This window comes from Athene noctua, chromosome 15 (genome assembly GCF_965140245.1).
Source record: "Athene noctua chromosome 15, bAthNoc1.hap1.1, whole genome shotgun sequence".
Classification (NCBI taxonomy): domain Eukaryota; kingdom Metazoa; phylum Chordata; class Aves; order Strigiformes; family Strigidae; genus Athene; species Athene noctua.
In genome coordinates this window covers 6,703,663-6,774,314 of record NC_134051.1, presented here as the reverse complement: position 1 = coordinate 6,774,314, position 70,652 = coordinate 6,703,663, and the positions used below count along the sequence as shown (strand labels likewise).

General features: G+C 53.6%; 1 protein-coding gene across 2 annotated transcripts; it reads right to left on the bottom strand.

The window, feature by feature from the left end:
* Positions 1-11,503: 11,503 nt before the first annotated feature.
* Positions 11,504-51,054, bottom strand: LOC141966723 (ATP-sensitive inward rectifier potassium channel 12). 2 transcript variants are annotated; one of them, XM_074919757.1, is made up of 2 exons: positions 49,933-51,054; positions 11,504-22,153 (listed from the first exon to the last, which is right to left on the bottom strand). In XM_074919757.1, the coding sequence occupies exon 2, from the start codon at positions 21,993-21,995 to the stop codon at positions 20,706-20,708; it is 1,290 nt and encodes a 429-aa protein (XP_074775858.1). In that variant the 5' UTR covers positions 21,996-22,153; positions 49,933-51,054; the 3' UTR covers positions 11,504-20,705. The 2 variants fall into 2 exon arrangements, with proteins under 2 accessions (XP_074775858.1, XP_074775857.1); XM_074919756.1 differs by lacking the exon at positions 49,933-51,054 and adding an exon at positions 27,544-27,640.
* Positions 51,055-70,652: the final 19,598 nt, after the last annotated feature.

Below are 70,652 nucleotides of genomic sequence, written 5' to 3'. Positions count from 1 at the left end.
AGATGAAGGGAAGCACTAAAGAGAACAATGCTGAGAGATGCAGCTCAGAGGGTCATGCTTGAGCTGAACTCCCCTGTGACTTCAGGCATGATCAAGAGCCTGGACTTTCCAGCACGACGAGGTGCTGACTCAGCTCCAGACACAACTACCTCAGCCCTTCCTTAACACCAATGTGTCCTTGAAGGCACCTTCCCACGCAAGTTGGGCAACAACACCACCACATCCCCCCCTCTGGCACAGGGTACCCAGCAGCTCTACTTACCTTTGTGTAATAAGGTTAAATTACTGCCTTGTTGGAGCCCTCAAATTAAGTCACCACCTTGCTGGATCAATACTATTTTCCATGATGCACTTGTGACACTAAGTCTGGGAGATGGATTGATGCTGGGAGGCTGAAACGCTGCAGGGGAGCTCCAGTTAGACTCAGTGCTGGGCAGGGTATTTTATCGGGGGGAAAAATAGCAAGTTTCCATGGAGAGCAGCAGCTGATGGCAGAGGCAGAAGGTGTGGTGGAGTGGGGGACATGAGGACAGTGCTCGTGTTTCCTGGCACCTCGTGGGGCTTGGTGCTGGACCCTGTTTTAGACCGGTAGGGCTATTACAGGGATAAAATCCTTGTCTGTGAGAAGCCTGTGGCAACAATGATCCCAGGTGTTTCTGGGAGCTTGGGTTAAAATGGGCTGTTCTCTCCTCCACCCCCCTAATCCCCTTCCTTCTGAGCAAGGTCTGGGAGAGGAAAGGCCAAAGGAGCAGCTCCCATGGGGTGATCACAGCAGTGTGTGCGTGCCCAGGGCTGCCTGATGCCACACTGGCCCCTCAGCACAGGAGATACAGCCTTCCCACCCCAGCAGCCACCATCCCAGAGGGTCCCTGTCCCCACTGTCCACAGGAACTGGTTAGAGTGTGACCAAATGTGCCCTCCAGCTGCCTTGAGCCCTCTGGAAAGATCTTGAATGGTGTCTACCAGATTGCTGTGGCTCAGCTGGGGACTTGGATCAAAGTGAGGAGTCCCTGGGGCTGAATCTGAGGTGAGTTGTGGGGCAGTTTGGGATCCTGGGTGCCAGATCGCTGTGCTCTGAGCTGCAGCAGGCCAGAAAAAGTTTGTGGCCAAAGTGAATCCTGGCAATCCCAAATCCCAGTCCTGGAATGTTTGCACTTCTGCCAGCTTCCCACTCAGGGAGGCTTGGAGTGGACATCTCTGTCCTTTCCAGGGATGTGGTGTGGACCAGAGACCACCCACCTCGTCCTAGCCACCCACCCCTCTTCAGATGCCAGGGCTAAGGTCACTGCTGCATCTCTCGCCCCCGTCTCCCTTGCTGCTCTGCCCCTGGGACCACTAAGCACACGATTGCCCAGTGCTGGGTGCTTGTTCAGCTGGCTGGGAGGAGCAGGCAGGGCACCTGGGTGGGTGGTGCAGGGGCTACAGCCCCCTTCCTGCTGCTGCAGCTGAACATCACATTGCTGGACTCTGAGGAGGGGAATGGGACCGGTTGGCTGGGTGGACTGGGTGGGCTTAACCCTTCTAGGTCAAGCCTGGCTCTTATTGTCACCGAAATCTGGGATAAAAATAACTTATCAACACCAATTCGATGCAGATAAGCAGACACTTCTTTATTGACGGCCGGACGTGTAGGGGAGTGCTCTCACCAACAACACGTGCCGGGCACCAGAATCATACACCTTATATAGAACTTACTCATATATATTCATTAAGTATTCATACACAAACATACGACTTCCAAGAAATCATTAACATATTCTCCTCTTATTTCCGATTCTGCGCAGTAAAGGTTAGAAATGTCTAGAAATGGGTCTGGGGTGTAATGTGAGTAGGTGGTCCATGAGTCAGCGGTCGCGATCTCCCCCTGCCGGAATTACCTTCTGCTTAAGGACATGGTTTTCTTGGAAGGTACTTGCAAGCTGTTACGGTTGCTTCCCTCAGTTCCCATTAATCCTGGACCCTGACAATTACTTGCATTCTTCTAGTCCTATATATATATAGTAAATCAGTTTACAAATCACCTTGTGTTTTGTTACCTAGGTTCTAACCATTCCTACTAAACAATTATGACCAATCCCTTCGGTCTTGGTACAGGGCTGTGCAGGAGATTTTAGAGTAGCAGTCAGTTGTTAGATTCAAAATGCAATAAATGTAAAGTAAGTGATTCTTACTAAAATATCTCTTAGCTCTATACTTATATTAAAATCAAAACACAATCAAACACATTTTGATCAGTTGATAATAAAATCAGTAACATTATTGAACATGTCTGTGCAAAATCAGAGCCTTCTGCAGAGCCAGCGTTTCCCAGTCTCCTCACTGGGAACAGGGGGAGAAATTCAGAGGAGCAATCGTAGCCCTAAAACCATTCCTTAACCCCCAGACCCAAACACCTCCTGTCCTCAGGGTGCCCACATTGCTGCCAGACTAGAACTCCTGGATGCTGGCTGTATTTTCTTTCTAAACCTGAAACAGCACAATTTATTCAAGATACTTGGCATAAAAAATGGGACTCCTCCTCTTAATCCATTTCCAGAGGTGACCTAGTGGCTGTCACAGCCATATATTTGGGCAGAGGCGGAGGAGTGGGTACCAAGGCAGCAGGTTGCTGCCCACCCCAAGGCATTAAGGGGGGCGAGTGTGTGCTTCTGAATAAAATACTAAGGCAACGGGAGGAGGGCAAAGCTGATTAAAATGCCCAGAGCAGCTGTGGCAATGTGGGCAATGAGGTGACACCACAATCGGCTGCCACTTATTTTGAGCTTATTGTCTCTCGCCTGCTTAAAAAACCTTGTTCTTTTCTCTCCCAAGAGCCCTCTGAGGAGCTGAAGCATTTCTGCAACCCAAACATCTCTGATGTGCCTCCAGCAGTGATGCAGAAGCAAGTCCAGAGAGCAGGACAGACCTGTTGTGAGAAATGGGAGCTGCTGGCCTCTTCGGTCTGGAAAGATCTGATTTTAAGGTGAGAGCAAGGAATAAACTTTCATGCATTTCTGGCTCACACAGGGAGCAGTTCCTGAGCTGATCCCCACCCTGGGGAGCTCAGCCCTGGCCTGAAGAACAGGAAGAGGGCACACAGCTCATGTGGGGCTGCCCTGTGGAAGCAGAGAGTTGAGCAGTTTGTTTGTCCCTGCCCTGCTACAAAGCAAGAGAAAAACACTCCTGCTGAGCACAGCCAGAAATAACCCAGGCCTCCAGCAGCCAAAAAACTTCCAAGGGGGAATTTTAAAGTGCTGGGAATTTGGCCTCTCAGTCTGTGCTTTGGACTCCTCTGCTGTCATCATGTCTCAAGCAGGGAAATGCAGACCCTGAACACAGCCCTGCTCCTGATGTCCAGGAACCAATATCTTAAAAGGGAACAGTTCACTCCCAGTCTCCTCAAGACCTGCTCAGCTCCTGTTTTCCTCCCAGTCTTTTCCAGCACCACCATCACAGCTCCTGCCTTGAAAGAACACTGGTGATGGATGTGCTTCAGGGGTTGTGATGCCCCAACATCCCTTAAGAGCCCTTCACTTTGCTGTGTCGCTGGCTCAGGATGCTCCTGAGATGAGGCCACCTCGCAGTGATGGCCCTGCTGCTGGTGAGGCCGGAATTTGGGTATCTGTAAGGGGAATGTAATAAGGATTAATAACCTTGAGCGGTCCCATTGCTTGCAGGAGGGAGGAGTTGGGGGACAGCTAAAAACAGGCCTTCCCTGTCTGGAAAGGACAGCAAATTCCTGCACTGTCCAGATGGGATTTGAGTCACACCGTGAAGAAAACGGTCTCTCTGTGGCACATGTCAGAGGCTGCAGGGAAGATAAATGTTGCTTCATTGCTCTGGCCCCGCTGTTTGTTAACCCACAGGGATCTCCTGGCCAGCTTTTCCGTATGTCAGCATCTTCTCATCACCCCAGAGCAAGGGCATACTGTGGCAGATACTCCACAGAGGAGGAGACACCTCAGCACACAGCAACAGCTCTGCTCCAGCTCCTGGGGCGGCTTAAGGCTGCTCTATCCCTTCGCTCGAGCATGTAGCCCAGTGCCTTGCTTGGCTTCCAACATCCACAGGCAGGCTGCAACCTTTGGAAACCTCCTGTGCCTCCCATCTGACCCTGCACACCCCAGAGTGCCCCTCTGGTGCAGGACACCAAGATGGAATGAACCAAGTGGTCTGGGCACATGCAAGAGGTCATTGAAGACATGCTGGCTTTGCAAAACAGATCTTGTGATGGATACAGGATCATATATTTATTTTAAGTTTTATAGGGGGCATTTTCCCTTGCCAGGAGCTGGAGAATAGAGGACCCGGGTACCATCTGCCCAGGGGACTGGTGAATCATCCTATTTTCCAGTTAACCGCATTTGTTTGCTTTGGGAGATCTCCAAGTTAAGGGGGAAGAAAAAGAAAACCCAACCCATGGATCTTTTCCCACACAATAAGAAAAACGATTTTTTTTTTTTTTTTTTACAAAAGCCAGTGTCAACTCTGCTTTTACTTAGCAGTGGGCTGGATAAAAATAGACAGTGAAGTCATGACGCCTTCAAAAGAAGAACCAGGTATGGCCTTTGGAGAGGGGGTAAGTGAAGTCAGACTTGGGGGAGAGGGACAAAAAAACAGTGTGATGGGGGCAGGCAGGGTTTTTGTTCCAGGACCACGTGGGACAAGGAGAGCAGCTTACCCTGATGCCTTGTGATTTCCCTGGCTGGGAGAGGCAGGAGGCTTTTTGGTGTATGCCCCAGAGTTCAAGTTGTCATTCACATGATGTGGATGGGGCCGTGGCCCAGCAAACGCCAGGAGATCGGCTCTTTGCAAAGCTGAGACGTTCAGAGCTTGAGGCACGCTGGAAAGCAAGGGGGGCGGCAGGGAAGGGAAGCCAAGGGGTTGTGCTCCTGCTTTCTCCAGGACCGTATTGCTGCACTCCCTTTCTTGGTTTTCTGCTCAGATCTGACTTTTTCTCCTGTTTTAACGTCATGCCAGGCTGTGGGCACGCTGGGCTGTTTGGAAGGATGTGAGGGACTTTGTCTCCTGCTCAGGGCAGGGGCCCTGGAAGGTACTTGGCCACCTGGAGCATGAGGAGGTGCAGCTGATGCCCACATCTCAGTTCTGATGGTGGGAGGCTCCAGGGCTGGGTCACGTCCTGAGCTTGGCCAGGGTCCATGCTGCAAGTGATGAGTCTCTGGGGCAAAGTCTCTGCAGTATTTCTGCATCACAGGAGAAATTAGAGGTGTGAGGACAACCCAAGAGAATGTGAAACCCATCATGTACCAGGGAAATGGTGAATCCCCCTTGCAGAGCTGGCTTGTGTCAGGTGTGTCTTGTTTAAGCGCTGAAGAAGATCCCAAATTGCTGGTTCTCCCCAGCCCTCATTGCAATGAGACTCTGTGGTGTCCCCTTAGTTGCCATACAGCTCTAGCTGTGCTCCTGCCAAAGCCACAGCTACTGCATCATTTTCATCCCTTGCAACCAAGCACCAACTCAGGCCACAACTGAAATGAGTTTGGCAGGCGTCAGCATACCCTTCCATGGGTATTTCTTTCGATGCTTGGGAACACCATGGTAGCTGCAATGAGATTCCAATTTTAGGTCACAAAAGGATGCTGCGCAGCAGGGGTGATGGGCCCTGCCAGAACAAGGGGAGATGGAGCTTCAAACTCGTGATTTTCAGGATACAAGGTGAGAGGTTTTTTGCCCTTCTACTTAAACAAATGAAAACTTCCAAGGAAAAAATAATCCCTGTGGAAACTTTAGCCTTGTTCACAAGGAAAGAACCTTCTATCAACAAGAAAATTCACATGGTGGGAAAAAACATGTCCTTTTCTGTTCAACAGCAAATGCTTCCACCTGCTCCTGGATGCTGAGCCATGGTTTCCCTGCAACAGGAGGCTGGAGAGGCGTGAGGGGAATATCTGCATTTCTCCCTGATCAGTCACAGAACTAGCATTATCACTGGAACAATGGGCTCAGCCCAGGCCTGCCTTGCCAGAGTGGCTCCACTGCAGTGCTCCTGGATTTATTTTTGTCTGGGCTTGGAGCAGGTTGCGGAGATCAGGTGACGGTGCCCGAGGAGCACTTGGCATTGCCTGTCCTGCCGCCATGTGTGCACATGTCCGTGGTAGTAATGAGCAGGCAGGGATGATGGAGAGGGGCTCGGCATGCAGGGTGACTGTGCTGTCATTACTGGATCCTTCTCTCTTGGCTCAGCCCACTCTGGTGATCAGCTCCTGGGAGAAGGGGTGCTCTCTCACACTGTGGGGACCACTGATGCTCTCTCTTGCTCTGGCTCATAGCTTTGCAACTCAGTCTAGGGAACCAAAACCAGTGTCTGTGCTTTGTCACTGGGGTTAGAACCTGGAAACCAGTTTCTGATGGAATTGAGTCATGGGCATTAAGGGAGGTAACCAAGGAGACGTGCAAAGGACTGTGGCAGAGCTGGGGAAGCCCAGCTTCCTGAGAACCAGTGCAATGTCTCCATCTCTGAGCTTGCTTCTTTTTAATATGGTTTCCATACTGGGTTGTGTTTGAGCAGTGACTGAGAACCTATTTTGTTTCCATGCTGTCCCAGAAGAGCAGTCAGCCTGGCAGATGTGACTGAGATAATCTTTGAGTTGGCTAATTTGGCAAGGTAGCCATATCTCGGCCATCTTGGACACAACAATAAATACCGAGGGTCCCTGGGGCACATCAAGGAAATCTGAGCTGCTTGGTGTCTCCAGAAAGCACCAGGACACAGGGGCTTGAGGCAGAAGCTGGGTTCCCGGCCCTGCATGCTGGGATGGGGTATTTTGCCCTGCTCCCTCTTGGTGCCATGTGGATGCAGTGCATTCCCAGTGCACAGTGGTCAACAGTGCCATGCTGTCCAGGCTGACAACCAAGCCATTTGGAAGATGAAACTCCCAAAATCACCCTAAAATCTAGGTCATGCCAGCCCTGGACTGCGACATGTTCAAAGCTTGGATCAGAGGCGTCTGCGAGGATCAACCAGTCCCAGACTGGCCACAGTCCTGAGCAGGATTTTTGGAACCTGCTTCCCCCTAACCCCCAAATATCCTCTTCCAAAAAGATCCAGTGAAGCTGCTACAGCAAGGAGCCAGCTTCAGGCTGTGCCACCTGCGGTTCTTTGAAGTGAAAACGTCTCCCAGCAATGTGGCTTGGGCTCAGTTCTCCAGAAGTGACATGAACGTACCCACAGGGGTCAGGGACACCCCACTGGCTGCCGGCATTCTTGCCATGCAGGGGCACCTTGTGCACAAGAAAAAGCTATCCTGGCTCCATCCCCAGCCTCAGCAGAGCCCCTTCTCCAAGGTGAGTGTGGCCACTGCCCCCTGCTTTCTCTATCAGCTGGAAAAAAATCTGCATCACCGAAGGTTTTTATCTCACAGGGGGCTGGGGAGAGGAACCTGGAGTTAATCAAAGTCTGGAAAGTGCACAGGAGCATCCATGGCTGGAGGAGGATCACAGGCTTCTGTGCTGGAGAGGGGACAGAGCTGCGCTGGGGTCTTAGGGCGTGTGGAGGGCTGGGGGCTTGTTCAGCAAGTGGCACCACAGAAACATGAGGAACAAGACCTTAATTCTTCAGGCATGGGATGGACCAGGGTGCTGTGCTACAGCCACGGGGCAGTGCTAGAGACATGTGTAGCATCACTTGATGCGCATGAGTGGCCCGGAGTCCTGTCCTGTGACTCCACACATGAGTCCAGCCTGACCTCAAAGGGAACCAAGTTCTCTGTGGCAGAGGCTGGGGGCTCACCCTGATCTTGGGGGTATTCAAACTGTGGTCTCCAAGTAGCGCACTGCGAACGTCACCCTGTGTGAGTCAGGCTATCCTGCAAAGAATCCCCTTTTATATAAATCCCAGCACATGATAAAAGAGTGGCAGGAGCCTACACTGCCCCAGCAGGTCATTTCAGGCTTGGCTGAGCTTCTTTCCTTTTGATGAGATGCTTGCCAGCATCTCGGAAATGGCACCGGTGGGATCTGCAGCCCAGGCAACAGCACCATCAGTCAGGGACCTGCTCTCTGCATCTCAGAGCAGCAAATCCCTCTTGCAGCAGGAGGATGAGGATGGACAGTGTGGGAGCAGCTCCCTCTGCCAGCCCGGGAGGGCGGCAGTGGTACCTGCTCCTATGTTGGAAACTTATGACAGTTTTCATGTGCAGCAGGGGCAGAGTGACAATCCCAGCCTTGCCCACTTCTCCCTGTGGTTTCTGTAGCTTGTTATCATGTGTGCAACAGATGATTTATGCTGATTCTGGACCTCCAGTGGATGCTTTATAGCTTGCGGCATATGGAAATCTATGGATCCCTCTGGCAATAGTTGCATTAGGTCTAACACTTCCAAGGGACTGACCTTGCCGGTGCCTCCCAGCTGCATTTTCCTGGATGACCATGTTTGGATATCTCTGATGTTGAGATCAAAGAGTCTGTGTTCATCCCCAGGACTGGAAACACCCAGTGGAAGGGATACAGGCACAAAGTACCATCCTCGCTCGCACTCTCAGCATAACCCTTACGTTGATGTGTGGAGAAAGGACACAAACACACTCAGAAGTAGAATTGTGGGTATCACCCATCAGTCTTCCCATGGGGAAGATTATCGAACTGCTCTGCTGGATGAAATTCTGCCAACATTTAGCCCACAGGAACTAGGTGCATTGCATGCACGGTGTGTCAGGTAGGATTTGTATCAGGAGCTCAACACACACCCCAGTCACTGGACTGTCACAGTCACAGCAGTGAGTCTTTCCGGGCTGATTAGGGAAAGTGTCAGGGACCTTGCAGCCTAACTCTGTAAAGCAGCCAAGACTGACAGGCCAGGGCTTCTCCTCTCACTCTGCTGGAGTTCCACTAATTGCAGCTCTCCCTAATTAAAAGTCAGTGGTGTGGCTTTGGCGGCTGCAAGCCAGGTCCCCGAGGCGAGCCCTGGGCAGAAACTGGGTGGTGGAGAAGAATGGGCTCATCTCTGGATCCCAGCACGCTCCATGAGGAGCCATGCTTGGGTGCCATAGAGAAGCCAAGCATCCAGGAGGGTCCTCAAAAGGAGGCATGAAATCAGAGCCAACATTGTCAGAGACATGAGGCAGCGAAGGGGTGCTCTGGCCCTGAGCTGCTGAGCTGAGCTGGAGTGAAATGCTCTGTGCTAGCTGCAGAGTCACTTCCCAGTTAGCAATGGTGAGTGTCTGCTAACCACAGGGCTCTGGGAGCTGGGGCTCTGCGACAGAGGTGGCAAATCCCACGACAAACCTGTATGAGCTGGCAACACTCTGCCTCTCTCATGGGAAGAGAAGGGCCATCTTGCTGCCAGGCAATTAAAATAAGACAAAGTAAGCTGGATGATCTTCAGAAGGCTTGTTGGTTGCTGACCTAACACCTCTATCTCCTTCCTTATTTCCCTTTGAGGACATCTGTTTTGGTTCAGATATGTCTTTCCATGGGATAAGAATCTCTCCGAGCGAACTCATCCTGAGTGAAGCCAGGAGGAGCATCCAGATGCCAGCATGGATGTATAAGGTGAGGGTGATTTCATTAAGAAGTTCTTGGGCTCTTACTGTATCAATACAAACTCATAGAGAGCAGTGAATTTTCACCCCAGACACATCTTCAGCCCTAGCACATGTCCTGCTCTCTCAGGCTGGAGCAAATAACATGACTTAACCTTTTCATACCTGTATGTGTCCTGTTTTGAAATTCATGGGCCAAGGGCGTGTTTATATGTCAGGAGAGATGTCAGTTAAGGGCATGATAGGTGATGGTTTTTCACGTGGAGAAGCTGGAGATGGGAATAGACATCAGCTTGTATCACCTTACAGGCTGCTCAAGTGAAGTCTTGGGAGAGGGATGATGGTTTGGGAGAGGGTAAACTGTGTGGCAGCTACTTCAATGGGACACTACAGGGAGGGTCTAGAAGAGGCAGGACAGGAGGGTCTCTCTGCTGGGCACAGAAATCTTCCAGGTATTGCAGACTGGCTCAAAGCCTTCAGCGTGGTGCATCTCCTTGGGGAAATGGGGAGGATGGTGCACAGCTCCTCTACCTGGCCTGCAGCCGGAGAAGGCTTGTAGATGGAAAGCTCGTGGCTCAGGCTGGCTGCTCTCGGCGGGCTATTAATACCTCTGGGAGAAGGTCAGGTGGGCAGCAGCAAGGGCAGCTCCCGTTACAGGCTGTCACACATCACCCTGGTCTGCCAGAGCTTCCAGAAAAGTTTTGGGATGCAGGGGAGGCGATGGCAGCCAGCTGGGTTACCCTCACCATGGCGTGAAGCGATGTGATAAACCCCTGCACCGGTCCCTGCTCTCCCGTCCCTGCACTGCATCCTCCATGTCACCATGTTGTGCCCGGCTTCCTCATCCCAGCAGGAGCTGGTGGCACGGGCAGGCCACCGTGCTGTCCCACCGCAGTGAATGTCCCAGCAGAGAGGGTTTTTTGTTGCTGAAAAGCTGCTTAGCAGCTTATGGAAACAATAAAAGTAGTATTATCTTCAATGGTGAGGCAGATGGTTTGGATGATTGGTTTGACTTTTAAGATGGATTTGAGCTACGGATATTCCGATTTTTAACAATTTTTGGCTGGTCAGACTCTGGTGGTGTAATCCCTAGGTTCACGCTCCCCATAAATCCAGTCATCTCTGCGCCAGGGTCTGCGGGATGGAGACCTGCCCTGGGAGTGGGGGACGTGTAGAGACCTGCACGGGAGGGGGCTCCCAGACACTCACCACCTGGGCTGACAACCACCCGATCCTGCTGCCACCACCATAACCACCACTAGCCACTGCAGCCTTGCTACCATGACCTTGGGGGGACAATACCCCTCTCTGCTCCTGTCCAGTGTGGGAGGCAGTGTTCTGCAAATCCATCACTGGCAGGAGCCCAGGCCTGAGCTTCTCCCCCCACAGTGTCTTTTTCAAAGGGATTTATTTAGTCTTTCTCCTAATTATCAGGATCTGCGGACTTCCCCCTACCATCTGAGTGCTGTTACCAGCCCGCAGCGCTCCTCCTGCTGACACTGAGTGCCTGTTCTTGCGGTCGCCCCCACACCCGGCATCATTATGGTGCTGCCGTATGGAGCACTCAGGGGACAATGTCTTGCTTGCCAGGGTATGGCCAGGAACTTTCTCCATCCCTCCTGCCACGGGGACCCTCAGCCATCCAGGACCCCCTGCCAAGGCACAGGGTTCTGCCTTGCTCCAGGGCTTGCAAGTAACCTCTGAGGCTTTTTGGGGTTGCCCCCATGCCTGTGTGTTTGGACTGACACAAGGCAAAGAAGGGGTTTGGGGATGAAATCCAGGTCAACCCTGTTGGGGTTGGGAAATGCTCCTCTGGAGGGCAGCTCCAGTTAAATAAAAGCCATCCCTGGGGGTTGATGGTTAACCCTGGTGCTGAGGGACGTGCAGCACCCACCCAGACACAGAGCAGGGTCTCATGTTATTAATTATCTGGCCTGAACCTCCCAGCTGCCCCGCCTGAGAAAAGCCATCACACCCAGCACATCCTTCGTATTAGAATTAGTTTTATTTAGCAAATCTCCAAAGCATTAAAATAAAACTCCCATAAAATAAGGGTCATCTTTGTGTTTACATTGAATTTGTAAACTGAGCAAAAGAGGAAGACTTCTACAGAGGTCAAAGGTCACCCAAAACATCCCTTTAAGAGAAATAACATCAGTTTTCTATTCCAATCACCAGCTTTGGTGCTGATTGACAGTCACCAGCAAAGCAAAGGATATGGGAGGGAGGGAGCGATGGGGGTGAAGGATGTGGAAGGCTCTAGGCTGTTTAGTTCAGTCCTGCAACCAGGCAAAATTGCTTCCTGCTGCAGCCAGGTCATGAAACACCAGAGGAAAAAAAAAAACAACTTTTGAGTACAGGGGTGATTTGGGGTCTGTTTGTGAGTGGCAGCACCAAGGCTGCAGAAAGGAGAACGTGGAAAGGGGGAGCTGTGGCTGAGCGCCTGCGGTGCCTGGTGGGTACCAGGGAGGAGGAAGCAACTGCTGGCAGCGGGATGCAAAGCTGTTTCTCGCTGGTCACACACCGGGCAGCCGGGACAGTGAGCAGGACCGTTCCTCTACAGCTGCCGTGGCTGCGAGCTCGGGGCCCGATCCCCAGCAGCCTTTCCCCTGTCAGCTCCCGCGGGGCCTGGCGAAGCACTGCCAGCGCTGCCAGGCTTATCTTTAGCTCTGTTCCCTCCCTCGCCCCCGCGCCCACCTCCTCGCCGCGCACCGCATCCCCGGCCCCCACCAAAACACGCCGTTATATAAGCTCTCGCAGCAACCATCTGGGGCTGAGTCAGCCACGAACCCAAACGGACAGCAAGCCCACAAGGTGGGGATGCCATCCCCCAGATAACAGGCTTTTGGGGTCACCCCCCCCTCCTTTAATGCCATTCTTGAGTGTCCAGCACCCCCACCCAGAACCTGCGTGGGTGCTGCAGCTCAGTGAACAGGGACCCTGGAAGGAGACAGCTTGGGGGACAGGTGTGATGCTTGGGGTCATCAGGTGGTGCTGGCAAAGAGGGGAAGGCTTAATTACACACTAATGAGGTATTGCTAAAATAAAAGTGCCAGCTGCAGAAGACAGGGGGAAGCATCAACTGGCTAGGGAAGGGGTGTTGCTCTGCTCGCCCGGATACATCTCCCCTCTCCATCCTCAATCCCGATATCCCGTCAGAAACCCTTCTGCTCATCTTCCCTTAAAGAAGCACCATCATGCCCAGTTTGACTCCAAATTTGTTTATTTGTTTTGTTTGGTTTTTTTTTTTTTTTTTTTTTTTTTTTCCCAAAGCCCAGGGTCAGAACAAGGGTCTCCTTCACCTCCTTTAAAACACCATTTTTCTCTGGGAGCAGCATTGTGGCGAGTGTTTGCGACCTGAACTTTGCAGTGTTGTGCTGATTCATGACAGCTTGTCACCAAAAGTGCCTAAAACCGACAGAAAAAGGGACGCTGACTCATGTGTTTGCCTTCCCCAAGTGGGGAGAAATGTGAAAGGTGAACAGAGTACTTAACGGGCGATAATTACATTCAGTGCTGAAAAATTCAATTCATATTAATAAGCCAGCATGTTGTTACTAATTGAGTCCTTCTACAATTTTTAAAAAGAGTATTTAAGGTTTTTAACCCTAACGGTGACCTTTTAACAACAAGTGTAAAGAAACCCCTAATTTTGTCCCACTCACACTTATAAATCTGTGTTAAGGAGAAACTCCAGCCACTGCCTTCCCGGTCTCCACGCAGGATGCTGGGGGCTGGTGTCCTGGCAGTACCCTGTTATACAGCAGGATGAAACCCTGGGATGGGGTGGTATGTGGCATGAGGAGCCAGGGAACCAGCCCCTCAGTGGGAGAGCTCTTGGTGTTTGCATTCAGGGCAGGCGCAGGGGGAGAAAGGAGTTGGAGAGGGTCCACCTTAATACAGGATGAAAAAGCAAATTGCCAGCAGGAGAGCAGAGATGCTGCTCTGTTACTATGGTTACCCCCAGAGACAATTGAGCATCCTTGGGTATAGCCCTGCGGTACCTGAGCTGCTCCCAGCCACCCGGAATGGTGCTGGGGTAGTTCAGGCGGGTGAGGGAACAAATTTGGAGGGGTTTGTAGGGTCTGAACTTCTCAAAGCAGCCAGGAGAGAGGCGGCATCCAGGCTGGGTGGAGGGACATCTCCAGCAGGCCCGGGGAAAAATTCCTGCCTCCACCCCTCTGAGATGTGGTGCCTCACCTTAGCACAGCTGGGGAGCATTTGTTAGGAAACACCAGGGATTCGGTTCAGAGAGTTTCTGCCTGGCACTGACCTGCACTAGTTCAGGAGTCAGACCAACGTGATGCCCTCCCCATGTGACACCACGTTTTTGGCCAGCAAGACGCAGCAATCCCTGCCCCGGGCCACACAGCCGGGTTGGGCAGCCCAGTGCACAAACCGTGCTGGCTCCGTCCTGGTGGGAATCCAGAGCTCACAGCCCCTCTGCCCACTCTCTGCCTCATCAAGAGGGACTGGCCCACCCAGATTTCGGCAGTGGTGTGTTTGAGCCAAACCCATCCAAGCTGATGAAAAGATGCTTTGAGGGAGGCCAAAAACCTCTGCAAGGACACAGAGAGATGCCCCAGTCCCCTGAAGCCAAAGGGAAAGCAGCAAGAGGGCAGTTCAGCGAGGGCGGGTGTTATGCTGAGTTTAGAGAGGGTTTTAGCATTTAACAACATCTTGAGTATTAAAAGTGGAGGTTGACAGCTAAAAAACAGCCCCAGCCTCAGCCCATTGACTAGCATCCCTGCCACAAACACCCTGGCCATGCCTGTGAGGAGTAAGCAAGGTTCTTCCCCACAGAGGCAGCCGCTACGTTCCCATCCCTGCACGCCCAGACGCCTCTGCAGCCCGTTCGTTTAGCTCTAACCCCCAAAGATGAGGATGGTTGGAGTGGAAATAAAGCAAGGACTGAATGTCCTGGTAGCACATTTCCTGCGGTGCCAGCATCAGCTTGGCTCCCTGGGGATTTCTGCTACAAGCAGCCACTGAGGGAGGAATTCTGGAGGCAGTGGAAACCATCCCTGGGGAACTGCCGGCTCCTGAATCATTAAATGCTTCCACAAATGAAGCGATAGGTTTTGTAGTGCAAACTGCTGCGTGAGGAGTCACTGCCGTATGGCAAAGCAAACCCTGAGAGCGGAGGCACAAGGTCTTTGGGAAGCTGTTGAACAGGCCGGTGCTTGTCTCCAGCAAAGATGCTGGCAGGGCCTGCAAGAGCATCCCCCATCCTCTCCCCATCATTCTTCTTTCCAAGACCCAGCCCATGTTTTGGAGGAGAGCAGGGAGATTTTTCCCATCTCACCTCCTGCCTGCCTGTAACAGGCCATTACCTTCCCCAATAACCCCTGCTCCTCTCCTCAGCAAGAGGAAAGCTTCCAGAAAAGCATCTGGTCCAGATTTAAAGGCATTAAGAGACAAAGATTGGTAGCTTGTTCTAATAGCTAATCATTATGAAAAGATCGCTCCTTATTTCCAAGATAGATTTGTCTGGCTTCAGCTTCCAGGAAGAGGTGGTTATTATGCCTTTCCTTGGTAGATTAAGTTACCCCTTTGTACCAGTGTATTCTCCCTGTGACAAATGCTCTAATCAAGTCACCTCTCAGTCTCCCCTCTGATAAATTAAACAGGCTGCACTCTTAAATCATGCTTAGCTCCGGGCCTATCTTTGGTGATTAGAGTGAGTGGCTGGCAGTGATTTTTTTTTTTTTTTAATGAGTAAAAAACTCTCTTATGGGGGAAGGAATGGAATTGGTGGGTGGACGCTATCAGTCATTGGTCGCCCAACGTGGATTCAGACCTGTGGCCAACCTGAGAAATTATGAATAATTTCTCCAGGTTATCTTGGTACATGAGCCCATTCTCTGCAGCAGCCAGGTGCAAAAGCCAGAAGGAAAATCCAGGATGGTGAATCCAGGGGCTCCGTGTCCAGCAGGCCATTAACCTCTCCATAAATAGCATCCCACGCACTTGCTCTGCTTTTCTTCGGCCATGACGTACCATTAAAGACATTTAAACTGTCACTTGGACATGGCGTGCTGTCCCCTGAGGTCCCCAGAGGAGGCGATGCCTGTAGGAAATAGATCCTCATGGAGCCCAAGGGCGACCAAGGTTGCTCTGAGAAGATTTGTCGGGTCAGTCTTGGATGACTGGGCTCTTTCTGCCTGGGCTCCAGACACATTTTCCCATCTCTGGGCTCCCTGCATGGCTGAGCCACTGTGATCTGGTTCCCTGGCGAAAGCCCATCAGGGCAGTGCAGCAGAGCGTATGGAACTCACACGTGAGAATGTGCAAGGAGGGGGGATTCTACAGAGCCCCTCCCAACCCACCAAGCATCCCTACAGCCCCTTCCCCAGCAGAGAGGGAAAATTATCCTTTCCTGCAGGATAGCAAGAAAAATTCAGATATGGGAGTTCTGCTCCTACCTAGAAGCTACAGGATGGACTTTTGCTAAAAGGCTCCTAAAAAAAATATCTATGTTTGTCCTGCTGGCCCCCACTCTTGCTCAAAGTTTGCTGCACATATATATTATATGTGTGACAACTGACAGACTTGAAACCACATTTGAAGTTTGCTACAGGCAGACACTTCCCTATGATCTTTAAAATATACAGCATGACGCGAGATATTTTAAATAGATCAAAATACATTTATTACATATTTATATTATTTTCTCTAGTCTATTTATATCTTTTGGAGACTCTTATATATAATATATATAATATATTTAAAATAACATAAAATTGGCCAGTTTTGTCATCTGAAATACATTTTACAAATATATATATACATTGTCACATATATCTCAAATATATGTGCAATGAGACAGAGAAACACCGGAGGTGGAAAAGGTACAGAAACTTTCATTGCATCCATCAGCTTCTCTATCGCTGCACATCACCATCGCCCCAGTGAACGGACTTGGTGTTTTACCCCTGGGAAACCAGTGTTCCCAGTTGCCAACCTGCCCGTGTGAACTGGTGCCGGGTCTCGGTCCCCAAACTGTGTGGGACCAAGCCTGGAGGAGCACCAGGGTGTGGTTTGGGGGTGGGGGTGGTGGGGGGAGGATGGAGAGAAGATGGTGCCCCTAGGAGGGAGCAGCAGGACAGATGTGCACAGCTGGTGGGTGCCGGGGCTCAGCGAGGTGATGGGTGGCATCGGGTCGGGCACCGTCCCACATCCCCTCCTTGCTCATAATGCGGCCGGATCCTGCCCTGCACCAATCCCCCCATGGCAGCATTCCTGAATTGGGGGGGTGGGAGAGCAGGACCCGGCCAGAGCACCGGACCTGGCTGCCACACACTCATTTCGGCGTGCAAGAAATGGGACACACACACACACACACAGGGGATTCTTTTGGTTGTCAGCACAAGAGGAAAGGAAAGAGCAGGAGGGTTTAAAAATAAACGTATTTGTTCTGCCTTATTAAAGATAGAAAAGGTGGCTCTGAATTCATCTTCTACAAAAGGTTTGAAGGTCAAGCAGGCACCAAATCGCAAAAGGTTAAGCGCTAAGTGATTGTCCCAGCCCTAAAAGACTAAGTGCACTAAATTCGGTTATGAGAAGCTAAGGCTCGTCCCGACGGCTCCCGGCCCTGGGGACCCACCGCCCAGCTGAGCGGGGACACCGCATGTCTGTTGGGGGCAGAGGATGCTCTTTCCAGCTGGAGGTTTTGGGGTGCAGGGATGCGGCTGCGCTCACCGGTGTATCTTTCTGGGGTGAAGCTGAGTGGGAGCAGCCCCCATCCCCAGCCAGGGTGGCTGCTGCTGCCTGAGGCTGCCCTGAGCCCTGACCGAGGGCAATCCCTACGGGATGCTGGCCAAGAGGATTAGCAGCTCTTTCCTTTCTCGGACTCCTGCCATCCTCCAAGGATCAAGTGTAATGCCAGAGTTAACTCCATGGATGGAGCGGCCTTGGCTCGGAGGAAATGGCCGGCGGCTGTTTTGGGGGTGGACGTGTCCCCATGCTCAGCTCCAAGCCCCTTCCTGCTGGGATCCCACTACATCCCTGCCATGACCAAGAGCAAAACCCACACCCTGAGTGCATCCCCGTGCCTTTCCAGCCCCATCGGGGAACCGGCGTGCTGGGCAAACACCACTTTTTGGCTTTTTTCCCCCCCTTTCTTTGACAATTCATGTGATCATTCAGACTACTGTTGGGCAGCCTTCCCAATGCTCCCTGATGGTAGGGAAAAAGACCCGTAGCTCAGAGCACTCACAGGTAGGCAAAAATAATATTTATACACTATGTGTCAGCGTGGTCCATGGCCAGGACAAGGACTATACAGTATATATATGACAACTCACCAGAGCTAGATCCTCACTAGCAGGGTTCAGGGAAGGGGGTGCGTGAACAGGGGCCAGGGAGGGTCCGAACCCCCCCATCGTGCCGGCCATGGGCGCTCCCCAGCCCAGTTCACCTCCTCCTATGCAGCAGTTTAAAAATACATCTGTATATATTATTCTATTCTCCCAGGTAACACTGTACAATCATAGAAGTTTCTTTAAAAGCAATAATTTACTTAAAGACATCTCTATTTCTCTTTTGGTTTTATACAAATATTTACTGTGATATATATATATATTTATAAAGAAATTAACCCTCTGAGAACCCTACAGCAGCAAGGTGTGCACCTTTTTTTAGTAATTATTTATTCAAAAGAACCTAAACCACTTAAAAGCATTTTTTTAAAAAAATAAATAAGTAGTGCACGCACAAACTCTCTGCCTCCCCCCTCCATCCTTCCCATCCCCCAGATGCTATGGGACAAAAAGCGGGTGGCAAAACCATCCCCCCTTGGAGCAAAGGGACTGGCAATGGGATGGCATCTGTGTTCACTGCCTTAGAAACACAAATGTCATGGCCAGAGCTCAATGGCACATCCCTACATGTCCCCGTTTTTGGGGACAGCCCATTTGGGGCACTCGGTGCTGAAATGGCTGGCTCCCTCCCGGTGCTGCCCCCGGGGATGTTTTTCCCCAGGGGTTGTTTTTTAGGGGAAGCCAAAAATAGAGCAACCCCTTGGTGAGCAGCATGGGATGGTGGTGATTGACGCTGGTGGGAACAGGCTGGGAAGAAACTCTGGGGGGATGAAGTCCCGGTCCCTGTCCTGTGGCCAACCAGCAAGACGTGATGCTCAGGGGCACAGGGCAGGGTTGGGGGGGGGCACCGGGACAGCTGCTCCCCAGAGCCCTTTGCAAGAAGGAGATGGGGATGGGGACACAGGGCAAATCCTGCCTCTGCCACCGATGTTTGGACATGCCACAGCAAGTTGTAACCCTGGGACACGGCTTCCCTGGTGTAGGCAGTGGGGAGAAAAACACCGGGAGCCCATTACAGCCGAAAGGCTGCTGGGGACCCCGCTTTCGACCCCTTCTCCCCAAGGCTGGGTGCTGCTGGGGCTCTGTGCCCAGGGTCAGGTGTGGGATGCCTGTGGGTACTGAAGCCTTTCCCATGGCCACGGGGAGCAGGGAGCCAGATTTTGGCTCCCAGAGCACCAATGAGCAGCATGGCCAGGATGAAGGGACCCACAACCTGCACGTTCCTGACTCCTTCCCTCTGTGCAAAGGTGGGGAGCAGGGCAGGAGCAAAGGCTCCCCACACACAGGATCGTTTGCCTTGTGCCATAACAAAAGCTAAACCAGCGTGCCATCAAGGCCAGCCTAAAACACAGCGAATGGTGGGATGTGGGTTTTGCCATGGGGGCAGATCAAAGGGGACATCACACCAGTGGGGGGGAAGATGCAAGCGGGGTGCAGCGGAGGAGGGCTTGGGCACGGGATGAGTTTACATCTCTAAGGCACAATCCACCTTGAGGCTGGGACACGGGGACGGGTTGAAGCGCAAGACAGGGTGGTTTTCTCGACTGGCATCTGTTGTTTTCAGAAAAGCATCTGCCTCTGAAGCAGGGCTCTCCGGTGAACGGGGAATTCATAAATCCCAGCCTGGCACAGAGACAGCTCCTGTGCTAGAAGAAGTGCAACCCTACAAGATGACTTTCTCATTCATTTCCACATTTGAAATTATTTTTCAAGGGAGAAAATACCAAATTGGTTGGAAAAGCGGGAAGATACCCAAATTTAAGAGCTTTCCACTCTCCTTTTTGTGCTTTTCACTATTTTGTCCCAGTTATAGTAAAATTTATGAATTCCCCATTGGAGACGCTGGGGGAGACCCAGCACTTCAGCAGCTGATGCCCAAGACCCCATTTTCACCCTGAAGATCAGTATTTCCAGAAACTGGCTAACTACTATGTTTACAATGCCTCTTTCTATCACAGTCTGGCTTTTCCTTATTAGCTGTTTTGCCAGTAATTACACTACTTGCTTTCACTGCCACAGACCTTCAGCCACTTACATCTGTTTTCTGCTTATGAAGCCATGCCAGTGGAACAAAAATAAAACCCACCCCAAAGCTGGATGCAGTCTTGACTTCTAGCTCTTCCATCTGCCCAGCAAGTTACTCCCTCAAAGGACCCCGGTGGCTTATTCATTCCCTTGTTCATTTTTAAAAAATACTGAATGACTTCTTTCAGATTTATTATTATTATTATTATTATTATTGTTATTATTATTATTATTATTATTATTATTTTGGTAAACAGTCTCCCAAACGGTACGGTGAAAAAATTAAAAACCCTCTTGCCTCCCTCCCTCCCCTTTTTCCCAAATTAAAAAGAAGTACGTTAATGTTGCATGTTATTTCAAGTGTTGTTCTTGTGCAACTGAACCAGACCACCTGCCGGAAGGAGCAATTTTTTTTCTTGTTGCTGCTCAGTTAAAAAATAAAAGGAAAAAAAAAGAAAGAGAGAGAAAGATTTGTTTCCTGATATTTCCTCTTTTTGGATCTCGCAGTGCTTGGCTCCAAGAAAACGCTGGCGTTTTCCCCGCAGGGAGAGCAAAGCCCCACGGGGCCGCGTGGGGCGAGCGCCTGCCTGCGCCCCACAGACCCTCCTCTCTCCATCCGTCCGTCTGTCCATCCATCCCCACAGAGCCATCGGCCCCACTGTGGGCGCCGGGCACGGGAGATGCGCCGTGACCTGCCGCCGTCCCCTCCTGCAGACCGCTCAGTGGTTATTGCGATGAAACTGAAAACTATGAACGATACTAATTTCTCAAGCATTCCTATGGCACTTGCATTGTTCTGCATAATTTGAGCGGGTTGTAGGGGAAGAGATTAGAGGAGGAAAAAAAATACCCTCGGAAAAGTCAACGGAAGGACCAAGAGTCATATTTCTGACTCCCTCCTGTACGACCGCTGATCCAATGCTATTGTGGCTTGAAGCCTATCGAACTCATGCCTGTTATCTGGGCTCAGGTCCTCCAAACCCCGGCTGTCATCATCTTCCTCTTCCTCATCGCGGCTCATGAAGGCCAGCTCATTCTCATAGCAGAAGGAGTTGGTGCTGGGCAGCAGGAATTTGTTCTCCACCAAGTCCTTGGCGCTGCAACGGGGGGTGGACGGGACCTCGTAGGTTTTGTGGAAGTGGGAATAGTCTACTTTGTATTGGTTTTTCTCCTCGAACAAGACTGGCTCAAAGCGGTGGCCCCAGAGGATCTCGCTGGCCAGGTAGGAGCTCCGAGCTTGAGTCGTCATAGCGGTAGCTTCTACCATGCCTTCTAGGATGACCACGATCTCAAAGTCATCTGTCTCCAAGTCCTGACGGCTGATCCCAAACAAGGGGCTGTCTTCGTTGATTTCGTGGAGAATGGTGATGGGGGACACCAAGAAGATACGGTCCAAGCCTTTATCAAACCCCACATCGATGTCTATTTGGTCAAGGGGTATGTACTCCCCTTCTTCTGTGATCCTGGGCTTAATTAGCTGAGCTCGTACATGGGCTTCTACTATGTGGCTTTTCCGGAGATTCCCAACTCTCCACATCAGGCAGAGTTTTCCATCTCTCATTGCCACTACTGCATTATGGCTGAAAAGTAATGTCTGGGCCCGTTTTTTGGGCCTGGCCATCTTTGCCATTATTGCACCAATCATGAAAGAGTCAATTATACAGCCCACGATGGACTGAACCACCACCATGAAGACTGCGAGAGGGCACTCCTCCGTCACACAGCGGAAGCCATAACCAATAGTCGTTTGGGTCTCAATGGAGAACAGAAAAGCAGCCACAAAGCCATTGACCTGCAGAACGCAAGGTTTAAAGGTATCATCTCCACCTGGGTTTTCTAGGTCTCCATGAATGAGTGCAATTAGCCAGAAAATCAGCCCAAACAATAACCAGGACACTAGAAACGCCAGGGAAAAGAGCAAGAGCATATACCTCCAGCGAATGTCAACGCATGTGGTAAACATGTCTGCAATGTACCTCTGTGGCTTGTCATCCATGTTGGTGAACTCCACGTTGCACTGACCATTCTTCTTTACAAACCTGTTCCTGCATTTCCTCCTGGTGTGGATTTTCCCATTGCCAAAGCCGTTGATACCTGGCATGGTGGTCAACCTCAGCCCGTCTTCCTCGGAGGACACGATGCTGTAAGGGTTGACTCTGCCTGCAGTCATCCCTGAGCCAAGCCCACAGTGAAGGTGAAGGGTCTTGCGACTCCCGGTGTCCCCCTGACCCACCCCTGCCCACCCCCCAAATTCTGTTGTGGTGGAAGAGAAGTCCCAAGCTTCCACGTCTTGGTTGCCACGTCACCACGTGAATCCTGTGAGAGGCTCTGCAATGAGAAAACAAAGACATGCCCATTACCTCTCATGACAAAGGGACCCAAACGGATGTTTGGCCATGGGTTTGATGGGGTGGGTGGCTGCATGTTGTGCAAGGACCCTTCCCAACTGCCCTTACTCTCTCTCCTATGGCTAGGCTGTTCCCAAAAACCACTCACAAGGAAGGAAGAAGGTCTCAGAGTTTGTTCTTTCATACTACAAAGCAGGTGAGCAAACCTGGCTGGGGAGATGCGGCGTTTGTGGGACCCTCAATGACACCAGCAGATGGAAAAACTTGAGTAGCGCTGGAGTCTCTCCCCTTTGCTTTTCTCATGAGCTCTGCTGTCAGAGAGGGGTCAGGCTGCTGGAGAAGAAAGCAGAGAGGCCAAGCTGCTCCCCCTAGCACAGAGATATTAATAAAGGTATGCCTGAAAGCGGCTCCATCAGTTCACATTGCCCGTGCCAGATGGACCGCTGCCCAGCACATCGCAGCAGCGGTTGCCCGACCTCCTGAGCACCAGCTCTTCTGGGGTCAAGGGAAACCACAGGGAGATGTGGATTTAAACTCCATGCCCCTGCCTGGGGATGGGAGAGGACACAGCCAATGTGCAGCTGATTGGAGAAGGCCCAGGGAAGGCACTTGCTCGGGGCAGATGTCCTGAGGAGCAACTTTCCCAACACATCCACTGGGACATGGAGCCATCTATGGTCATAGATGGGTTCTGCTGGCCAAGTCTTATGAAGGGATAACTGCCACTGGGGAGCGGTTTTGATCCCTTCTGGAGGGCTCAGCTGTAGGGTCAGGGACATAAACTCAGCTTTGGCTGGGAGAGAGATTGCATGGACATGGGAGAGATGGCCCCAGCTGGGTGGGCTCCCCTGTGTAGGTGGGCCCATGGTGAGGGAGCCAAGTGGCACCCTGACAGGCTGCTGGCCCCCCAGCCCTTCTGCAATGGCATGTGGGGCTGTATCAGGCAGCAGATGGGATTGTGGAGAAGCCACATGGCACATCCCAAGCACCCCAAAGAGATGGCACTGCAGGAATGTGCCTCAAACCACCCCCTGCCACAGCTCGTCCTATTCTTCAGGGACATGGGATGTGTTCCTGAGCATGAAACCACCTTGCTGGCAGTGAGACATGCATGGGACAGCAACGGTGCAGAGCCCCCCCCCAGTACCCCATCCCCACAGCACAGGGTGTCCCGCTCATGCCGAGGCGCAGGCCAACCCGCTGGGCTGTCCGGGCTGTGTCGGATCTGCTGGTGCGATCGATGCAGTCGATTCCTGCAATCAGCCTGAGTGCCTGGGGACACGCTGGGACAAGAACACCCTTTCCATTACGTGGTGGCCAGCCCAGAGCCAGAAAGCATTGCCAGGCACAGTCTGTCTGGGGCTGTAGCAGCCCGGCTAGCAACAATACCCTGATTTGTTTGCCTTTTACAGAAATTCACCCCAAATCCAACCTGGGACTTGGGTATCCCTGCAGAATCCCAGCACTAACAACCTGCCCAAACCTCCCAGGTGCCAGCAACAAACTCATGTGTGGCACCACCTTATATGCCAAATAACATATTTCCACCTGCTGCAATCCAGGCACAACCGTTTTTTATCCCAAAAGCTGATTTTTCAAGCACCGCGGTTATTTGTGATGTGTCAGCAGACCAAGTGATTGCTCACACCTGGCTGGGGCAGTTGGCATGAGATCCTCTCCTTCCTTACAGACATGAAGAAGAGTAAAACAAACAGTTAATATTTACAACCTCACAGTCACTGGAAGCCAAAGGGACCAAAGTGGCCTTGCAGAGGTGATGTGTCAGGCCGGTTGCAGGCTCACACTGCAGCCTGGTCACCCGTCCCAAGTCTTCCTCCTGACCACACCAACTACATTCATTAAGCCTTTCTCTCCTCTTTTTTTAATGAGAGCTGAGCATTTAGAGACAAAAAGGTCTGCTTCTCCATCACCCCTCTGGCTTGCCTCAGGGGAATACGGCAAATGTTTTTGCCAAGGATGAATTTGCTGTTGGGTTTTTTTAATTAATTCTAGATGCATTTGAGAAGTGAACAAAATGCAATGAGCTTCCAGTGACCTGCGAGAGGATTAGCTGGGGTCTGGATTAACTGTGCTGGGAGGGTAGACATGCCCAGGTGACTGCAGAGGCAGCAGCGCTGCCCTCACCCAGGGGTGATGCTCCCGGGGACCCTCGAGATCCCCAGTCACCTCCATTTCCCTACACTTTCCCCTTTCCCCTGTCTTGCTTTCTCTTGTTCTTCCTTCCTTCCTTCCCACTCTTCAATCATCGCTTGTTCTTTCCTTCCTTCCTTCCTTCCTTCCTTCCTTCCTTCCTTCCTTCCTTCCTTCCTTCCTTCCTTCCTTCCTTCCTTCCTTCCTTCCTCCTTTCCCTTTCATCTCCCTCCTCCCATGTCACACAGGGTTTCACCCTGTCCGAGCACCCCAGACATCGGGGAATGCTCTGCTGCAGGAGGATGCTCGGACAGACCCGAGGGGCTGACACTGCTTCAGGGAATGGGCAGCTGTCATGTCACAGCCCATGTCCCATGTGGGACCCCACATTCACCAAGGCCACAGGTATGAGTCTCCCTCAAACACTAAAGCTCTTGGAGGAACTAACCCCCCTTGGCCCGAGGCCGGCAGCAGCAGCATGGGGAGATGGCAGCTAAATAAAGGCGAGCAAAGTGGATCTGTCGGAGCAGGCGGCCGCCTGCGGCTCGTACTTTATTTAGCACAGTTTTGTTTGGAAATACGCTTTCTCAAGTTTGCTGAAAGCTGAGTTTCTGGTTTGGTTTTAATTTGAAGACTGGAACCCCACGTTGCTGCTGTGGGAGGCTCAGGCTGGGAGAGGACTCCTGTAAACGCATGGAAACCCGTGGCTGGATGGGCCCTGCCATGGGCACTAACTGGAGACTGTGACCCCACGGTCACCCTATGTTTCCTTCAGTCATGAGTGCCATCCCCCAACATCACCCTGGCATCTCCCCACAACCAGAACTGCCCCAGGCTGCTGGCAGAGGTGTTACAGGAGGTTACATCCCCCTCCCTGATTACTTCCCAGGAGTTTCACACCCCTGACCATCACAGTTTTACCCCAGGAACAAACTCAAAACTTCCCCTAATAACTGCAGCCCCTTAATCCCATTGCCAGCCCAGCTTTGGCACAGACAATCCCTCACTGAGCATCGGGCAAGGCTGGGACCATCCCCTGCCGCTTGTGCCACGCGTCTTGAGCAGCGCTAATAGTGTTAACATGTAGGAAACAAAACAGGCCTGTAATATTAATAGCGGGAAGGAACGGCCCACAGCTCCCCGCGGGCTCTGAGCGCAGCGACGCCGTGGACTACCCCAGCTAATGAGCTGACATTAGAGGCAACGACTCCTGCCACTAAACTGCAGCAACCGAACTCCCACCGCGGAGCGGTTTCCCACAGAGAATCCAAGTGTCTCCAGCAATCTGCCAACTGCACGGCTAATTTTAATTTTTTTTTTTTTTTTTAAAAAGGGAGTTAAATGTTACAACAATATTCTGAACAGTCAGCGCGCCAGGAAAATGTGTTGAGTGCCAGGGAGGTCATTAGTTAGAGCTGACTGAATATGTCGATGCCATTTATCATCACACCTTTCCCTGTACCTCTGGAGGGGACGTGTTTCGGGGCCATCAGGACTGCTGCCCCCTCCTGCATCCTCCCAGCACAGGTTTTCATGGAGCTGTGCAGGGAACTGGGCTGCGTTTAGGTGGGATTGATCTGGGTGGGGACTCAGAGGAGCTGACGGGGGGGACACGGGTCCCCTGGCTGTGAGGTAGAAGAGGTGACAGTCTGGGAGGGGTTGGTCTGAGGAGGTCACGCGCGTTGCAGCCCTGTGTCAGGAGATAATGCTGCTATCTCCCAGACCGATGCCCTTCATGCCCCAACAGCGGGACGGTGAATGTCAGCAGAGAGGAGGGAACTCTGCTCCCAGCGTGGGGCTGTGGCTGTGCTGGCTCAGCCAAGGGTGCCCAAACTGCTCCTGCTCACCCCATCCAGACAAAGCAACCTGGCACCGAGCACCTACAAAATAGGGGAGGGGGCAGAAGAACTGGGTAGTCCTCCAGCTGCCACCAGCCCCTGGCCAAGCGTGTTCCCACCTGTCAGAGCAGTGCTGCTGCCTGAATAATTCCCTCCTCCAACACCCCATCTTTGGGCACTTCCAATAAATTAAGAATTGACACAGGGCAGGCCAGTCCCTGACAAATCGGGAGAATAAATGACCCCCTGCTTCCCTTCTGCTACCAGGGATGACAGGCAAGAGGGTCCCACCACAGTCCATCCCTAATGAGAAAAATCTTCTCCATTTTGGTAGGGACACAAGTAGAAAGCAGCTGCAGGCATGCACCCATTCCCTGGACTTGCATGCACCCCATTAGTGCCAGGGATCAGCTGAGACATTGATGTCTGCGAGCCTTGATGACATATGCAGGAGGGAAACTGAGGCACAGGGGAAAAGGAAGGCTCTGGAGGGGGAGACCGGAGGTGATGGGATGCCTGAAGAGGCACTGGCTCATCCCCATCCCCCTGAGCCACGTGCAGATGCCACCGCAGGCATGGGAGGAGAAAAGGGGCCACGTGCAGCATTCAGCACCACTGGGGCCAGGTGGCGTTTGTGGAGTGATGGACTTGTGCTTAAGCACCCTAAAACTCCTGCTAAATGTGCCCTGGATCAGCTGAGATCCTGGGAAAGATCCCTTCAGAGGCTGCACTGAGCATATGGTTGGTCCCCAACTCCATAGCATGATGGGGGGACCAAGCATCCCGGTCAGCTGCCCCAGCACCCAGCCCTGTTCCAGCACCCACACGCCATGGTGTGAGGACCCCGGGGCTGTACGTCCACCCCTGCTGCCCCCCTGCTGCTCCTAGGTGATGTTCCCCCCCTGCCCAGCTGCAGCACAACATCAGAGGGGTCAGGAAACATCACAGCACCCACAGTCCCAACTCGCAGCCATCCCTGACGCCTCACCAGGTCCTGAAATCCCTGAGCTGTTTTTCTGTCCGCTCGCATTCATATGGCCAGACAGCAGGACATGGCTGGGGGTAAGGATGAGGGCAAGGAGGCAGGTGAAGGCCTTGGCAGGGTCAATCCCCACTGAGGGCTGCTGAAGGATACCCCAAAACCCCAGGGGATGTAACCAGGCTGCCCCGTCCCTATGACACCTATACCCAAACCTCCAGGGTACCTGCAGCCCCTTCCCCGCGGCCCCCCGCGGCCCCCCCCAGCCAGTCCCAGCTGCCCCGGCTTAGAGGACGGGTGTTAATACCCCAGCAAATCGCCCTGGGAAGGGGCAGAGCCCCAGCCATCCCCCCAGGCAGAGAAGGTCTGGCTGGACCCCAGAAAGAGGGGGTCAGCCCTTACCTGGTGCGTGCCCTGGGGGGTCTCCCCAGAACTCCCCAGCCATGGCTGCGGGGCGCAGGGTGCCCCGTGGCCCTGCTGCAGCCCAGGCGAGAGACAGAGAGTTTTAATTGAATTTCTAGATTATCCTGGGGGAGAAATTGTAATCTCCTTAAATCCAACCTCTGGTTGAGTCCCGTAACCTACTGTCCTGCGCCGGGGAAGGGATTTAGCGAGGGGGAGGGGAGGTTTCCCAGTATGCTGGTGCCCCGGACCCTGCTCCTTGCAGGATTTGTCCCACAGGACGTCAGAGATCTGCTCCCAGCAGCCCCATGGTCCCGGGAATTAAGGCTCTGCAGCGGCAATAGCCCGTCCCCTCTCCCCATGTCCTGCCACTGTGACCAGGGGTGTCCCGGAAGCCTCCCAGAGCTGGTGGGGCTGTGGCACCAGGGATGGAGATGTCTGGTGCTGGGTGGAGGAAGGGAGCTGGCTGCGGAGTCAGGGGGGTGTTTGGAGTGAAGTTGAGCCCCCTGGGTGGGACTTATGGCTGGGAGGTGTTTGGGGCTTTGAGTTGAAATATCTTTTGGCCTGGCTGGGGTGCCGGTGGGATGTGCAAGTCCCCAGGTGAGTCCCCCTCCCTGCCTGGGCTGCAATGGGTGCCTCCCTCCCAAAAAGCCCCATCCATGGACCACGTGGGTCAGAGGGTGTTTTGGGATGGGTGACCTTGGGGTGTTCCTGCACCCGCCCTGTGCACTCCCCTCCATCACATGGCCCTGATCCCTCTGGCATGCTCCCAAATCTGGATACATGCCAGGGACCAGCCCCAGCCCCAAACCATCCCAGGGACAAATGCCAGCGATGGGGCTGTGGGCAGATGAAGGCAGAGCTGAAATCAGCCGGCCACGCTCCTGCCTGCCCCGTGACTCCATTGTGCCATTGCCAGGGCCTCTGTAGGGATGCAGGTTTCCATCGGGAATGGCGTGTTCCCAGCCAGCACATGCCAAGAGGCTCGGAGGGAAGGCAACAATGCTGCCCCAGATCTGGCCCCCACCAAGGGGGGATCACTCAGCTCCTAAAAAGCACCGTGGACAGAAAAGGAAAAGGAGCATAGAAAGGGCAAATGTCTTCAACTGAATACGATTACCAGCCAGATGAGCTGAGAGCTGCAGCACCAAGGGGCTCCCATGCTGCAGGTAGCACCAGGGCAGTGCTCGGCAGCATCCCTGGGGTATCACAGGCCTGAATTATTTTAAGACCCTTCTCATGGAGCGATTTCTGCTCACATCTTAGAGTTAGAGGCAGAAGAGGATGGATGTGGAACCCGTTCAGCCCCAGCTTACCCACGGCAGGACTAATCCTGCACCTCCCTCTTGCCCAGCTCCCATCAGCGTCCCTTTCCCAAATCCCATTGCTCCCAAAATGGGTTTTCCCACTCCGCTCTCACCCAATGCAAACCCCCTCCAAGAGCCGCGTCTCCTGCTCAAGGGAAATCGCGTGTGTGGGCAGAGCCCGCACCCGGGAAATGTTTATCCTGAAGGCGCGACGTGCGGCAGGTTGGGAGCGATGGGGCTGCCAGCCAGAGCCGATGGAGCCGTGAGCTGCAGGGAGAGCTACGACGAGCGCCTCAGCACCGCCGAGGCTCTCATTGTCGCTCTCCCCACGACGGTATTTCGGCTAGGAATCGGCACGGAGAGGAGCGGGATGAGCACGAGAGCCAGCTTGGGATGCACGGGTCCTTTTCAGCAAGGGGAGAATGGGATATAAGCAAGGCTGATCCATCAACTGTTCATCAGCATCCTCCACTCTTTTCAGGGCTATAAACCCACGGTTATTCCTGCTCCATCCAAACATCAGCAATTGCTCAACTCTTAGTGAAAAATACAACCCATATCCGCTATCATGGGCAATTTTCCTGATTCCTTAGCCATGCCAGGGTACAGTTGTCATTTCCACCCCTGAAGCAGCTGTTTTTTCAGTCACCCTTTGGCATCACCATGGGTTAAGTTGTTGGCAGAGCCCTAAACTTGACTTTTAACCCCAGAAAGAAGGAGATGAGGAGGAAGGACATGCCATGCTCTGGCAGAGCCACCCTCCTGGCTCTACTTACCCCCGATCACAGCGAGAGCCACAGATGCTGAGCTCGATGCCGGCGGCCGAGAGAGCGAGCTGGCGGGGGGGACTTTGCCGAGCAGCACGCGGCCGTCCTGGCTAATTGCTCCTGAGCTCAGATTACAGCCTCTCTTCTTCCCTACATGTACAGGAGCTGGCACCTCGGCTGGAGCTGTGGGGAGCCACTGCCAGAGAGGGGGACATCCACCTTCGGTGGCATTTCTAAGGGGTAGGGAGGGAAACAGCGATCATGGCAGTGTAAGAAGCCCAAGATGCCTTAGTGGTGTTGGGGGGCTGGAAGACAAGCACTTCGAAGGGGATTTCAGATATTTTGGGGATGTGAAGGACTGGCCAGAAGGATGCAACAGTTTCTAACCTGGAGGATGAGCTGCTAGATGGGGGCAAGTCAGTCAGTGGTCCAAGGCAAGACCTTGGTTCTTTGAACTTGCCGTTTAGTGATGGTCATGACCCAAAACCCAACTTCAAGCATTTCCCAGAGGAGGAAGAAAAATCCCCCTCCTGTTCTGTTGGGGGTGACAAACTCCCCTGGCACACACATGATGTTGCCCGACATCTTCAGGACAAAAGAGGCCTCTGCACAGCTTTATTACTACTAGTTTTCCTCCAGCTCATGGCTCTGCTCACACCAGTTCAAGTTTCAGTGTCTTTTAAATCCTGCGAAAGCTCCCTTCAATGCTCTTATTCCTCAAGTTGAACCTGGTTAGAGACCTTCCCAGAGGATACTGGGTTTCTGGCCAGGGTTTCTGGCCTTTCCACCCTGCCCTGATGTCACTGCAGAGCTGGACACCCCCAGACTGCAGACATGACCCCAAACTCAAGTAGCTCCAAGGGTGGCAAAGGCAGGGCAGGGTATTTTGGGGACCATCTTTATCTGCTGCGGTGAAGATTTAGCACAGACACTGCATAACACCACAGGGGCTTGCTGCTCTCTATCCCCTCTTGCTGTCAGGGATCAGCAACTCAATTAATTCTCCCTCATTCCCTGTCCACGGGTACCAACCCCGGGTCCCCTGACAGCCAGAAGTCAGATCTCTGCCTGGTGTCGACATCCACCAGTGCTGGGACCCCACAAGCTGGAAGTGACCTCCTGGGGTCACCCCACTGTCACTTCTGGGGGTACCCACTTCATTTGGCAAGCCCTGCTTAAACAGAGGTGGCCACCAAAGTACCCACTGGGCAGATGTAGGAGTCCCTAAAATAACTCCTTTCTCAGTATTTCTGTGCCCCAGGCTCGGGCGCTGCTGTGCATCGCTTTGGTAAGGGGCCCGACAGGTGCAGACCCTGCAGAGAGAGACCTGGGCATTTCAAAAGACATTTTTAAACCAGTGACGTTCGGCACACACCCCATGTGTTCCCTCCTCTGCTCCTTTGCACGGCCCCGGCCACTGATGAGTGGCTCACCCAGGCACACACTGCAGGATCACAAAAGCAATGAAGTAGAAGTCAGGAATCCCTTTTTTTTTTTTTTTTTTTTTTCCGACCAGCCCTATAAAAACAGCCTTTATGTCTGTTTCTGGGCAACCCTACAATAAACAAGGTGAGTGCAAAGCCCGGGGTGGCAAGCCCAGGCACCACTGTGCGTGCACACGTGGGTTAACAAGAAGCAGGGCACCATTTCTCTAACAAGCAAAACCAAAATTCTGTCAAGGGAAGATTTTGGGGGGGCAAAGGTGGTGGCACATTGCTGCCAGCCACAACAGCCTACCTAACCCCTGGGGTCCCGGTCCTGCCCGCCAGCATCCCTTGGAGGTGTAAAACCAGACGTCACGCAGCATCCCAGCACGGCTAGGTGGCAACGGGGAGGGGGACAGATCCAAGGTGCCCTGCGGCTGGAGCAGTGGCCAGGTCTGGTGGCACTGGGGAGGGTGACCGACGGCGACATGCTCCCGGTGAAGACCTACACAGAGAATTACACAACGCCACCCCCACTGCCCTTGGCTGTGTGCACCCTGCACACTCCTATCGACACGGCCCCAGCCGCCCTCCAACGTCCCCGCGGGGACATAGCTGTGCAAGCGGTGTAAATGCAAGTGTACGTGACCAGGGGGGACACTGCTCCAGCCCCCCCACCAGCCCCTGACCTCCTGCAGTGGTCGCCAGCGATGCTCGGGACTCGCCAGCATCCTGCCATCCCCTGGCTCGGCTGTGCCGATGGTGAGGGATGGTCGGGAGGGCTGTGATGGTGCCGTGAGGAGTAGGGGGAACAGGGCGAGCACCCACCGCCAGGGCACTGCTGAGAAAACGCAGCTGCTACAGCACCACAAGGCCCCAACCCGGGGATTTTTAGGACATGCCAGAAGTATACAAAAAATTCAAACTGGGGGGATGTGACACCAGATTAGGTCAAGGTGGTCAGTGCCCGCAGGCAGGACCTTGGTTTTATGAACTTATCATTTAATGATGGCCATGACCCAAAAAGCACCTCAGGTCTTTCCCAAAGGAGGAAGAAAAATCACCTTCTTTTTTTGTTGGAGGTGAAAACCATTTGCTGGTCCCATCAGTGCTCACACCAGCAGCAAGGAGCCCTCCTCTTAGCACGGCAGTAGGGTGCAGCAGGGATTTTGTCAGTAGAAAAGGGGAAACTGAGGCACAGAGGCTGGATGGGCCCGAGCATGGGGACTGTCTGCAAACCATGTCATCTCCTTCCCCCCAGCCTGGCCCAGCCCAAGTTCAAGGTGTATATAAAGCCGATGAGGCAGCAGAAATAATTTTCCAAACACCGAAGTTAGGTAACCTCTCCTCTCCCTCCATGGACATCATCTGTAAGTATAGGCTTGGGGCAGTGGGGGGAGCCCTCCATGGTGGGGCTGGTGGGGGGCACTGCAGCCAGTGTCACCCCAAAGGGCTTCACCCTCCTCTGCCTCACCACGGCGGGTCCCCAGGGCCAGGGGCCAGCCCATGCCACCACCGTGACCCCATGGGACCCCATCCCTGAGGGACCCTGGTGACATTGCGGCCAGTCCCCCCTGCCTTGTGTGGGGGAGCCCAGGTTTTTGGCTGGGCTCTGGGTGACTGATCCCCCCTGGGGTGCGCACACCCCTCCAGCCCATTGCAGCACGCGCTGGATGTCAGTGCAGATGACAGCCCGCATGTGGCCGACATTGCCATGGTGACTATCAACCAGCCGGGACGACTCGTGCAGAGATGCTGCACCAGCACCTGCCTCCACAACACACTGACCCCCCCAGAGACTGAGGGTACCCCCTGCCCTCCACCAGTCCTGTTTCCACCACTTTTAGCCCCGTTACACCCACAAACATCTTCCAAAACCCTCTCCATCACCTCACAGGTGCCTCCATCTCCACCCACCTGTGCCTCATTTTCCCCAGCCTGCGCTTGCCTCCCTGGGAGGGGCTGGTGTCCCCTCCCCGGGATATTTTTCTCTCGCCCAACTTCGGCCAAGCCGGTGGAGTTGGAGGGATGCTGAGTGAAGGCTCTGTCGCTGTGGCAACCCGTCGCGGCCGTCTCCAGGCGACCGCCCAAGGATGCTGCAGAGCGGCTCTGGAGGCAGAGCCAGAGGGACCAGGGCGGGGGGGGGGGAGGGGGGGCGGGAGGAGGTATCCATAGGGATGCCACCCCACACACACACACTCCCCTACCAAAACCACAGCCTGGATCGTTGTAACAGAGTGTAAAAACATGCTGAAAACAGGCACCGGTTTGACTCAGGCAGCCAGCTGAGCTCCAACAATCTCGTGACACCCCAGGCTGGCTGGCAGCAATACTGGCAGGATGCTCCCGGGCGGGCGCGGGGGCCCCGCCGTTTTCAGGGACACCTGCAGGGCTGTGGAAATAATTGTTGGTAATAAGCCCGTTAGCCTCTTAACCCTCATTAAGCAGCTTAGGGGGGACACACGCCATTATACGCAAACCTGGAGGTGGAGAAGGGCCTTTTCAGGGCACTGGGGTGTTACTGCTGGGGATGGGATTTCAACGGGTGCTGAGGGGGGTGTCATGGGGGGCACGGCTCCATCCCTCATCCTGGCAAGCTCCCCTCTTGCTCTTTGCCAGCCAGGACCATCGGCAGCTCCTGGCAGCACTGAGCAGCGGGCAGAGATGGTGATGACGGGCTGTCACACCCGTGTGACGAGTGTGGGAGGTCTCAGCTGCAGTCACGCCAGTGGGGGAAGAGGGGCGACTGACAGCACAGGGCGACGGCCTGGCCAGCACCCGACACCGCGGCTGGGGAACGGAGCGGGACGTTTCTAATCACTCCGGTTGGAAAAGATCCCATTTTTACATTTGCTAAATTAAAGGATGTCAGCGTCTGATGCCAAGCCCGGGCTCCCTTGGAAATTTAAACTAATGACACTGAAGAAAATGAGCTGAAACCAGAACACAAACGCTTCCACGTTATCCAGCCACACCAGCCCTGACCAGCCATGACTGTGACAGGGTTTAGATGGCAGCTTGCAAAGCATCAGCCATCCCAAAGATCTAAACTTTTTGCCCCAAAATACAATCTTGCCCACTCTGCTAGGTCAGAAAGTGCATTGCTGGCACCCAGGCAAGCTGGGCTGCCATGCCAGGGTCCCCAGTGAGATCCCCATCCTCCTCCTGCCTCTCAAAGGGCAAATATCTCCCTCTTTTACGGATACAGCTGCTCTAGGCAACGGGGTTTCCATCAGCACAAGGTGGAAGGAGGGAGAGCAGAGCAGCGAGTGCGATGGCCGGATTTCTCCAAATCTGGTAGTTCCTGCAACCAGCTCCATCCCAGCCCCGTGCAGGCAGGCACCGGGGTCCCGGCAGAGCACTGGGGCTGCCGGCTGCCGCACGGCCCCTCCGCTGCCCCTCTCCCCCGATGGAAATACCTGGGCTCAGGCGAGGGTTTCGCTCCCCGACGCTCTCCAGGCTCTGCTGGGGCGTTTTTGTGCTGCAGCTGAGCAAAACCACAGGGTGGTGTGGTTTTTTTTTTTTTTTCTTTTTATAATTTTCTCTGCGAGATAAAATTAAACAAACAAGCCCTTCTGGGAGCAGTGCGAGGAAGGGAGCCTGCTTTCCTACAGATGTGCGTGTCCTCAGCAATTACAACCACTGAATTAAGCTTTCCCTGTGACTGGGACATTTGCACGATCCCCCTCCTTCGCCTCCTGCGGTTTTGCCAGTAGGAGACCAGCTCACTCTGCCTCTCCATGAGGTCATTACCCAAACACCTATTTTTCACAAAAGTATTGAGAACAGGTTTTTTTCCTTGATCTCACCACCTCGCCATCAAATTAGAGTGGTCTCAAGCGCAAGGCTGGGAGTGCTCAGTAAAGCAGCATGTGCTGGCGGAGGACAGGATAGAATAGAATAGAATAGAATAGAATAGAATAGAATAGAATAGAATAGAATAGAACAGAACAGAATAGAATAGAATAGAATAGAATAGAATAGAATAGAATAGAACAGAACAGAACAGAATAGAATAGAATAGAATAGAATAGAATAGAATAGAATAGAATAGAATAGAATAGAATAATAGAATGGAAAGAATGCAATCAGACACCTCCCAGGGGATGGGGCTGCTGAGAAGGGGGAATGCTGTGGGCCAGGAGCAGAGAGGGGGGGTCCCCGCTGCCCTCTGAGCCCTGCCTGCAGCCCCTTAACCAAAGACGAGTGGTCATGGCATGAAGACTTGCAAACACACCTAAACTTCCCAGCTTTGTGTGATTCAGGAGCCAGCACAGAAGCCGTTGCCATAGTTTTGCAGACCACCGGTGGGTTTTGTAGCACAATCTGGACCACGGATCTATGCAAATCCCCAAGGCAGAAGTCTTTATGAAGGCATATGACAACCGAAAAAGAATAGCGCTCAGTGCTCTACTCCCACACGCCACCCCCCAACTTCACCATCATTTAAATCAGTCTTAAGTTGGAAGAATTCAAATCAACACTGTCGTCACAGAGCCAAGCAGAGAGGTGACACAACTTGGATGCTGCCAGGGAAATTGCCCCCCTGAGACTCCAAACCCATCAGCCCATCACTTTTTGAAGCCCCATCGAGGAAAATAAATGAACTGGCAATCCACTGCCCTCAGCCTTCCATCCCCTCCAGCCAGGGCTGCCAGAGAGATTTCCAACCAGCTTTCCCCCTGGGATCAACGGGAGGGGGACCACGGGGAGAAAAAAATATCCAAGACATGCTGCTGAAGCTGGAGAGCCACAGCTGGAAAAGAAATCAAAGCTTCCAAAGAGAGAGATGCCAAGGAGATATGTTGTTCCCAAGAGAAACAGGACATTCCTCTCTGAGGGGGAGGAAGGCTCATGCCACCTCTTTCAGCTACCCAGCATAGGTGCTTCGGGGGCTCTGTGCACAGCAGCCTGCTCTGGCGGCTTGTCCCCGCTGTGCAATGCTGCAGACACAGATGACATTCCAGCTACTGATTTTTTTTGTTGGGTTTGGGTTTGGTTTTTTACCCTAAAAGCATGTTTTCAATTTGGGGGAAAGGTTGCTGCCTTCTGCCAACAGCCAGGCAGATGCGGAGCCACTCTCCGGGCTCCCAGAGCCTTCCTGCTGTCCTGCCCCACACGCCCAGACTCTCTGTGGTCTCAGGGGATGCAGCTTGGCATCAGCAAACTGCTCAGGGCTCTCATGGGAATCACATAGCGGAGGAGCTGGGGCGGGGGGGGGGGAATGATGTTTTGCTATTGCCAGAAATGCCAAAATCAGGTCCCAGTCCAGTGCAGAGGGTGAAAGATCAGCAGTTTAGATTTTCCTTGAGAAACACTTTTTGGGTTGTGGGATCAAGCTGGAAGCAAGATGGGGAGATCGTATCAGTGCAGTCCCAGTTGCTGCCCTGAAACTGCCCAATTTGGCTAGTTCAGCATAATTCCTGTAGCAAATTGTTCCTGCAGCAAGTTTTATACCTGTGCCCTTGGGCAAAGCTCTGACAGCATCCTTTGCTGGGAATAAGCTACCTGCCTCCTCAAGGCAGCACCTGGGGAGGTGGGAGGGAGAGGAGAATGGGCAGCAGAGTTGGCCCAGCTATAAATAACCCCATGGAAAGGAAACAGGAGAAAAAGCAGAAAAGAGAAACTAATAAATCCAGGGAGATGGGTGCAGCTATGGGTGCTTGGTGCAAACAGCTCCTCACGCTCCCTATGTCCCCAAAGAATCAGGCACAAAAGGAAACGGGATCCACCACAGCTCAGCTGAGCGGGATCCAGCCCACCCATCACCATTCTGTGAGCAGCACATCGAACCGCCCCAGAGCCCTGGCAGGGTGTGCAATACACAGTGCTTTGTTTGCGGCAAGACCTCATCCACTCTGCTTCATTCAAAAAGCTAAAGGTGAGAAGGAGGAGAGTTAAAATTAAGGAGAGTTAATTTAAGGAGAATTAAATTAAGGTGCCTGTTGGACCATGCCAACACAGCACCAGCCTGGCTCCTGGTGTCACCGGCACCCTGCAATCCCATCCCCAAAAGTGCCAGCAAGCTGTGAAATAGCCTGTGTTTAAGGCAATCATTATTTTCAATCTGTGATCCCAGAAAAAAGACAACTTCTCATTTTTACCAATAAAAGGGGAATTGCAGAGGCTCAGCAAGCACAGTGGCCAGCAGGTCACAACCAGCAGTGCTAGAGTGATTCATCCTAAACAAGCTAGATTTAGTCAAACTGGCCTAGAATAAGGCAGGGAAAATAGCTCAGAGTTTGCCCTGCTGATGCCTGTCAGGTATTAGCCCATGGAAGTGATAGGGTCAGTGGAGAGGAGACAGAACAGGATCATCCCCACCACTGCTTTCCCCTCCACCTCCAGAAAAATAAATGAAAAGCTTCAATTCCAGCTCCTGCATCTGAATGCTTCACTGAAATAGATTAAAGAGGGTTTATTTTCCCCCCTCTTCTCCCAACCCATCTTCCCGGAGCACACTGATTTCCATCCCCAACGGCTGCCGGAGGAGCTGGGGACCAGGCACCGTTCCGCAGCAGCCACCAGACTGGTTTTCCAAGCCAATTCAGTTTTGCTTGTGTGTAACTTATGACTAAAACTGAGCAAATAATTCAGGGCAAAAGCTCCAGGAACAATGCTTCATCTTTTCATTTTCTGTTCTCGAGCTGTCTGCAATTTTCCCAGCGCTCGGGAGTGATTTAAAGACCTGTCTCCGGACAGGAGTGCCTTGCTGCGACGGCGGCTCCGAGTGTTTGATGGCCCGAATTTCACGTGTGCAGATGAGGACACACCAGACACGTAAGGATGGATGAGTCTCTCCTGATACCCTAATTAGACAAGCAGAATTTGCAAGTGGGTTTTTTTTTTTTTTAATTGCGTTCGAGACCTGCAAACACTTCACGCAGAGTTAACAACTGTCTGTTCGTTAAGCAAGGCTCGGCGAGTGCCCTGCTTTATAGCTATGATTTTTTCCAGCCAACAGTACCAACCTGGACACAAGATTTCCGCGGAGCACTTTGTTCTCAGCCCCTCTTCGCAGCCCAAAACATGACTAAGGACATGGCAAAGGCGTGAGGAGGATGGGACCACAGGCAGAGCCGCGGGGCCGTCGGGCTGCAGCGGCTCTGACCTTCCAGCGCTGCAGCCATCCCGGGCATTTGCTCCCTCATTAGCAGAAAGGTTGGGGAGAACGGATCGGCTCGGTGCGAACTCCCCGTGGTGCTCGCATGACGCAGGCTGGCAAAGGCAGCTTGCCCCAAAGCTCGGGCAAATGCCAGCTGAAAAGAAAGCAGGGAGGGGAGAGCCATGCTCCCAGTTTGCGGTGCAGGGGTGCCCAAATCAGAGGTCCCTATCACTGGAGTAAGAGGTTGTCCCCCCCCGACCCCATTTGCCTGTCCCTGGGAACCCTCGGCTGAGGTAAAGCAGAGTCTGTCCATACGAACTGCTGACTCTAAGAGATACCCTTGACGCTTTTCCCGGATGACAAGGACTGGTGTCACCCACTGCTGTGACCCCAGACACCCATCGGGGATGCTGAAGGGGCTGAGAAAGGGACACACACACACACACACACACACACACACACACACGCCTGCCTGGAGCTGGAGAGGGAGAGCCGGCATCGAGGGGGGCCACATCTTGTTTGGGGACTTGGCCCTGGAGAAAGGAACCGCTCCCAGCTTTGGGCAGGGCAGTCGCTGCCACCTGGTTTGTTTGCTTTCAGGATGGAGCAAACCGATGACATTAACCTCTTGCTGTAAAGACCCCCCCGAAGCATCTCATGTGTGAGACAGAAGGAGCCATTTAATGCCCTCCAGCACCCAAAAGGGGCTGGGGCTGCTCTCGGGGCCATCTCAGATGTCCGAACCTGGGGCTACATTAGTTCCTGCTGGAAATCCCTTCCCAGCCAAACAGCTTTCTCCTCCCATTGCATAATTGCACTTTGTGGAACAAATCCAGCCACCAGCACTGCATTTTCTCCAACATCACTGCTCTCCTGTAACATTTTCCTTATTCCTTTTACTCACTCTGGACAGTCACTGAAGCATCCAGAGAGGGAAAGAGAGACAAACCCAATGCTCGTCCCACCCGCAAAGCAAAACCCAGGATGAAAAAAGGGGGGGAAGAAAAGCACAGAGTGGTGTCAGGTGCCTCTCCCCAATCCATCCTCTCCCAGTTTGCCTGTGGGGGTTTGACAAAAGTGCTTTTCGGCTGACAAAATGATTACAGGGTGCCGAGACAGTAAGTTGCACATGGATTTCTTTCCTGCATTTCAAGCAGGGTGAGGACAAGGCTGCAAAAGCAGATGCACTTCTGGAGAGGTCGCAGTGGTGGGGGAGAGGGGAGGTGGCAGCAGGGGGGGATTTGGGCAGAGGAGGAAGGAGGGATATTTTCTGCTCAGCGAAAAAGCAAGTAGAGTGTGTGAAGCCAAAGGCAGGTGATGCTGCAGGTCCCTGTTGTAGTGGGAATGGCTTTGGGAGGATGCTGGTGCCATGTCTGGACCACCCCGAAGTGGGAAGGGGAGAGCCTGGAGCTGCTGCCCCCCTGAGCAGGGTCAGCATCTGTGACCTGGCTACGAGGTGAGGTTTGGGGAGCAGCAGCGCTGGGAACGTGTGTGCATCTCCCTGGTGGGAACAGAGCCTGAACGGGGCAGAGTGAGGTGCTCTGGGCACACTTGGACTCCCTGTCCCTGCAGGCAGTGGGTGCTGGGCAGCGGAGAGGAGGAGAGGAGGATTTCAGCTCCAAACTCAATCTGTTGGAGAACTTGGCCTGCTCCCCGTCAAGCTGAAAATAGCACATATGTAAGGACGTGCACGCAGTGCTGGCTGTGTCCTCGCCGAGCGCTTCCTTCCTGCTGTGTTCCACACAGCACCCTGGCCCTCCGCCTGCTGCCTCCGGCCCCCTGCAGCCCCCATATTCCCCCCCATGGGGGCCAGGTCTTGGGCAAGAGGTTTTTTTAGCTCCTTAGAGCATCCTTCTTTTGGCAAAGTGGGGCCAGCACACAGGTGCGGAGCTGAAGCCTGGCCCTTTCACCTTCAGCTGCATTTCATGTTTACCACGAGGTCCGTCCAGCAGCGGCATCCCCGCCGTTATCATCTGGAGTGGGCGAGGATGAGCACTGCTCACGGCGGGAGCTGAGCTTTATTAGAAACCGGCATCTGGCTCCAGCCCTGCAGGCAGCTGCCGGCCCGGGCTCGGGCTCAGGCTCGGGATGGGGCTGTGAGCACATACGAGTGCCCAGGCAGCTGCGGCAGCAAGCGAGGAACCTCCTCGAGTCCCCAGTATTCCTCCAGATCTTATCTCCAAATTCACTATTGGCGGTGGGAAAATAAAGACATTGTCCTCCTCTGTGGGAGCACGGGCTGCCCAGCCAGGGTCGAGCCCCAGCCCTCAGGGGGATGGTGAACTAGCAGAGCGTGCAGCAAGCTGGAGGATGGAGATAACCCCGGCAGCAAGAGCTCATTCCTGCAGCAGAGAAGGAAGAAAAAAGGCCAAACTCCCCATGGACAGCATTTGTGGGACATCAGTCGCAGCTCTGAGCACAGCTTGTGCAAAGCTCCGCTCCTCTCCCATCCTGGCTTTGAGTGCCTGCTAAAATGTTCCCCTAAAGGGCAAGTCCCCTGGGTTGGAGGAAATATAGGGTTTCTCTGAATGAGGCTTGTGGGGTGATAACTGCGGATATAGTAAGCGAAAAAAAGCAAACAACACCGGGGGCTGGAGAGGGCTGTACAGGCAACCCATGTGTCACTTTGTGTATGGCAGAAGATTGTTATAAGCATGCAGGTTGTGTTGTGCTCAGTGAGATTGGGGTGCACTATACAGCCACTATAGGATGATCTCCTAAGCAGAGGGAGCTTAGCCAAGGCGGTTCGGAATTTCAGGGCACAGCCCCGCAGCAATGCCCAGCAGGAGAGGTATTGCTTTGCAAAAAAACCATTTCTCACCCCAAAACTCCACTCTGCTGGGATGCTGCTTTACGATGATGGCCGCCTCATGCTGCAGAACTCAGCTGGGGACAGCGGGCGGGTGCAGGGGGATGTTGCTGGCTGGGCAGGAACCGAGCATGGCTCTACAGCACACTCGCAGCCGCAGCGCACTGAAAACACGCCTGAGCATCGCCAAAACCCCACTGCTTTCCGAAAGCCCCTGATGAATGGCATTAGCGGGCATGTGATATCAGCTCTCCTGAAACAAAGCCATTGTGGTTGAAGCAGGATTCTTATTAATTCTTTCCGCTCTTTAATTTCCATTTTTTCTCAGTTCCCTTTCCAATTGCTCAGGTAGGGCCCCACCACTGCCAGCCTGTGTCCCTGTGGCACGGTGCTGCCGACGTTATCTCTCCATGACACGGGGATGTGATGCGTGCACTTGGAGTCGATGCATTTGGAGTCGATGGTGAATTTGGAGGCACACAAGGGGACGGGAGCCCTGGATGGGGCAGAGAGCCCCAGGTGGAGCGGAATGGGAGGGTGGGGAGCACCAAAATAAGGTCCTGGAGCCATTGGCGGACAGACAGTGGGGCAGGGGGGACTCACACCTGGGTCCTGGCCCCAACCACCCTCCAGCTGGGAGGATGGAGGCAGGAAACTGCCACTTACTGGAAGGGCATCGTTCAGTGTGAAACACCCTGGCTTCTCCACAGACACCGCCCTTGGGGACAGGCCGCAGGGAAAGGTGTGGGACAGGACCCCCTCAGCACCCACAACCCCCACCCCAGCAATCACCCATTCCTGCCTATGCCAGCAGCACCCTCCTCAGCCACCCATCACTGACATAATTCTCCTCCACCCTTGGGCCCCTCCATCACCCTCATCCTCCTGGACCCTAAAAAGCACCATTTTCCCCATTACATCCCACATCTTTACACCCCTGCAGCTCCCTCCAGCACCAGTCCTGCAGCGCCCATCGCCATTGATGCCATCGATGCCATCAATGCGTCCCCAGATCACAGGGGATGCCGACGTGCAGGGACAGTGTGTGGACATTATAGGGCCCTGGGAACTCCTGCAATGCCCAGTCACCCACCATTACATAAACAGCCTGGAGCCAGGACTGTTTTCATCTGTGTTGCCTACAGCATTGCACTCTTCAACTTTATTTGCATAACAAACAATTAATAATAATTAATGACTGGGAGAATGGTGTGGATTGCCAGATTTTGCTAATTAGTGAACAAGCACCATTGCAAAAGCGATGGCAGGTGTCACGTGGCCCTGTCTCCACGCCAAGGGTGGTCTGTGGCTGGGGATGCAATGGTCATGGCAGTCCTGTGGGACTCTTGGCCTTTTGGGAGAGGAGGAGGAGGAGGAGAAGGAGGAGGAGGAGAAGGCAGAGCTGCAGGTGGTGCTGGGACGGGTCAGTGTCGCAGGGTTTCGGCTGGTGCCTGCATGCAGGTGCCTCAATGTAGCCCTGTGCCCACACACGTGCCATCGCACGGCATCCCACACCCTGCTTTCTCCACGCTCTTATTAGAGCCTGGGACAACACTACTTAATTGTCTGATGATGGCACCCTTCCATATAATTAATGGGAAAAACAGCACCATCTCGTTAGAGAAGAGCCTTTGCTCCAGCAGCCCCACAGCTGAATCATGCTGGGGACACTCTCATCCCAAGGCTCTGTGCAGGTGTCACCCCCTCACCGGGGTTGGGGGGAGAGCTCAAAGCACCAAGGACACCCCAGTGACGCTGGAAAATATGGAGGAGCAAAGATGTGAGCTACTGGATGTCCTGTTCAGGGTGCAGGGTGACATGGCAGCCTCTGCCTGGACCTCACACACCTGCAGCTGCCTGGGGGCCTGGGAACACTGACCCTGAGAGGGAGGGAAAAGGGAAAAGGGAAAAGAGAAAAGGGAAAAGGGAAAGGGAAAGAAAAAAGAGAAAAATAAGTAAAAGGAAAATAGAAAAAGATGGAGAGAAAGGAAGGGGGAAAGGGGAAGGGAAGGGAAGGGAAGGGAAGGGAAGGGAAGGGAAGGGAAGGGAAGGGAAGGGAAGGGAAGGGGATCAGATACTCTCATCTTTGATCTGCTCAAGTGCTGACAGCTGTATCACACACGAGCACACCGTGCATGTGCACACTGGAGCTCTGAGAGCAGCAGGATGCTGGAGCGAGCAATGGACAAAGCCCCTGGATCTGGCTGCCCAGAGCCAGCCCACGGGCAGAAGGGTGCTTCCCTCCCCGGAGAAGGAATGAAGCAGAGCAAAGCCGTCTCCCTCTGTCCCCACCACGGAGCCCTTCAAGTCCCACTCACTTTCCTTAACCCTTGGAGCACCCCGGACAAGCCCTCAGCGCTGGCAGAGCCCCTGTGCCGCTCAGCATCACCCCTGCTGCACCTCCAAACCAGCCCCTCACTTTACACCACCATTAGAGCAGAGTTGTGTGTAATTACGCTTCACTGGCTCTCCCCTATAACTGTAATACCTTTGCTTCGCTGAGTTGCTTCCCCTTCAGCACCACACATAATCCATTGCACTGTAATTATACGGGAATTTTAATATCTGATGTATTTATAAGATGCACTTAATTCATCAGCCCCTTTAAGTACATTGTCATTACAGCCTTCAGCACAGTAGGAAGGATGACTCGCTGTCAGATGGAGATTAGCTGGCCCCTGTGTGTAATGAGTTGGAGGGTGTTCTCAGCCCAGCTGAGAACCATGCTGCCAGACCTGGCCCTGGGGTATCCAAGGCTGGGGAGCGGGACCCACCACGCTGGGTGTTCTGGCTCCCTGCGAGGGTTGGTGTTGCCAGGGCTCCCTGCACTGCTGCAGAGATGAGGGGCAGCACAACCCAGAGCAGAACCTGACCCCCCCTTTCCCAAACATCTGAATCACCCGGCAGGGCCCAATTTGGCATTTCAGAAAAGAAGGGCCTGATCCAGCACTGGCTGCCCAGCTTTGGGGAAGGTTTATCCCTGCAGCCCACACACTGGGGGTTCCCTGAAGGGGTCCCCAAGATGAAGGATCTGCATTTGTATCCCTCCAAACTCACAAAGAAAGTAGGCGCTACTGAAGGTTTATTTTTCCTGGCATTTGCCTTGGTGGCTCCTTTCCAGCCATGTCCTAAAAGGGAACCAAAGGCCTTTGAGCCTCTCACAGAGAGCACAATGCAATGATTTTCCCAGCCTGGGCAGGAGGGATGAGCTCACTGGCGTCCTTGGATTCCCCCAGCTTTGGGGCATGGGGTCCCTGTGCTGGGCACCGCGGGCACCGGGACTGGCCGGGGTGCCCGGGAGGGCAGCGGGCTCAGCAGCATGGCGGGAGGCAGCTGGGCTCCATCCCACCGAGCAGTGACAGCTGAGCCTGGGAACAAGGGGCAAAGGGGGAGAGGGAATGTGGAGGTCCTGGGGACTCACGAGGAGTCCTGGCTCCCACCGGTGGGTAACGCCATGTTTTCCGCAGTGGGATCATACTTTGTTTTCCTGCAGCGTTGCGGTGATGCCCATGCTGCCCTGCCAGGTGTCCCTGTGGGCAGGTGGCACCCACGGGTGGTGGCATCTGCCCTCACTGAGGCCACCTCGATGCTGGCCATGAGGCAACAGAGAGGCACAGCCCAGCTGCTGGTGGCACTGGGTGACCTCGCCACCCTTGGGGTAGGACAGAGACCTGCCAGGTCCCTGCAGCACCGTCTGACCCTCAGGCTGGCTTGTGCCCTCCTCCTGCTCCACGAGCCGTGCTAGAGCAGAGTCATGCCACAGAGGAGCTGCAGTGACATTTCAGCTGGTGGGGGACCCTCAGCAAGTACCACCCTGAGCCTTGGGGCTGCTACCAGCACCTCGAGCGCACCCACAGCCCTTGGGCTCCCAGTGGCTGCTGGCACCAGAGCAGCTCCCAGGTGTACCCCAAGATATGGCAGCTGTCCTGCACAGTGATGAACCAGCCCCCTCCACACCACAGCCTCGGCACGACCTGGCAGGGAGATGTCTCCCCCAGGGTCCCTGCTCCCGCACCTGTGACTCCCTGGGGACTTGATCTTGGGGCAGAAAGAGTGCTGCAGCCAGCCTGCAGTCCCCCCCTGTTCTGTGTCACCAGGTTGTGGCACATGCAGCAAGCTCCAGAGTTGCATCCCCAGCCTCGGTGTATCTGAGGGGCTGGTAATGTCCCATCTCCTCCTCCCCATCCAAAAGGACCCTGGTACCTCCTCCCCACAGGAGGTCACAGCCTCCTGCCTCAGTTTCCCCATCTGCACAGTGGGGCTATGCTCTCTGAGGAGGGTAGAGATGGGAGCGTGGTTGGCAGGGGATGCCAGCAGGGTCTCTAACCTGACCCCATGCTTAGGACCAGAGCAGGGCTTGCTCTGCTCTCCCCCTCCCCAGCCTCTCCTTCCAGGGGGTGCTGCCATCCAGGGGGGAATCCAGCTCCCAAGGTCACTGTGCAGATGGGGCTGGGGACAGATGGGGCTGGGGCGCAGACACCCCAACCCTTGTACCTAACCAGCCTTGCCAACCACCCCCTCCAGGTCCTGGCCACCCCCTGGGCCTCGCCTGCCCCGCAAGTGTCCCCCTCCCTCCCCCCTCTCCCCAAAAAGCAAATATCCAGGGAGATGGGCTCCGCGCTGCAGCTCTGCCGGTGGCACTGGCGGCTGAGCAGAGCAGACTGCAGCACGGCCGTTACGTAAGCCCGAGCCGGGCTCCGGGGATGTAGGACACCGGGGTTATACCCCAACCCGCCCAGGGGCTGCCACCCTCCCCCTCGCCTCAGCCCTGGGGCTCACGAAGCATGGGAGGGACCCCCACCGACTCAGCCTACACTGCAAGGGGTGCAGGGGGGCTTGGGGTGACCCTGGGGGTTGTTGTGGCCCTGCCATGGGGCACATGGTGGTGGCAGGAGGCTGCAGTGGGGGGACATAAATGTGCAGAGGCGTTGTGCTGCTGTGGGGCAGGGAGTGAGGCAGACAACGGGGTGGGATGGGGCTGGGAGGCGGTGGGTGCTGCACCCACATCCCACCGAGTCCTTCTGCAGCCCTCAGCCACAACTTCACTGGGGCTCACCTGCGCAAGTGAGAGTGCAGGGACAGAGCCGGGTGGCCAGGTTGTGACTCCTGGGTTGTGTCTCTCGGGGGGTGACTCACAGAGCAGGATGAATGCAGCCAGGGCAAAGGATTCCAGCCTTTTTCCCAGCCTGCATCCACCTGCTATGGCTTCATCCCTGTCCCAGCATCTCTAGGGGGTCAGCATCCCTGGCAACAGCTTCCTGGGGTCAGCCTCCTTGGGATCAACATTCCTGGGAACAGCAGCCTTGGCATTAGGATCTCTGTGGAGAGCACCCCTGGTGCCTCCAGAGCAGGGTCAGGGCTTCCCAGAGCTAAAGGGGAGATCCTTTGGCTGCGGGACAGTCCTTGGGGAAGCAGAGGTGAGGGACGGCACAGCCGGCACCACCCATCCGCGAAGCCGCTGTGCCCTGTGCCGGCAGCACGGCGAGGGGGCAGGCAGGGCTGGCAGCACCGGGGCTCCCCCAGGGCTGAGCCCTCCCCTGGTTAGCGGACTGGCAGGGGCCTGGCAGCATCCCCTGCCACGGTGCAGGATGGGGACTAGAATGGGGTCCCCCACGGCCCCCCCAACCACGTGCCTTCTCTCTGGCTTTCTGCCAGGCGTAGTCTGGAATTGACCGTTTCTGTTTGGGGCTGGGGGGGGGGAAAGCCTAGGCTAAGGCTCCCAGCAATAGGAGATACCAGAACAGGGAATTAATGTTAATTAATTCATAATGACGCTGAGATAGTGATACCAGATGCTTCAAAAGTCCAACGGGGGAATCTGAAAGAGCTTTGCAAAAAACCATCGCCCACCGGCAGTCCTGCCTCGCTGCAAGCTGGGAACGAGGGAGTGAGCTGGGAACCAGGATCGAGCTGGGACCAAAGGATTGAGCCAGGACTGAAGGACTGAGATAAAACTAGGGAACAAGATAGGAAAGAGCTAGGAACGGTGACAGAGGGGCATGTCCCAGTGAGGTGACAGGACCACAGTCACCCAGAGCTGTGGGGAGCAGCACTGGGACCTCCCCAGCCACCTCACTCCCACCTTTCTCCCTCTCACCCCAACTCAGAATCTGGAGTGGGGCTGGAGCAGTGAGGCGCTCACCGTGCTCCGCTCCCCGGGGCACAGGGGCTCTCTGAGCCCCTTAATGCTCATTTTTTCTCTCCTTTCCTCCATTTTGGGCACACCGGGTGCAGGGCAGCCAGATGAGCGGGCACTGGAGCACCCAGGGGCCTTCAGGGGGGGATGAAGGGACAGGCTCACGATCTGGGACAGGGACACAGGTCCTTCACCAGCTGGTGTCCCCACACCTGCAGGACAATTCCCAGCTCCTGCAGTGAGCTGGCAGCACGAGGAATGGGCGCAGGTTGGGCTGGTTTCTCCCTTCTCATCCAGGAGAGCAGCCCTCACCCTGCACTGTTGAACCCAGAATGGGCTGGACCTTAACCAAGGGGCACAAGAGAGACAAAAAGGGGCTTGAGCCCAGGTGTCACCTCCCCAGTGTTGGGGGCCCTGGAGCCAGCACTGGGAAAGATGCAACCATGAACAAAAACCACAAGCAAACCCCTGGGCTTGGAGCCATTCACCACCCTGGTTCCTGCGGCCAGTGGGGAAGGATTACAGTCCCCCCTGCGGTGATACAACCTGCACCCAGAGCAGACCCCAAAATGGGGGCTAAGGGAGGTGGCCAAGGACACATGGGGCCGGGCAGTGGCGGAGCAGGATGGCACGGCACGGCCAGGGCACGGTGCTGTCATCGCTGCTTACATAAGGAGCCCACACCATGTGTCACGCACCCGAGTGGCCACGAGAGAGGGGGACAGATCTGTCCCTCCAGCAATCCCTCACAGTGACGGTGCTCCCGTTCTTCCCAGAGACGGCATCCTCAAAACTGCCAACCCGTCCTCTTTTCTACCCGCACAGAAGTTGGGTGAGGCTCCCGTGTCTCTCAAGAGCATTTACACCCTAAAACCTGACACCACCTGGGGAGAAAATGTCGGGTTTATGCTCGCCGTGCAGTTCCCCCGACAGCTCCAACGAAGTTTATCTGCAGCAGGGAACGGTTCTCACGGCGCTACTGGCAAAGCTACCCCTGCGGCCCCAGGCAGCGGGGAGAGGGGGGACCCATGGTGAGCCGTGGCCGTGCCTGGAGCATCACGGAGCACCACGGCACCGTGCTGCGTGGCCGGGGGATCACGGCCATCCCTCCCCAGCTGGTCCCGGGGGACTCGCCATGTCCCTTGGGGTCATTTCAGGGCTCAATAAAAATCCACCTTCACTTCATAGGTAAAGCAGCTCTTTCGGGTAAAGAACAGTAGAGGCGATACAGGATTTCAAAGTGTGTCATAGATCAGAAGCAAGAAATAAAGTGGCCTTTAAGGTGCCTTCCCCAGCAAAGCCGGTGTTTTATTAAGCCTATCCAGCACGGATGGGAATGCTCGCTGTTATTCCAGGCCTGAAAGGAGCAGGCAAGAATTTTTTAATTTTTAATTTTTTTTTTAGTCTTGTTTTCATTATTTTCTGGTGGTTTCATTGCTTTGTGCTCACACAAAGGGAATTTCACCTGCTGTTCAGAACAAAAGGCCCCGGAAAGTTTGGCGGAGAAGGGGACAAAGGGAAAGAGCTTTATAGAGCAAAATGAGTTGTTGCAGGGTTTGTTGGTTTGGTTTTTTTTTTTTCGCAGGGAGATGTAAAACATCCTCAGCTCTTTGGTGCCTGCGGGAGACCTGGCACTGGCACGCGAGTCCCCTGTCCCCACCGGTGTTACCCCTGGGCTGGCAGCAGGGAGGTCTCACAGCCCTTATGCAATTGGGGTCAATTTGGGGCGCAGAGAGGGCCCGTGGGAAGGCAACAGGATCGCTTCCCATCCCTTTCGCATGTAAGCAAAGTCATCGCCACACTTTCTAAGAACAGGAAAGAAAAAATCCAGCCCTCGTTTGCCGACACCACTGCAAAACAGGTGGTTCAAAATCACAAGTGCAGGGGGGAGAAAAGCCCCTATTTGGTGATTTTGTGCTCATATTCACTGCAAAACTGTCCGGGAACGAATGCTGCTAAATACACACCATTTTCCCTCTAACACTCTTTGCTCTATAATTAAGAGAGGCTTCTAAAAATACAAATAGCCTCAAGCACCCAGAGAAGGCATGCAGGTGCTGCTAACTGGAGGCACTTTAGTACAGCTCATTTTCTGGACAATTTTACTAGCCTGGCTTGCGCTCAGCGCCGATACTATTACAGTGATGCAATTATGCTGCTGCTGTCGTTGTCGGCTTGCTTTGCTTTTTTCCCTGCGCTTTGCAGTTCGCCTTCGAAGCACACACCCCCCCGCCACCTCGCAGCTCCTGGGCTCACCCCAGGCTTGCCCTCCACACGGGTCCAGGCAGGTTCAGGCAGCCGGGAATAAGAGGGTCACACGAGTGTGCATGGCACACGCACGTGCGTACACATGTGTGCACAAGCACAGGGGCATAACCCAGCGTGGGCATTTCCAAAACCAGCCAGTGTGCAAAAGTTTTGGCCGAGAAAGCGAGCTGGCCGGGGGAAGCGAGCAGAAGCGAGCGGGAGCGAGCGGAGGCGAGCAGGAGCCCAGCGAGGCACCGGCGCTCCCCGAAAGGCAGCAGCAAACCCTCGCCGCTGGCCACGGAGGGAGGGGGCCCACGGCACTGGCATGGTGACGGTGGTCAGCTTTGCAAAATCCGCCCCCCCAAAACCTGGCATTACGGGCACGGGGGTGAGGGGGGGGAACTTCACCGCCGCAGCTGCCTCTGTGAAACTTCCCCGTCTTATTTCTCCATTAGGGCTGCAAGAGGTGGAAGTGATTGACTCACTATGAGACTGCTGTTTTTGCCTCTGACTTGGGATTTAAGACGGAGCTGGAGGAGCGGAGGAGCCAGCGCGCCGGCTCTCTGGCAGGCAGCCGCCGGAGCCGTCACTTACCTCTCACTGCATCCAGCCCCCCCGGCCGTGGGGCTGCGGGTCCTGGAGAGTTAGCTGGCAGGGGACCCCAGATCCACTCGCGTTTCTCCCAGGACCGACGTTCGGCTGCTGCTTCTTAGGCACAGCCCCAACCCCTCCATTCCAACCACAGGAAAAAAAAAATCTTCTTCCAAAAGAAAAAAAAATAAATAAAAAAAAAAAAGGGCGATTAAAAAAACAAAACCCACGTTTTTTTCTTGGTTCAGTTTCCCCCTGCCAACCCCTGGAGAAAAAAAAAAAAAAAAAAAAAAAAAAGATAAATCCCAGCGACCAAGAGATCCAGACTCAGGTGAATTTAGCTTCAAACTCCCTCTGTGCTTTCAGAGCCTTCACCCTCAAATGGGCTCTGGAAGATGCTGGGGGACCCATCGTTGCCAAAGTGTCATCAAATATCCTTCGGGCTCAACTCCGCTCCTGCCCGGGGAGGGTGGACTTCTTCCCTGCTTGCTGCGTGCTGTGGAGTTGGCAGGGACCTGCCTGTTTCAGCCTCAGCGTGGAGGGTGGGTGGGTTGGTTGGTTGATGTGGGTTGGTTTTTTTTTTTTTTTTTCTCCCTGCTATTGGTTTTCTTGCTATCTGATCCTGAGCGAGCGCTGCAGCTCACCGCTTCCCTGCTTTTTTCCCCCAGCTCCCAGCCTTTTGACAGGGAATGAAACACAGACACCCAGTGAGCCAGGCTCCGGCTTCTACAAAGCTCCACTCCCTCCTACCGCCTTTGTCCGTGAACAGCAACTACTCCAACTCTGCCCGTAGACACAAGTGAACCTCTGCATCAGCACTTTCCTAATGGCTGCTTCGCCCGAGTCCTTCGGCCCTTCTTCTTCTTCCTCGCTTCCTCTCCTCCACCTTGATGGCTTCCGCTTGCTTTCTCTAGCCCGGCCCCGGCTCCGACAGCCACAGCCGCGACGAAGCAACAACCCTTGGATCCATCTCAGCTCCCCCGCGCCGGCTGCTGCGGTCGGGGGGTTGCGGCCCCGCAGTCCATCACCGTCCTTTCTGGGCGCCTTCCATGAAAAATCGATGGCGGGTACCGCGTCCCCGGAGGCTTCGCTCTGCTTTTGGCTGGTTTAAGGGGCAGGGTCTGCGTGTGTGGAGAGGAGCTGGGGGCAGAGGGAGGGTTAGGTATTGAAGCCACTTCTTTTTATTGCAGGCGGGGATTTTCTTTCTTTTTTTTTTTTTTTTTACGATTGATTGGAGTCCAAGTTTATTTCTTGGAGATGAGCATTATTTTAAGCCATTTGGGAGGCTTTGGGTGTCTCCAGGTCACCCTGTCCTTAGAACAACAAGGCCTTTTTGGGGAGGGTCGAAGTGAAACCCTGCTCGGGCAGCCTTTTCCCCCCCGCGGAGGAGAGCGGGCGGCAGAGGGATGCTGCAGCGGGCTCACAACCCCGACTGGCTTCCAGCCAAAGGGAGATGCAAACCAGCCACCATCTGTAATTTTTGCTAGACTTCCTCCACACTCACTCGCCCGCAAGATCCCAAGGCTGCTGCCTGCTCCTTTTTTGGGGGATTCGCGGGCTTCGTTCAAAAAAAATAATCACAGCCAGGAGACCTCCAGCCTCAACAGTGATGCCCGACACCGCTCAGCTTGGCTGTCACACAGCCAGCAGGTCACATAGAAAATATAAAGCCCCCAGCACATGGAGAGGTTACGTCCCCACTCACCCCATCTCCCTTTTCCATTGCCTCCCACCCCTTCTCAGCCTTCTCTTCACTCTTCATCACCCACCAGAGCTTTGGGACCAGCGGTCCCTCCCTCTCCTCTTCCCTTCAGGAGCATCCCAGAGCAGTGACTTTCCTCATCCCCAGCTCCCATCCACTCCTCAGCACAGTGATGGAATATTGTGCTTGCCCTCACCACTCCCAAACACCCCTGAATACCTGAGCATCTCAGGGTGATGCTTGCAGCCCTCTCCATGCCAGCTTGCCTCACCTCACCCCACCCATTGCACCAACCCCATAAATTCTGAATTCTAACCAACATTTTGAAATGCTCAAATGAAAAGCGCTGCAGGGTCTTGTTCTGGCAGCAGTACAACTAAATCCCCATGGATACTCAGCTAACAGCAGGGATTCAGGTTTTGCAGATCGGAGGGACACCAGCCCTCACGCGGGGTGTGGTGGCCATAAGCATGACCACCTAGAGAACCATCAGTGTCCTGACCCCAAAACACTGCTCCCTTCAACATGTCAGATATCCCCTCACATGGTGGCTTGCTCCTCTCTGCAGGCTCCTCTCCTGCCACCCCACTGGGCTTATTGCTCAGGGAAAGCTCTCTGCATCCCCCACCCCCAGCCCCAGCGCCCAGCCAGTGGTGCCGGCCCCAGGCTCCCTGCAACCAGCTCCCTCCACTCCCTTCAGCAATAAATATAATTAACGCGCTGGGCAGCCCGGAAATTGGCTGCAGGACTGGGGCGAGTGACTGGCCATGGGCCAGGGCTGGGCAGGGAGGCACCGCCCAGGGTTGGGGGACCAGCTTTGTGGTCTCCAGCCCCAGCCCTCTCTCACCTGCCGCTGCCTGGCACGATGCTCTGCCAGTGGCAATATAGAGCTGTGTGAGCAGAGAGTTTGTCCAGCAAAGCAGTGAGTGGGAGATGTCTGGGGCTTGTACACATGGGGATTCTGGGGGGGCTGCAGCCCTTGGGGCCGGCTGGGATGGCAGAAGGGATCTGGGCAGCCAGAACTGATGAGGCTGGTGTTCCATCCTGGTGGTTTACCCCTCCCTCCCCAGTTTGCTATGGGAAATGCAAAGAAATAACCTGGGATTTCCATCCTAGCAAGCTGCAGGTTTTATCCAACGCCCTGAGAGAGGAGAGAGGCTCCCTACATTTTTGCCATCAGCTCTGAGTACCTCTGCTCCTGGGCTGGGCAGAGCCGTGGGGAAGCCCATCACCCCCAGTGTGCCCATCTCGGGGTGCAGGACTGCAGCCCCAGGCAGTCCCGTGGCCCCAGTGGGCTCAGCCAGGGAACAGTTCAGTGCAGGATACGGCCTCACCCTGCAGCCGGGCCAGCTGCGACCATTCACTTCAGAGCCGTCGAAGCGAGGAAAGGAGGGTGAGAGGGCGAAGCAAGGGGGGCACCCGGCGGGCCCCTTCCCGACGCCTGCAGCGCAGTCGCACGGGGCCTCGAGCAAGTCAGCACAGAGCCATTAGGGCTAATTTAATCAAGACGGATGGCCCAATTGGAGGGCTGCCGCCCATAAATCCCACGCTTGCACTGCATTAATGTCAGGACTCCTGGAGGAAGAGGCCGAGGGGGGAGGCGCAGGGGGAGCGGGGCTGGGGAAACGTGCTAAGTCACCCGTCCTCCCAATGGCACAGGGCCGCTCAGACTGGGTGCCACCACCCAAGCACGCTCCCCATCGCATGATGACAGCCTGGCCCCGGGGACACAGCCTGCCATCCTCCAACCTCTCCAAAAGCCCAACAGCTGGAGAGGGTGGGATTTTGAACAACCTGGTTTTGTGGAATCCCAAAAGGTGCAAGGTTGTTTGCAAATCCCCCATGCCAAGACAGGGATTTGCTCCCATGAGAATCTCCCACATTTGCTCCAAGGGGGTTTGCAGCACGAGGGAGATGGGCTGGTGCAGAAAATAGGCTTGAAGCCCCACAGTAGATCACAATATGACAACTGGGACTCCAAAGTACAAGCTGAGAAAGACCCAAGGCTGATGGACCCCAGCATCCATCCCAGAGCTCAGCTGAAACACCCCAAACTCAAGCCATGTCAGCCTGCTACCGGGCTGCAGGATTATCCCCGTGTGGTGTCAGTTCCAATCTCCCAGCACCCCGCTCCCTTCCCACCTCTGCTCCTAGAAGGGTCATTTTCAGGCTCAGGGTTGCCATCTGATGACCCAAAGCAGCTGTGTCCCCCCCATCCCCATCTGCTGGGTGCAGGCAGCAGGAGACACGCTTGCCGCTGCGCTGCACAAGCCGAGTCAGGAAATAAGCTCTCATCTATCAAAGTTAAAAATAGCCCTTATCTTTGCCATTAACACGCCTTGCCCCTGACTCTCCGGCCGAGCTGGCTCCCATCTCGCTGCTTGCCCGTACACCGAGGCCACCGCGCTCCCAGCCGAAAAACCGGGCACGGGGAAGGGACCGGACGGCTGACGCCATCTGCTCCCGGCGCTGGCATCGCCGTCGGTGCGGGATGCCGGCTCTGCCAGGCCGCGCTGTTGGCTGGCACGGCGGTGTGGAAGGCCAAGTCCTGGTGGGTTTTGGGAAGACAATGGGCCAGGGGATGCGGCAGACGGATGGGAGGATGGCGTGGGTTTGTGGTCATTGCTTTCACCCCTGGAGTGCTCATAGAGGCTGCCTGGTCACCCAGCAAGGGAGAAAACAGGAGTGTTGGCCTGATGCAGAAGAAAAGATGCTTGTCTGATAGGGATGGGAGGTTGCTGGGGGGGATGTCAGCCTGGGAAAGCAGCCGAGGACATCAAGGAGCAGTTGAATGATGGAGAGAAGGATGCTCAGACCTGATCTTCATGCTCAGAGCATCGCAAGGGTTATGCCAGCAGCCGATTATCAGGGAGCATGACTGCAGGGAAGCTGAACTCGGGACACGAGGAACAACGAGCTGTGGCACTGCCATGGATTTCTCCAGAAAAAGGAGAGCGCACATCCCTGTGCACCTCTGGTTTCTGGCTGTGCTTCAGTGCAGCCAGGAGGGAGGGAGGGCAGGGAAGGAGCCAGACTGCCGGCAGGAGGAGCACGGCGGCCGAGGTCAGAGCTTGCGGTGGTTTTATGAGACCATGCACAAGGTTCTGGGGACCAGAAAGTGCTGATGGGGATAAGAATCAGCCACCGCTGTGCAGGGGTGCAGAGCAGCTCTCCACAGGCTGGGTGCAAGTGGCACGGTGCCCAGCAGGTCCAGCTCCTTGGGCTCAGTACCTTTGCATCCACTTAGCCAGGAAAGAAAACCAAAGGCAGGATTAGGCCAGAGGAACCATCAGCCAGGAGCAACAATCTGTCCCATGAAAAGCCCTGGAGCAGGTGAGCCATTTTTTCCCCTATGCTAGCCACTGTGGAGGAGAAGACATTTGTATTTCTGCCAGCCGACAAAATGAGACGCCACTTGTAGCCAGTGAAACTCTGCAGATTTTGCTAATACAGGATTTCTCCATCCAGCTTCCAGCTGGATTCCAGCCCCAGTCATGACGCGGGCACTGGCAGTATCAGCCGTCGCATCCCAGAGCTGGCATCCCTGAGCAGGCCGGCCCCGTGCCATGCCGCGGGTTCAGGCTCGCTGCAAACTCAAGAGCTGCCCCATGGTGTGAACACAGCTCCCACGCTGAGGTTTGCTCCCACCCTCTGCATCCCCGTGTTTGTCGTGGGGACTGTGCTGCTGGGATTGCACTGTGTCCCTTGGGAGACTCTGACACATCTCAGGAAATTTTCCCTTTCTATTCAGCTTAATTCCACCCATTAGAGCTTGTTTCAGCAGGGTCCCGAGGGGATTTTGCTCCCCAGCATCCTCCTCTGACTCTTCCTCTGCTTCTTTCCTCCTTCACATGCACACTGCTTGCTTTGGGAAGGCTGATCCTTGCTCCATCATGAGCAGTGCTGGCCCAAGCAACCATACCCTCCATAAAACACGACCCTGCACTGCCCCAGCTGATGGCAGGTACATTTTCCACATGGTCGTGATACTCGTTTCGGGAATTCAAAGGTGCTGAGCCTGTCCCACTGCAGGAAGGTCCAGGCCATGTTTGTGGGAGACCTAGGCCAGGCATTGCACCGTGGCCAGAGGTGGGAGTCTGGTCCTTATCTGTGGCTGAAGAGCAGAAAAAGAGTCAGTCTGGGAAAACCATGTGCCCTCAGCATGCCACCACCTCAAGATCAGGCCAGAGACTATGTCACACTGGGATCCTGCCTGGAAAAATATAGGACAAAGCAGGAGGCAAGAAGCTTATCTGCTGCTGTCATGACCTGCAGTGTTTGGGGGGAGGATTTGGGGCAGCAGATGGGATTTCCTAGCCCTTGTGTGTAAACCCAGTGCTACCTCCATGCCCCAGGCCAGCTGGGGTGAACAGAGCTTTGACTTTTTACTGTGGGATGCTCCAAAAGGAATGGCCAAAGACAGGTCCCTTTGCTCACAGCACCCAGGAGAAACCATCAAACCCCTTTTCTGCTCTCCTCACTCCACCACCAGTGCTCAGCTTCCCTTTCTCTTACTCCCAGAGCAGATTATTTTAGGACAAGGAGGAGGAAAGAGCAGCAGCAACCAGCCGATGGCTGCTCATAACAGAGCCCGGGCAGGCTGGATGTCCCAGGTGTCAGACAGGCACCTCATATAACCCAGAGGCTTTCCCAAAGGACTCACTGCAGCTGAAGAGCCCAACTGGCTTCTTACATAAATGACCTCAGGGCAGAGCCTCTGAGACCACCAGACTAGGCAGCAGATGCTCTGAGGCAAAATCCACCCCATCCTGAGCAGATGTCACCTAATCAGCACGTTGGCTTCTTCCCAAGACGGTCTTGGGGCACACAGTAAATATCTTATGTAAGCACCTCTGGCCTAGGGTCAGATCCAGTTCAGCCTTGTCCTACAGCAATGTCCTCCTGGACAGAGGCACAAGAAGGGACTTTCCCCAGCATGGACCCCTTCTCCACAGCTTTGCCAGAAGAGGCTCCAAGAGGAACACTGGTCTATAGAGAAGAGCCACCCATCCCCAATGGCAAAAAAGCACAGAAGGAGTCAAAATGACAAGTTACTTCTGCCCCCAAAACTATTAATCCTCCAAGGCTTGGTAGCCAGATATGCAGCTGGAGAGAGCGTGGAGAGCCCAGCATCCCTCCATAGCAAGGCCATTCCTCCCAGTCTTGGCTGGCTGGGTGGACCTTACGTATCTTCTGTGATGGAGACATCACACCGAGCCAGGAGACCTCTGCCAGTGCTCAGCCCTCACCTCTTGGGAAGGTTCAGATCCCAGTCTCCTCTCTTGCAGGTCAGCTCCCAGATTTCTCAGCATGGCCAGAGACACAACAGGAATCCTTCCTCTTTGTCCCGAGCAGCCTCCTGGAGCCGGGAGGCTAGAGAACCCATGGATGGATACAGCCAGGGTAAAAGCAGCTGGGCTAGGACATTAGGGGGCTACAGGTGATAACCTGTGAGCAACTACAGCACTTAAACTGTCAGAGGCGAAAACTGAAGCAGGGACTGCACTAGCAGATGCTAATTCCCCCCCTGATGTCTTCCCTTCAGGCTCGCATCTCCAGGGGATTTACCCACACAGCTGCACAATGTTTTTTCATCAAAAAAAAAAAAAACAAATAAGTGGGCTCAGGCTTCACTATTGCCTTTACCTGCCAGCACCAGCCCTGGGGGACTTGCTCATCCATGGGACATTGCCTTTCTGCCACACTACATCACAGCAGGTGACACACAAGCACAGGGGGTTCAGGCATCAGCAGGATGATGCTCGGAGGCACAGGTAGCAAGCAGCCAAGGGAGTAGACAGGACACAACCTACTTCTCTGCCTGTCCCAGCCTCCCTGCTCCTCTTTGACAGGTCACTTAAACACCGCAGCCACCAACAACCTGTCCCGTCTTTCACAAGAGGCATTTCACACCAGCCCTTGCTGCTAAATAAAGCAGCTTGAGCATTACTTGCACCACCCAGGCTCACCAGGGCGTCCTGGACAAGAAGCAAGGTTAAACTCATCCTTGCAGAAACAGCACCAGCAGCTTCTCCTGGCACTGCTGCCCTAGGCTGTGTTGGCCATACCACCATCAGTCTCGGGCAGAAAGTAGATTCAGACAGAGAATTTGGATCTCTGTTGTTGCAGCTGGCCGAGAGGAACACATCATCAAATATTTGTGCTCTCTTGTGATGGGCAAGGCCTCTTTCCCCCATCGGTGCCCACTCACAGCCAGCTCTCAGGGTTTGAGAAAGGGCAAACGGGTCCATCTGGCAGCTGCCTGAGGCAGCCACAGCCCTCAGACCCGTGGTATGGCAATAAATATAAAACCTTAATCAACTGCTCAAGTCCTGTCCCCAAGCATGCAGCATTAAGTGACACTGGACAGCTGCAGGCTCCAGAGGTAAGTGCTCACACTATGCAGAGTTGAAGAAACAGTCAAAACCAGCACAAAAATCCCAGTTTTCATCCTCTGCTCAAAAAGCCACAGGCAAGACCCACACTGCACATCTGGGCTGTGTCAGGGAAGCCAGGACAGCAAGAGCACAGTCTGAAATAGAACGCTGTATTTTAGGAAGATAACAGGGATCAGCTGCTTGTGACGGGTATTCTGAGGGTGGGGGCTTGGAAAACAGGAGTTCAGTAGTGCCCAGAGCCAGACAGATGAAAGGTTGAGCTATTCTTTGGCTTGTTGAGCAAAAGAAAACTGTACATTCAGATGGAAACAAATTATTTTAAAGTGAAAGGCAAAAATCACAAAAGTTTTTTCCATGAGGCTCCAAGCAGTTTGCTCAATCCAAAATGAACCAGCTTCTCACCAGGCTATTGCATCCATTTGTAAAATCACAGGTCTCTTCTAGATTAGTTAAAAGGCATTTTCCAGACCAGAAAAGGCAAAACTCCATTTAAAAAAAAAAAAATTAATCTCCAGAGGAGAGGGTATTCTGATTCCTCTTGAAACAAAAACTTCACATTTCCAAAAGCCGAGGTGAAGCACCGTGATCTTCTCGGCTGTTTCCCTCCCCCATTTTGTGCAATCACACGTATTTTCCAAACGCTGCGTGAGTTTGGGATCAGCGCCAGCCTCTGCAGCACCGGTGCTGAGCACACACAGCTGCCGGCACACCCCGGAGCAAAGCCGAGGGTAGGGAGCCGTGGAGAAAGGCTCTTTCCCTTTTCCGGGGGTATTCATCCCTCTGGGGTGAATCAGGCCATCCCATTTGGAATGTGGGTTTTGCACGACTGCTGCTCCTGGATGCTCCAGTGCAATGACTTGCAAAGAGCAGGGAAGGGTAATTCCCACATGGAGCTGTTGTGGCTTTTCCTACAACCCTCCTTCTCAGAGGGGACCTCACCCTCCTGCCGTGCACAGGTGGCACATGCACCTCACGTGGGGACACGAAGCAAGAGCATCACACAGAGGTGTAGTGCTCAGAGAAAGTACGAGCCAGGCCCCTGGGAGAAGAGGAAAGTCCTCCCTCTGCTTCAGCAGTCTGTGCTTTAAACTCAGCCCTGCTAGGCTGGTAATTTGGCTGTCACCAGGGGTATAGACACACATGAGAGGAGAAAAGTAATGTATGTTCTTCCCTAAGGACTGCAGCCAGCATGCTGGGGCTGCCTGCCACGCCAGGTACTTTGCACTTCTCAAAGACGAATCTTTATAGTTTCTTGACTTTTTTTCCCCTTTTCCTCCATTGTGGAGGCTGGATAATAAACACAAAGCAGCAAAGGGCTTCCCAGAGCCCAGCCCCAAGGAACCAGGACCCCCAAGCTCCCTCATCTCCTTTGATGTAAGGGAGCTTCCCACTGTCAATTTTCAGGTTGGTTTATCAAGGATCAAAGTGCCTCTCCCCAGGTGATCTTCCACCTCTGCTCCATTAAAGAAAATATGAAAATTTTTAAGCCCCCAGTGTTTAACAAGACAGCTGCAGGGAGGCTACTTGACTGATTGAGTTTTTACCTGGCCCTTACAGGCAAGCTAAGGTACTTAACATAGAAATGAGGTTTAGTCACAGCAAGGCATTTGAGATTAGAGTTGGCTGAAGAAACTCTGATGGAACCACATTCCTCCAGAATATGCACTCCTGTCAAAATTGAAATGCTTTGTGAGATTGAATAGGTTTAGCTAGAAGTTCATTTTGTGAAGAAAAACAGAGAGCAGGTACAGGAAAATGAGTTGAATGAAAAAAATGCACTTTTTCTTTTGAGCCATGCTGGTGTGTATGCTGTTGAGAAGGTTTTTTTGTTTGTTTCTTTTGTTTTTATTTTTTTTTCTTGTAAGGCGTGCATTATGCAAGGAGGAACCTGAAGAACTGTTTTCTCTCTAATGACAAATTTACCCAAACTCAGCAATTCCCCACTCCCTGCTGGCTCACAAGCTGGTAGCACTGAAGACATTTATGGCTCTGCAAGAGATGCTTGTTGTTGGACTCCAAGGCCAGCGTGACTCGATAAAAACATGCTATCAAAACCCACCTGGAGCGAACCTGGAGAGGTAAGGAAAGCCTAGCAGGACGTGAGCAGGCATCATAATTGCAAACAGAGCAGTGACGACCTTCGCTAAGGTGAGTCCTCAGCAGCAACTGGTAATTTCTCACCCCAAACCTCACACCTTTTGTGGAGCATCATCCCCCTAGAAAGCAGCAGAAGGGATAGGGGATCCCCTCTACATGGATAAGATGGGTGAGTGACTTGAGTTCCATCCAGGATCACAGAGTCTGGGGATCTCTGCAAGCCCATTGGTTTCGATTTCTAAACTCTCCCTCTGCCAAAATCCAATATCATTGCTGTTTGGTAAACCTGTTACTTGAGTCTCTTGGCAACTGCTCCTGGATTGGCCAGGTAAGACATCAGGGTCAGGCTTTTATCAGGAGGTGAGGATCTCCACTTGGGTCAGACTCATGCTGGGTTCTTGGGCTTTAGTTCGAGCCCTGGTGGGGTGCAACAATGGCCTGGGCTTCTCCTCCAAGACAGCACCCTTGAACACCTGCTCGCTTACCAGGTAGGGGAAGGAGCACTGGGATTTCAGGGTGTTGGAGCCAGCAGCAACCCCCAGACCAGCCACATGGGTTTTGCACAGACCTTCCCCAGGATCACAACCCACAAAAGGCTGCAGCCACCTCCCTGATTATTTAACAGTTGCCAACAGCTTCCCTTGCTCAGCTCCAGGAGGTAGAGACTCCAAACCCCCTGAGATGATGCTTCCCATCAAGATGCTGCAGCTTACCATCTCAGCAGCCCTGCCCAGAGCAGGTAAACTCAGAGGAGACACTTTTCTGATGACAGAGCCACAAGCAGAGCTGCTGGACCCAGTCACAGCAGGGAACCTCAGCTATAGCACAAACTCCAGCCAAACCCCTTCCCCAGGCCAAGGAGAGGCTGCAAGCTATACAAGCAGTTTTGGGGGGAAAAACGAACATCCTGTGGTCCAGGAGACCAAATTCAGTTATTTCCCAGCCCTATTAGCCACTCACTGCCATTCAATCCCAAGGAGGGTTTGTGGCAGATCTCAGGCTGGGGGTGTTGATGAACCCTCTGACTAATCCCTGTAACTCCAGCTGTGCGCCCAGCCATCCAAATCAAGCAGTGTTAGGAGGATTGTTTTTGTTCCTCTCTTCCCTTGATTTGGGATGAGAGGACCTTTATAAAGGACTTCCATTTAATCTCATTGCCAAGTGGACATCACTGGTTTTTGCCATCACATCATGCTCTGAAGACAGAGAGATTTTTCTGCCCGGGTTTGAAAAGAACATTGTTTGCAGAACAGAGTGAACAACATGTGAAAAGAAAAAAAAAAAAAAAAAGAAAGAAAGATCTGTGATGTTTGCTGGAAGAAAAACCCGTTTGTTTGTTTGGACGAGGATTCTTGGCACGTACAATCTCAGGAACAAAAGGAGATGCTTGTTCTCTGCCGTGTTTATGAGAAGAGTCCTGTAAATATTCAGGGGTGTTTGTGCTGTAGAGAAGATCACCTACCTGCCTCCAGAAACCATTCCCAGCACCCTCAAAAATCACTGCTGATGGGTCCAGCCCTCAAACAGCCCCATGGGTACAGACCCTAAGCCTTCCCTTTAGATTCAGTAGAATACAAACAGCCTGTTCAAAGTCATCAAAATAATAAAACTCCTTTTGGGCAGAAGTTTTGGGAAGAAGCACAACTCCATCTGACCTTGCTGGTACTCAATGAGATGTAGGTCAATTGTTTTAATTGCCAAGTCACTAATCCTCCACATGCAGCATTTCAATATTTGTATTGCTGCGGACTTATTGCCTTCTGAAGCCGCAGGGGAAAAGAAATAACTGCCTGGATTGATGGACTAGTAATTTCTGCCAAAATACAGTGCTGGATACCACTGCTCAGGACGGATGGTTGTGACTGCAGGGAGAAGCGAGTGGAGCAGAGGGGAGTTGCTGCTCCAACAGTTGCATTTCTGGTTGAATTCAAAGCTTTTGCTACCTTCCCAAAACAACAGCTGCATCCTCCAGCATCCAAGCACAACTGTCCCAACCTACACAGGCAGCACATCCAGCCCAAATACACCCTCCAAACCTCCCTTCTCCCATCACCATCTGGAAACTCAGAGAAAAACAGTCGGTTTATTTTGATATGCAACCAGTCAGCGAACCAGCCTCACCAGCACCAGCAACTGCGAGCATCTCGCAGGCTGAGGCGCTCGCCGAGGCTCACACGCCTGCAATGCAGCCACCTCCAGGCTGCAGCACTCGCTGCAACTCAAGACTCCTTCGGCAGGGAGAGGACTAGCAAATTGCATTGCATTGATGTCCCCCAAGGAGTTTGAAGAGATGAGTGTAATTACCCATGACGGAGTTCGGCTCACAAAAAAAAAAAAGCTACAGCAGGAGTCACAGCTCTCAGGTCACGCAGCGACAGGCAGGAGGGAAGAGGACCCTGAATCATCAATGCCAGACCCTGCCATCACCAGCAACCATGTTGCATAATCCAGTTTGGAAATCCATCATGGAAATCTTAAAATTACCTCAATTTTCTACCCCCTGCCGCTGCTGGCATCCTGCTCTGCAGCTGCCTCCTTCCAGCAGCACTAAGGATGCTCCACTCCAGGCATGTCCACCTCAGGGTGGGCTTCCCCACATGTCAGGGCGCACAGAGATCCTGCATGGATACACATCGTCCTGGGGCTGGTTTCCCATCTGGGCACAGCCAGCCTTAGCTCAGTGACAGCATCTCTAGAGAGGAAAGACAATGGAGTCGGGGGGAAACACAGTGTAGAAAGCATCAAATTTTCAGGCCAGAATTAAAAGATCAATTACTTTATAATCTCTCAGGTACAGGAATGGTCTTGCTCGTTCGAACAGGGTTTAACAAGACAAGGTCCTGACCCAGAATAGAGATGTTGCTACAGACCTGCAAGCAAATAATAAATTCTGATGAAGACAGAGGTTGCATCATTAAAATGGAGCGGGCTGGATTCTACCCTTATATCTACCCCTGTAAATCCCAGACAAACTATTTTCTAGATTACGTATGCACATTCCTTTCCCCACTACTTCAATAAATAACACACAGAGCCCGTTTCCCAGCGTTTGCTGGAGCACTCATCCGGGGGGTGCAATGAGCAGGCAGCCAGTGCTTTGAACCTCGGGACTATGCAGAGAAGATACTCCGGGGAAAGAGAAGAGTGTGGAATTCCCCCCCCCACACTTTCTCAATGGTCAGGGAGGAGGTATCTTTGCTTTTGTGTGTGGGTGGAAAGCTCAGGTTGTGACACTGGCAGCCCACAAGGCTTGATGCATGGCAAGAGGAGTCAGACAGTTCACCTTGGCTGCACCAGGGACCTGAACACGACGCTGTCTGCTGAGACGTCGTGTGGAGACGTTTCACTTTCAGTCTCGCTTTTGTGAATAAGAAGAAAACTTTTTTTTCCCCTCATCTCTTTAGGCTCAATTCATAAAAATCTGTTCTTTGGGCAGCTGATAGCAAGGGACTATGCTGGCTTTGGGATGGAAAAGGATGGAAGAGGCTGTGCCTGCTGGGTTACAAGGCTCATACCCCTCCCCTGTTCTATTTCCTCCAAGTCTGGTCACTGCAAAGGGAGCACCTTGCTGGCAAAGCCATTTGTGGAACTGCAGAAAGCCCATCCCGTGGGGAGCATGGAGTACATTACGACAGGGGATGCTGGCCTCCTGGACCAGGCTAGTCCTTCGGTGCATGAAATCTCACCGTGTCCCATGGGGACGATTATCAAATGGAGGAGTTACTCATCCCAACCCAAAGCCGTTAGTTACAAAACAGGGAAGACGGCTTAAAGCTCTTATGCTTGAACATGTTAGCTCAGCCCTTTAGGGAACTCCTGATGTGCCAGAGCATCTAATCTCTGCAAATCACTTTTATTCTGCCTTGCTCTGGGTTTTCCTTTTTAATCAACTTAATCTTTATTCATGAGGTGTGTTGCTGCATTACAGAAACGCCCAGATCCTGAGCATCAGGCTCAGAGAACGGAAATTGGGGAAACTTGGTGTTTGTTCCAGCTGGGGCTTAAGATCTGGAGCAATTTATCTGGACTCGTAGAAGGCCCTAGCACTCCTCCATGTCCCAGTGGGGAGAAGGAGGAGGGAAACAGCCCAAGCACTCAGAGGACAAGCGCTGCACCCCGAGGCTGGCATGCTTTGATCAGTATGTCTCATTGCTATATTTAATCAGCAAGGTCCATGCTCACCTAGCCTTGCCAATGGAGCCTCTTTTTTTAAAAAAAAAATAAATTCTTTGAAATAAAAATAATAAATTAAAGAGATCAAAGAAATGAGCAACCAGTGAGTGACAGTAACACAAAACTAGAATAAAGGAAGTGCTAATGGGATTCTGAGGGGAGAAGTGGGGCAGGAGGGAGGCTTCGCTCACAGGAGAGCAGAGCTGGGATGCCAGGACCCTACCACCTCTCCCACACGTGCTCAGCCTGTTACCCTGGTCCATCCCCACCTAAGGCAGAGTTTCCTGAGCCATCTCAAAAAAGGGGTGTAGGCAGAGCGTGGTGGGACAGAGCAGTTTGACACCCAGCACAAACTCCCAGGAACAGGCTGGGAAACATCAGTGCTGGCACTTCTGTTTTGGGAAGACAGAAGCAGTTTCCACATACCCCAGCAGCAAGGGGCCATCATTTGGGGGTTGCCAAGAGGGGCTGGCTGACTGTGACCTCATCCCCACAAATCAACCCCAAAACATCCCCAGTTTCCCCAGTGCAAACAGCAGTGCTGAGCAGCCTATGGTGCCCTTGCTTGCATCCTCCAAGGATCAGCTTTCCCCCCTCAACCATGATCCAAAGATACTAATGGGATTGTAATTCCTCTAATGAGCTGTAATTAATTAATTACCCTGTTAGCACAAGAGGTTTGCATTTTTTGGCAAACACGGTGCCGTTTTGTAGCTAGAAGGAGGCTCTTCCCCAGCACCATCAGGCTGACAGCAGCTGCAGACAAGCCCCCTTTCAGTGCCAAACACACCAAGCTCATTCCCCTCCGCCTTGATCCAACGCTATTTGTACCTTAGGGAAAGGACCCTGGAAACAGCTCATAGGTCTCCCCCAAATCTCAGACAACCAAGTTACAGACATTAATTCAAAGGGTTTACAGACATCTCCTCCATCAGCCCCTTGAGAACATCAATTCCCTCTGGCAAACTTAACAAGAAAAACACAGCACAGGCAGAGTAAGAGATACCAGGACCCTCTGTGGTCCCTACGGAGCAGGAACATGCTGGGGGAAATTCCCAAAAGTACCAAGGATAGAACAAAAGCAGGCTGGGGCCCAAAGCAATATCTGAGCTGCATTAAGCAACACAGCAGCCCCAGGATGCTCAGAACCACCCTGCAGCCTCCTGCCTGCCCAGGATGCTGGATTGCACCCATGCATGGCAGCCGTGTGTGGTGGCTGAGCCCAGCCACCTCTCCCAGCCCGGCTTCTCCATTACCTCCATGCTTAATAATTAAAGCATCAGTGTAAAGGCATTAAAGTTTCAGGGACTGACACGTTCAGAGCAAGACAGCAGGGCTCAGGGACCAGGCAAGGGCTGCTGCTAATTAAACCTGCACAGCGCAGGCAGCAAGGAACAGGTCCTTGCCCATCTGCCCCCACAGACAAGCCCTTTCCTCCCCACAAATCTTGTCTTCCTAGATCTGCTTTCCAAGATCATCCACCCCAAACTACAGGGGAGGTTTGTGCAACGTCAGGTGTCTCTAAAATATCCTGATAGAGGAGGGGGTTCTTCCCAGGGAGCACAGCTTTTTATAGAGCACACGGCTTTGTATGGAGCCAGCTCTGAGCAAGGGCTACAAGTTACCTTTGGCTGGCTGCGGAGGCTGAACAGGAGGGCTCTTCTGCAGGAGCAGATGGAGCCGACATGCCTGGGAGCCAGCCCAGCCCTGCTGCGGTGACAGACTGTCCCACGCCACCTCCCCCAACGATGCTGTGCTGAGACCCCCATGTAAGAGATGGGGGAGGTACCAGAGGAGCTGAGCACTGGCACAACTCATCCCACCATCAAACACCACATCAGGCAGCCCTCCTCCACCAACATCCTACTCACCCCACTTGTTTCCTCCTATAGATAACCCAGCAGGCTGAGGAGGAAGATGTCTCTCCTCTGTCAGGCTCAGCTGGGCAGAGTACACCTTCTTCCCTCAAATACTCACAACAATTAAGCTAATTGCATCCCCCTGGGTAGCTGATGCTGGCTCCCAGATCATGCAGCCCAGGCTGCCCCAGGGCAGAAGCTCTAGGTCCGTCTGCACTTTGGGGGATACAAGCCCCTTGCATGCAGGAAAAGATCCCCCAAATAAAACTCTTTAGACATATTATTTGCTCTTAGACCTTCACTGGATGTGACTGCAGCCCCCAGCAGCCGGGGTAGGCGCAGGAGCGGAACCTGCCCCTCCGTGGAACAGCGGAGGTTTGCGTTTGCTGGAGCCCTGCCCATGGGGTTTGGGGCCAAGAATGGGGGTCAGGAGCGCTCAGGCAGCCCCTTTGACTTCCCTTTGCTTGCTGCATCTCCTCCAAAAACGAAGCGCTGTTTGCATTAGGAAGCGCAGCTGAGTGGGGCCATCTGAGCCGAGTCTGTTGGCGGAGTCAGGTTTTGGTGTGTGCCAGGACCGCGGCTCAGTGATTAATCCTCCCCCGTGACACCACCTGGGCCCGGGCGCAAGTGACCATTACCTTGATTAAAAGAGATGGGTTAATGCAGTGCCTGGTCCCAGCAGCCTCCCAGGAGAGCAAGGCAGGATGTCCCCTCTCATCAAGTCCAGCTCCCCGAATTGCAGGTGACAGCAGGGAGCCCGGTGGGTCCTCAGGACACCGCTCAGCACCGTGGGCCACCCGCTGCCTGACGCTCCCAGGGATGGTCCCTCCTTGCCAGGCAGCCAAAGGTTGTTTCCCTCATTAATCCAGCATTTGCTCCTCTGAGGATGCTCCTGCCCTTTCAAAGCGTCTCCTGCTTTCTCGCCTGCCTTTTCAGATGCCGCAGACACAAAAGTCCCTGTTGTCTGTGCAATGCCACCAGCCGGGTGCCCGGCCTGGATGTGCACCAGCACCCTGGGGTGCAACCCTGGAGCTGAGATAATGATGCCACCGGTCACCCCCCTCTTTACCCCCAGGTTGTTGTCCCACTTTCCAGCATTGTTTCACCACTTTTGTCGTTCAAAGGGATTTTTTGAGAAGTGTCTTTCACGGCAATGTTATAAATGTGATGCCTTGTGTTTTGAAGGCCACCTTCTCAGAGCTGCCCAGACATAGGACTGTCGGGCTGCAGGGTCAGCACTGTCTTCGAGGCTGATCCCATTTGTTCTGGTCCTTCTCCTTCCCATCTCTGGAAACTGGCCACCTCCCCAAAGGACCCTTCCCAGATCCCTTTTCCCCCTTATGTTGTTCTTGCACATGCTTTAGTTTGCTTAATACCAAATATTTTATTAACTCTCTAGAAAGTTACTGGAGAGATTTCCTAGAATATGCAATATTCAAAGCTGTGAGCTGCTCCTGGGGGTGCACAAGCCCAGGGATAGTTGTAACCACCCTCACCACACACAGAGGAGCTGGGCAGAGGCCAGTCCCAGCCTTGCTGGCTTGCCCTGGTGCCACCAAGCACGTTAGGTGTGCTTCAAATGTGCTTTTTTATATCATCATCCCTTTCTATTTGGGCCTCTGACCAAGCCATGAACTTGCGCTGCTTCACCGGCGGCTGCCAAGATGTGCTTGGCATCTGCCAGCGGGGAGGGGTTGATCCGCTGCGGCGCTGGGCTGGCCAGCGCCCACCCCCACCGCCGCCTCCGTTCTTTTGGCAAGGTGCTGCTCATCCCCCGAGCATGGCACGGGGCAGCAGGACCCGCCGGACGGCCAAAGACATCCAGCATCCTGGATGGTTGCAGGGTGGAGGAAAGGGGCTCATGCCAGCGGGTGAGCCCAAGCTGGTGTCTTGGCCCCACGTCTCCCCACGCCGCCCCAATTCCCCGCGCCGGGTGTCAGGATGATAAAACGCAGCCGAGCTCGCCGGAGCAGGCGCAGCACCCAGCAGCTCCCATAATTAATGGCACCGACAGCACTTCCCTGCCAGGCTATGAATAAAACATCCTTTCTGAGGACCCAAACTTTGAAAAATCTCTTTTTTTCCTGTTAATTATATTTGGCGGGACACTGTGCTTTTATTATTTTCTCCTCCTGCTTAATCAGGGGGGTGAAAGCTGGTTTGGGGCCCCAATTTCCTTCAGAGTAGCACCCAGTTTCTTAGAGGGATAGTATAACTGCCAGGGAGATTTTCCCCGGCCCCCAAATCCCCTTTCCCCCTGCTTGGAAAAGCACCCACCTCTGCAGCTTCGAACCTGCTGGATCTTTAGATTTGCTACAGCCGCTGGACTTTTTTTGGCATTTCTGGGTCCTTCAGCATCCAAGAGCCTCTCCTGGAAACCAGCCTCCACAGACCCTTTCCATCTTGCAAAAGTTTTTGCCACATACCCAGGTTATAAACATGAAGTTATCAGTTTTCTTTAGGAAGAAGGGACTGCACCTTGTCCCTGACCCCCTCATTCTGGAGAAAGAGGGAGAAGAAAGAGGGTAACATAAGCCAAGGAACTTCAAACACCCCAGATGAACTCCGAGCATGACTTTCAGCACATCTCTGTGCCTCAGTTACCCCATTTGTCTGTAAAACCCACCAAAGGCAGTGGAATATTTTCCATACCTGTGTGATTTTGACCTTTGGCTAAAGCAGCAGATGCTCACAGGGGACTGGGAACAGCTCGGGAGGAGAGCGGGTAGATGGAGGCTGCTTACAGCTGTCGGTCTCAAACAAGACCCTGTACTTTTCCTTTGCTCACCCACCCTAATGTGGTTTATATATGTATATTTTTTGATCCCAACCAACAATCCACCACATTTGTCCGTGTTGTATCTGCAGCACACAGGGGTTTGTGTTCCTGTGTGCTTTGTGGGAGACAAGCGCTGTCTTTGTGCCACAAGCTGGTCCCACCCAGCGGCTTCTGCTGGGCGAGCAGCTCCCGTTGCTGCTTGCCTTGGGGAATCAGAGCAACGTCTGAGCAGGAGAGCTGTTGCCTGCACACATCCAAGTCTCAGAGCATCTCCCTCTGTAGAGAAAGGTGAAATTCCACCCCCGGCTTTGCTGGCTTCAACCCAGGAGCCGCATTAGCAGAGTGCTGCCAGGTCAGGATCAGACCCAAAGCCAGGTCCTGCCATTTCAGAAGAATCTCAGCAACCCCAAGCGCAGCGGCCCAGCTACACTGGCTGCCAACCAGCAAGAGAGGATATTGCCCTGCTCCGAGAGCCCACGCATGCCAGGACTGAGGCACCGGGAGCTGAGCTCAGGGCTGTGCCGTGCTGGGACACTGCAGCACGATCCCCTTGCAGGTAGCAACAGCCAGGACTTGCATTTCCCTGGTGGGTTTCGAGCTGTGGTTCTGTGGGTCACGTTGGGCAGCGCATGGACTAGGTAATGCAGCGCTGCCCGTGCCCGTCCCTGGCCAGTGGGGGACCTTGAGCAGAGATACAATCTCTGGGAGACACAGCAATTTCCTGCATGAGCAACAAGCACTTTACTTCTCACCGGATCCTTTGCCAGCCAATTTTCTCTCCCTGGGCTCCATCCAGCTCGGCAGTCCAGTGCAGGGCTGCAGCCAGCAATCAACAGATCCAACCTGTTTGGGACAGCAACTAACACAGGCTCAGCCGGACTCCTCCATCCTCCAAGGTGTCTTCTCCTTTCCTTGCGTTCCCCAGGAGGCGTGATGGCATCCTCTGCACGTTCTCCCTTACTTCTGTCTTCCTGAAGGTGCCGGAAAAGTTCAGCTCTCGGCAAGATCTGTGCCATAACTCTAAAAAGCTGGAGTGTAAGTGCTTGAAGTGCTCTCAAAGGGAAGAACTGGCACCTTTAGCACTAGGAAATATAGTTGCAACCACTCGCACAAGCTGAGAATGCTTCACTTGTTTTTTAAGAGGAGGGCCTGCAGAGGGAAGGGATCTTCTAGTAGCTTTGTCACCACAGTAAAAGTCTAGAGCTAATTGACTCTGCCAAGGTGGAGAGGAACTAAAGAGAGAAAAATGAATGAGTAATCTAAACAGGCCACTAAAAATCCCCCAGTGCTTTTCAATAAAGCAGAGATTAGCAGGAGGATTTGCAGCCACACGCAGGCTGGGACTCAGATCTGCCGCTGAGGTTTTACACGGGCTTGGGTGAACAGCTTCATCCCATCCCAGCCTCCTGTTTACCTGTCTGGAAAACAAAGACAGTCTTGATTCCCTGGTAAAAGCTTAATTTAGTGATGGCTGTGAAACCACCTGAGATCTCCTGAAGGGGGTAGAAGCCATAGGGTGGCAGAGTGTGGTACACCAGGATGGTGGGGAAAAACGGATACAATCTGTGGTCCTTTCTGCAAGCAAACTCTTCCCTCGGATGCTTCCATCAACCTCAGCTCATTTGGTGTCACCGGGATTTGGCAGATCAGCCCCGGCTCCATGCTGCACTGCACAGGGAGGCAGCGGGGGCTGCAGCAGCTCCCAGCTCTCCCAG

Coding starts and splice junctions, on each gene's coding strand:
- LOC141966723 (XM_074919757.1), bottom strand. CDS start 21,995: ATGACTGCAGGCAGAGTCAACCCTTACAGCATCGTGTCCTCCGAGGAA.